The following is a 72,089-nucleotide window of genomic DNA, read 5'->3' on the forward strand; positions in this document are numbered from 1 at the left end:
AAAAGACGTGGCAATGATAAAATTAGGGGCACAGAATAGGCCCTAAATTCCACAGGAAGGGAAACTCTATCTCTGACCAGGGGAAATGTAATACAAAAGAGACTCTTCATGGTTTTTTCCTGTCTCTGTCATCTCATTCCTTGGCAACAGAGATAGATGAAACCATTAGAAGAACATAACCAAGCTCCAGTTTTTAGTGAGACATCCACAGAAGAGGGACATTGGGATCTGGCACGTATTAAGGAGAAGAGCACAAGGAAAAATCGCAACAAAACTATAACATGAGACTGAGTGTGAACTCAAGCACTCACTAACAAACTGCTCATGTGTCAATCTGATAATAAATATCATATCAAAAGCTTTTCAAATTGAACTAGGAGATAGACCACCAGCCAGGCTGTAGACTGTCCACCAGTTGTCACATAAAATGAGAGAACACTGCAAACACATTAAAAACAAACTGAAATTAGAATGATCAGTGCACAGAAGACAGGTTAGAAATTTCAGTCTTTTTTTTTTTTCACTGTAAGCTCTGCCTCCCGAGTTCACACCATTCTCCTGCCTCAGCCTCCCGCATAGCTGGGACTACAAGCGCCCGCTACCAGGCCCGGCTAATTTTTTGTATTTTTGCTAGAGATGGGGTTTCACCATGTTAGCCAGGATGGTTTCGATCTCCCGACCTCGTGATCCGCCTGCCTGGGCCTCACCAAATACTGGGATTACAGGCTTGAGCCACTGTACCTGGCCCCCAGTCTGCTCTTAAAATGAGATGATTGTCTGCTGAAACAGAAAAGACAACAACAACAAACATTTTCTTTAGGAATAAAACAAAATATAACATAGTATTCAAAATACTGAGGATAAAATTCAAAATCATTTGACATACAAAGAAATACAAAAACTTCAAAAACTTTCAAGGGAAAAGATAACTAAAAGAAGCCAGTACTGAGATGAAACTGATCTCACCAAAGGCTTTAAAGTAACTACTCTAACTGTATTATAAGAAGTTAGATAACTCACTCTTGAAATGAATGTAAAGGCAGCACATATCAATATGCAAATAGAAATAAAACAAAATAACTGAAATACAAATTCACTCGAGGGCCGGGCGTGGTGGCTCACGCCTGTAATCCCAGCACTTTGGGAGGCCAAGGCAGGTGGATCATGAGGTCAGGAGATCGAGACCATCCTGGCTAACATGGCCAAACCCTGTCTCTACTAAAAATACAAAAAATTAGCCTGGTGAGGTGGTGGGTGCCTGTAGTCTCAACTACTCAGGAGCATTTGAGGCCAGCAGTTAGAGACCAGCCTGGCCAACACAGTGAAACCCCATCTCTACTAAAAATACAAAAATTAGCAGGGTGTGGTGTCTGGCACCTGCAATCCCAGCTACTTGGGAGACTAAGGCAGGAGAATTGCTTGAACCTTGGAAGCAGAAGTTACAGTTAGCCAAGATTGAGCCATTGCACTCCAGCCTGGGTGACAAGAACTGAACCCTGTCTCAAAAAAAAAGTAGCCCTAAATAATCAATAAAAAATAAGGGTATATATAAACTGAAAAGATTAGCAAAGACTTGTACACTGAAAACTAGAAAATATCACGGAAATAAATTAAGGCACAAATAAATGAAAACACATTCTGTTATCATAGATTGGAAGATTTAATTTTCTTATGATGAAAATGCCACACAAAGGAATCTACAGATTCAATGTAACCCTTATCAAAATCCTAATAATGTTCTTGCAAAAATAGAAAGCCCATCCTAAAATTCAGGTAGAATCATAAGGGACCCCAAATAACCAAAGCATTCTTGAAAAAGAAGAATGAAGTTGAAGGATTCACTTTTCCTGATTTTAAAATATTATTCCAAGTTTATTATTACACAAACATATATCAAAACATCACACTATACCACCATAAATATGTAAAACTATTTCATGTCAGTTAAAAACAAAATAAAACTTTAAAAAATTAATTACAAAATTACATTAATCAAAACAGAGCAGTATTGGCATAAAGAAAGTCATATAGATCAATGGAATAGAATAAAGAGCCAGCCTAGAAATAAACCCTAAAATGTCAAATGATTTTCGATAAAGGTGCCAACACCATAAGATAAAGAAAATGCAGTCTTCTTATAGATGATTTTGGAAAAACTAGATATCCACATGCAAAGGAGTAAAGTTAAATTCTTACTTTATATCATAACAAAAATTAACTCAAAATAGATCAAAGACATAAATATAAGACATAAAACTGTAAAACTCTCAGAAGGAAACTTTCATGACAATGAATTTGGTAATGATTTCTTGGATATGACACCAAAAGCACAGACAACATAAAAAAAAAAGAGTAATTTGGATGTCTCAAAATTTTAAAATTTGTAATTCAAAGCACACTAACAAGAGAATAAAAATCTCCAAATACCTTAGAAAATAAATAACACAACTGTATATAATCCACCCATCAAACAAAAGTTGCCAAAATAAATATCTGTCGCCCAGGTTGGAGTGCAGTGGTACGATCTTGGCTCACTGCAACCTCTGCCGCCTGGATTCAAGCAATTCTCCTGCCTCTGCCTCCCGAGTAGCTGGGATTACAGGCGCCTGCCACCCACCTGGCTAATTTTTTGCATTTTTAGTAGAGACAGGGTTTCACCATCTTGGCCAGGCTGCTCTTGAACTCCTGACCTCGTGATCCACCCACCTCGGCCTCCCAAAGTGCTGGGATTACAGGCGTGAGCCACCGCGCCTGGCCCCATGAATCCTAACTTATTATTTAAATAAATGTAAATAGATTAAAAACTCTAAAAGTTGGAGATTGGCGAAATTGATTTTTTCCTTCCTTTTTTTAAAAAACTTTCATCTTAAGTTCAGGGGTACATGTGCAGGTTTGTTACATAGGTCAATGTGTGTCACAGAGGTTTGTTGTGCAGATTAATTCATCACCCAGGTATAAAGGCCAGTACCCTCTCCCTCCTCTCAGACTCCACCCTCCATTAGGCCCCATTGTGTGTGGTTCCCCTCTATGTGTCCATATGTTCTCATCATTGGGCTCCTAGTTATAAGTGAGAACATGCAGTATTTCATTTTCTGTTCCAGTGTTAGTTTGCTAAGGATAATGGCCTGTATCTCCATCCATGTCCCTGCAAAGGACATGATCTCATTCTTTTCTATGGCTGCATAGTATTCCATGATGAATATGTACCATATTTTCTTTATCCAGTCTATCATTAATAGGCATTTAGATTGATTCCATGTCTTTGCTATTGTAAATAGTGCTGCAGTGAACATATGCATACATGTGTCCTTATAATAGAATGATTTATATTCCTTTGGGTATATACCCAGTAATGGGCATGATGAGTTGAGTGGTATTTCTGTCTTTAGGTCTTTGGGGAGTTGCCACACTGGCTTCCACAATGATTGAACTAATATACAGTCCCAACAACAGTGTATAAGCATTCCTTTTCTCCACAACCTTGTCAGCATCTGTTATTTTTTGACTTTTTAATGATAGCCATTCTGACTGGTGGGAGACAGTATCTCATTGTGGTTCTACCATAACGACACATGCATGTATACGTTCGTTGCAGCACTATTCACAATAGCAACAATGTCAAATCAACCTAAATGCCCGTCAATGGTAGCCTGGACAAAGAAAATGTGGTAATATACACCATGGAATACCATGCAGCCATAAAAAGAATGTGATCGTGTCTTTGCAGGATCGTGAATGGAACTGGATGCCATTATTCCTAGCAAACTAATGCAGGAACACAAAACCATATACTACATGTTCTCATAAGTGGGAGCTGAAAGTTGAGAACACATGAACACATACAGGGGAAGAACACACACTGGGGCCTATTGGTAAGTGGAAGGTGCCGAGTGGGAGGAGAGAGAGCATGAGAAAAAATAACTGATGGGTACTAGGCTTAATACCTGGGTGGCAAAATAATCTGTACAGCAAACCCCCATGACACAAGTTCACCTATAGCAAACCTGCACCTGTATCCCTGAAGTTAAAAGTTAAATTATTTTTAAAAAGTAAATTTATGACAATCAAGTACACTCTACTCCTGGGATGCAAGGTTGGTTCAATATAAACAAATAAATACATATGATTCACTACATAAACAGAGTTAAAAACAAAAACCATGTGATCCTCTCAATAGATGGAGAAAAAGCTTTTAATAAAATCCAGCATAGCTTCATGGTAAAAACCTTCAACAAACTAGGAATTGAAGGAACATATCTCAAAATAATAAGAGCATCTATGACAAACCTACAGCCAACATCATATGGAATGGGCAAAAGCTGGAAGCACGCCCCTTGAGAACAGGAAGAAAAGGATACCCACTTTGACTAGTCCTATTCAATATAGTGCTGGATGTACTAGCCAGAGCAGCCAGGTAAAAGAAAAAAAATAAAAGGCATCCAAATAAGAAGAGAAAAGGTCAAACTATCTCTCTTCACAGATGATATGATATTCTACCTAGAAAACCCCATAGTCTCTGCCCAAAGGCTCCTAGAACTGATTTAAAAAAAAACAAAACAAAAACAAAAACAAAAAAAACCTTCAGTAAAGTTTCAGAATGCAAAATAAATGTATAAAAATCAGTAGCATATCTATACACCAATATTTTCCAAGCCGGGGGTCAAATAAAGAGTGTAATCCCATTCATAATAACCACAAAAAAAAATGAAATACCTAGGAGTACAGCTAACCAAAAAGATGACAAATATCTACAAGGAGAGCTACAAAACACTGCTGAAAGAAGTCAGCGACGACACAAAGAAATGGGCAAACATTCCATGTTTGTATTTAGGAAGAATCAATATCATTAAAATAGTCATCTGCCCTAAGCAGTCTACAAATGTAAGACTATTCTTATCAAACGACCAATGTCATTTTTCACAGAATTAGAAAACTATTGTATAACTTTGAAGTTCCTGATCTTTTGATGGGGAGCTTTATTTTCGTATTCTTTGATGCCCTTGTGGGTTTAATTGTGGAATAAGTTAGGTTTAGTAGATTGGCTTTGTTTCCGGATTCTTTCAGGGGACCAAGGCTAAGCTCAGCGCTCCTGGGCTGCACGCTCTAACCCTAGGGGCTTAAAGAAGCTCCACGACTTTGTTCTCCCGCCACTCAAAGTCAAGCACCTACTGTGCTGGAGGGGCTGAGGTGTTTCCAGTTTCTGGTAATGACACTCTGATGGGGACTGCCTGAAAAAGTGCTCTGGCAGGGCAGCCGAGTGTCCACGGGAGCGTGCACTGTGGCAGGGTGGCCATGGACAAGTGCACACAAGCAAGGTGGCAGGGGGTAAGAGGTGGCCACAGGTGGCAGGGGTTGTGGGCAAGGAAGCTGCAGGTAAGTGCACATCTGCAGGGCAGCAGAGAAGCCACGGGCAAGTATGCAGAGGTGGGGCACCGTGAGCACATGCATGCCAATGGGGCAGCATTGGGTCCCAATGCCCGTATGCACCTATGAAATGGTGGGGAGAGGCTGCAGATGGGTGCATATTGCGGTGGTGGTTACAGGAATTTGTAACTGTTTTAAAACTCAGAAATCTACCACAAACAGTAAGTAAATAAACACATGCATGCATGCATGCATACATACATTTAAAAAGTCCATTTTACTTCTATTAAATTAAAAATAAACAACTTTTTGATTTGCATAAGTGATATACAAGTCTAAGGCATGAGAGCAATCTCTGGCATTGAACTGGTCAGATAACATCGTGCTGGTATTATAAAATAGGATGGGACCCTTGAAAAAGAGTATTTAAATAGGTAAAGAGGTGGCAAGAAGGGCATTTTAGGAGCCTAAAGAAAATAAAGACAGCTGCAAAGGATGGATGTGCAACACAGGCTCTGGAAATAGTGACTCTTTTCATAAGACTGACGCAGAGGATTTGTTTTAGACAGAAAACCTGGATAGTCTGAGGGGACTAGGACTGTGTTCAGCATGTATAATTGACTTGCTACTCTTTGTATGCAGCTGGAAAACACTGAATAATTGTAATAAAATAAGTGATGTGTTTATAACAACATATTAGGGATATTAGCTTTAATGCACTCTATAAGGTGGATTGAAAGTAAGAGAGACTAATGGGGAGGTGATTATGTTAACTCAAACATGACAAGAAAAGCGTCCGAGCTAAAACGACAGCAGTGTGATTGAAATATATAAAAAACTAGAGTCGCAAATTATTTCAATATTGATATAATTTCAAAAACATAATTTCTCATGACCTGTTTTCAACTGTTCTTTCCTAATATTTCAAGGTAAATAAAATGTTTCCAGCATGTTTTCTGAGGACCACATTGATTATTGATGAAACCAGTTGAAAATATTTTCCTAAACCTGAAAAACTCCTTTGAATGCATTAAAGGAATTTAGATTTAAAATAAGAATCTAATGACTTGCAATATTTCTGATGTGATTAATTTGCCAGAAACAGTTTCATGACATTACTAAAACATTCGAGATGGCCTGTACTATCAAAGGTGAAAGTTTCAAGTATAATAGGAAATCATATATTTCATTGCTTGTTAATTTTAATGTAAGCTCATAGAATGCATTTATACGTACCCAGTGCCTTTATAAAGTTCATTTCTATGTAAATACAGGAATATCATAAGTTATCATGAAGCACAGACAGGCAAGTCATGCCAAAACCATTCTTATGGCAGCTATCAAATGAAGAAAACCAATAAAGCTAAGTGCTACCCTCTCAAATCTTTACTTCTCTCCTCTTGTCCAGCATTAGTGTGTGGGATGTATTAAATCTAACCTGGAGATATCCACCCACCTTATTTGTCCACCCATCAAAGTTTAGCAGTTTGTATTGAATGGACACAATTAACCCTCTTTACGGAACAATCGGGCCTATTCGAACAAAAATATATCCTTCCTCCTAGCCCATGGTGAAGAAAATTAAAGTAATCAATACTAATCCCTAGTCAGCATTTCAAATAAAATAACAGGCAGCATTTATATTCAACCAAAGTGTATTTAAAATATACCTGTGCATACAAGAGAGGCTTGAGGTAGTACTATCATGTATCATATGGTATTGCAAACATGAGAAAGAGAGTTGTGGCAGAGGAGCAGGAAAATAACATAGAAAATGGAATAAATGTATTATCCATTCATCTCTCCTTAAAGCATTTCACACTCTAGAACCTTTAAATCTTACTGAAAATTTTCAATGTACGTTAAAAAGTAAAATGCACTGGGGATGTCCATGGAAAACTAATAGATTCTTCTACACAATCAATATATAGTTATTTCCTTTGTCTCCCACTTTTTTTGGTTTTCAATTTGCAGTCACTATATTATCTTTATTTTGATGAATATAGTAAATATCTAAAGTCTGAGCATAGAAGCAATGCTGCACTGGCGTAAGCAGCAAAAGATGACCTAATAGGATATTCCATCTTAAATTTTGTTTCACAGTTGAGCATGAATTGCATTCTGAAAACTGGGCTACATAATTTGGTTGATTTATTACATTTCCTGATGTGTCAGCCTAAAATCAATAATAGAGGACTTGAAGAAGTACAGTCTTTTTCTGAGACGGAGTCTCGCCCTGTCGCCCAGGATGGAATGCAGTGGCGTGATCTCGGCTCACTGCAAGCTCCGCCTCCCGGGTTCATGCCATTCTCCTGCCTCAGCCTCCCAAGCAGCTGGGACTACAGGAGCCCGCCACCACCCCTGGCTAATTTCTTTGTATTTTTAGTAGAGACAGGGTTTCACCGTGTTAGCCAGGATGGTCTCGATCTCCTGACCTCGTGATCCGCCCGCCTCGGCCTCCCAAAGTGCTGGAATTACAGTCATGAGCCACCGCAAGAAGCCCAGTCTATGTCAGTGACACCACCTACTTTAAACTCAGTGGAGACCAACATCATAGGAAACTTTCAGATCCTATCTATGATGCACTCTATTATAAGTGTGACTTGAGACACTGAGCAAAATAAGAAATGTGTAAAAACATGCTCTTCAGAAAAACAAAGAGAACAATAGCATTTTAAATCAATATCCAACATGAAAATGTAAACCTTGTGGTTTTGACATAGCCACTATAGCTTTCAATTCTTTTAAAAAATGCAGAGGCTGTGAATTAGATTATAGAAATAATTTGTATGTTACATTTTATATTGTTATTTTTCTTTTGGGGTAATCATTTTGCAGGACATCTTGTCTAGTTTCTATTTGTTTACTAAGAACTGGAAGCTTGTATCTAATGAACCCTGCCACTTTACTATAATAGGTAGACAGTATTTTATAAAGAATTTGAAGAATGATTTGGAAAATAAGCCCAGTGTTACTACAAAAGTCATGATTCTTGGGGGTTTGGTGTTCAGTATGGCTCACTGTGAAATAGTCTTTTTAACTGTTTCATTTTTTCACATAGAAAATGTATGTTTTTGTGAACACCTGCAAAGCCTCAAAACATTGTTGGAGGAACTTCTATTTTTAAAAATTAGATTATAATCATCAATGACCACAGACACACTATTAACATCACTCAAATCTGCTAAAAGTGCCAAAAGTATAGCCCGGTATACAAGATTGCAGAACATTTTTTTAGGTCAAAAGGGTAAATTCGGTGGTTATGGAAGAGGGAAAAAAGAAATATACTTTGTTGTTACCAGCAGCTGAGCTGACAGCTTCCTGCAACACCTTTTTAGAGACAACATTTTTTCTAAGTTCACGTTTCTTTGTGGGCATCCACACACACAGCACTGACACACCAAGCCCCGGAAATGGACAGTAATCTGTAATAACAAAGCTGTATGGATTCAAGGGGAAGCTGCAACAACCTGTTTGGGCTCATATGCAAACAACAGTGTCTTCTCCTGATCTGTTATGGACAATTACCCCAAGAAGAACTCTCACCTCGGTATCAGTTTGGGTTTTGTGACTTTGTATGTGGGATCTAAAAGTCCAACTTCTGGAGACAGAGCATAGAAAAGTGGTTGCCGGGGGCTGGGAGTAGAGGAAATGGGAATAGGTTGGTTAAAGGGGACAAACTTTCAATTATAAGATAAACATGTTCTGGGAATCTAACTTACAGCATGGGTGGTGATGGATGTGTTGATTTCAGTGTGATACTAGTAATGGTGTATACATATATGAGATCATCATACCATATACCTTGAATGGGTACAATCTTCATTTGTGCATTAAATATTTAAACATTTTTTTAAAATGTTCAGGTGCTGGCTCAGCTTATCCAGGTATTTAAGTTCTACCAAGATGCAAGATGTCTCGTTACATCTTTTTTTTTTTTTTTTTTTTTTTGAGACGGTGTCTCGTTTGTGTCACCCAGGCTGGAGTGTAGTGGTGCGATCTCGGCTCACTGTAAGCTCCGCCTCCCGGGTTCACACCATTCTCCTGCCTCTGCCTTCCGAGTAGCTGTGCACACCACCACACCCGGCTAATTTTTTGTATTTTTAACAGAGACAGGGTTTCACTGTGTTAGCCAGGATAGTCTCGATTTCCTGACCTCATGATCCACCCGTCTCGGCCTCCCAAAGTGCTGCAATTAGAGGCGTGAGTCACCTCCCCTGGCCCTCATCACATGTTTTAAGCCATTAAAGGCTTACGCCTTCACAATAACATTTTGTGGTCTTTGTGGTTTCTGAGTTTCTGTGGGTAAAATGCGAATCACATAGTCTGTGAGGAACTAGAATTTGAAGCTAGACACATCTGGATGGAATAGATTTGCCACTTTCTATATCTATGCACACTTGGACAAGTTGCATAATTCCTCAAAGTCTCTGTTGACACGTTACTTATATCACAGATTTACTATAAGATTATATCACAGATTTACTATAATGTCCTATAACACGTGTAAAGGACATTATACAATGTTTGACACACAGCAATTCTCTAGATACGTTAGGTTGCTTTCTTTTTGATGTATGTTCTAGTACACAAAAGCAAAATAAGCCAAATTTTAAGTAAATGAAATACCTAATTTCTGAAATATATAAGCAATATAATTTGTGTATCAGTGAATTAAGTTATGAGTTTCGCATCAATCCCAGGTTACATTAATCATAACATTATTTATTATTGTTATTAATCATAAGCAATCATTACATTACTTGTTAATTATAACAAGAGTAACATTTTTGTTATGATTAGGATGGCTTTGGCAAGTAAATGCTTTCCTTAGCTTGATTTCTCTTTCTTTCTTTCTTTTCTTTTTCTTTCTTTCTTTCTTTCTTTTTTCTTTCTTTTTTTCTTTCTTTTTCTCTTTTTCTTTCTTCCTTCCTTCTTTCTCTTTCTTTCTTTCTTTTTCTTTCTCTTCTTCCTTCCTTCTTTCCCCACCCACCCTCCCTCCCTCCCTCCCTCCCTCCCTCCCCCTTCCTTCCTTCCTTCCTTCCTTCTCCAGTGTCTTAAAATTGAGGTGGGTTTTACATCCACTGAAAGGAAATTTTTCATGCTACTTCCCAATCACTCCACCCATGACATGACTTTTCTTCTTATATATAATTCCATGGGTTACTTTGGCCTGATCTAGAACTTTATTTAAATGTAATCATATAGTATGTATTATTTTGTGCCTATATTTTCACTCAGCACAAAATGAGATTCACCCATATTGATTTACATATCACTAGTTTATTTATTGTTATTGGAGAGTGGTACACAATTGTACAAATATATCAGAGTGTCTTTATCCATTCTCTTCCATTTGTTGTTGTTGTTGTTGTTGACGTTTTTGAGACAGAGTCTCACTCTATCACCCAGGCTGGAATGCAGTGGCGCCATCTTCGCACTGCAACCTCCGCCTCCCGGGTTCAAGCGATTCTCCTACTTTAGCCTTCCGAGTAGCTGGGATTACAGGCGCCTGCCACCAAGCCCAGCTAATTTTTGTGTTTTTACTAGAGACGGGGTTTCACCATTTTGGCCGGGCTGGTCTTGAATTCCTGACCTTGTGATCCACCCGCCTTGGCTTCCCAAAGTGCTAGGATTACAAAAGTGAGCCACTGCTTCTGGCTATTCCCTTCCATTTTTGCACTTATTTTTTGCTTGTGTTTTAGTTTAGAAATTACTATAGATCACTGTTGAGCAGATAAAAAGTTTCAGGTAAAGTTAAGATAATTAGTAATTCAGAATATCCCCCAAGATAAATGATATGTATTATTTCTCAAACTTTTTAAAATTTATAGAGTAATGGTCAGAAAACTACAGGCTATGAGTCAAATCTGGCACTTCACATGTTTTTGTAAGTAAAATTTCATAGAAACACAACCATGCCTATTCATCTATAAATAATTTAAGCCTTCTTTCACGTTACCATGGCAGAGCTGAGTAGTTATGAAAAAAAAAGTATGACTCTAAAAAATGTCTATTTGATTCTTTACAGAAAAAGTTTTCCAACCCCTGTCCTAGAATAATTATCAGACTGATTAATGCTATATGACCTCTACAAGCGCATCAAAATATCTTCAGTGAGTTTGTTACAGCCAGTTAGACAGGCATGAGTGGGATGGCAGAGGGCTCTCCTCCCACCCCCCACCCACTAGGAATACAGGAGATCATCAGGTGATGGTTCAGCAGCTATCACATTGCTTCTCTAAAAACGATAATTTGGCAGCCAGTGCCAGGGAGAGATAATAGAGGTCACACTAAAGTGTTATTTGAAAGCAGGCTCCAGAAAGAGGCAACTTCCCAAACAGATAAAAAACACTTGAGATTGGTAATCGGCTTCTAATAAAATCTCAGGTATTGGGCGAGTGGGACCGGGTATGTGCATTAAGAGACAAAATGGCAGAGTGTGACCTTCCGCAGGTATTCCACTGGTAAAGGGAAGAAAGCCTCAGATGCGCATGTGAACAACTTCCTAAACACACTTCCCAAGCCTAAGGAGAGCGCTGTGCATGACGGCAGCCCACCCAAAGGGATGAAACATGGGAAAGGGGTGCAAGACGCCAGGTGTGGGCCAGCATACAAAGTACTAGAATTTGTCCTTCAAGTTGCCTGCTTGGGTCTCCTCTAAGTGTACTTTCCTTTGCTTTCTGTTCTAAAGCTTTTTAATAAACTTCCACTCCTGCTCTGAAACTTGCTTTGGTCTCTTTTTTTGCCCTATGCCCCTTGGTCGAATTCTTTGTTCTGAGGAGGCAAGAATTGAGGTTGATGCAGACCTGTAGGGATTTGCTGCTGGTAACTCGGATACCTTCTACCCTAACAAGTTAAGATAAAATAGTAGGCAATGGGGATGATATTGCTCTATTTTTTATTTAAAAATAAGCACATCACTTTAGAGCTTTGGAAGTTATCGGGCAGTACAATGCATCCCAAAATGCTTAAAATTGAAAAAAAATTTATCTAGAATGTATCAAAAGGATACATTTGTTTTGAAGTCATGGCACATTTTCTTTTACCAGACCTTGAGAACATTCAATGCATAGTATTTTTCTGCATTGTCAGTCAAGAAGAATCAAATATAAATATGCCAAGCTTTTGTTAAAACTATTTTTTTATTTTTTCATAATTTTGAACTATTACTTTTACATTTGCATGTGTTATTTAAGTGTTTCTCTTCCAGTGAACCAAATCAAATGCATTTGAAACAAGGAATGGCAGAAGTAAATATGTCAATATATGCATAACATAGAAATGTTAAAATACATCACAATATGACCACCCAACGGGTGCCCACTGCCTAGACAGAGCCGATTAATCAAGACAGGGGAATTGCAATGGAGAAAGAGTAATTCACACAGAGCCGGCTGTGTGGGAGACCAGAATTTTATTATTACTCAAATCAGTCTCCTCGAAAACTTGGGGATCAGAGTTCTTAAGGATAATCTGGTGGATAGGGGCTTGGGAAGTGGGGAGTGCTGATTAGTCAGGTTGGAGATGAATTCGTAGGGGGACGGAGTTCTTTCTGACTTCTCCACCTGCGTAGGATTGCAGAACTGGTTGAGCCAGATTACCAGTCTTGGTGGTGTCAACTGTTGCATTGGAACTCAGGGTCTGCGAAATATCTCAAGCACTGACCTTAGGTTTTACAACAGTGATGTTATTCCCAGGAGCAATTTGGAAGGGTTCAGACTCTTGCAGCCAGAGGCTTCATGGCTAATTTGTTAGTCCTACAAAGGCCAAAGGGTCCCCAGGAAAGATGGGGGTTTTTACAGGAAATAGCTATTATCAATTTTGTTTCAGAGTTTACACTATAAACTAAATTCCTGCCCAAGGCTAGTTTGGCCTACACCCAGGAATAAACAACCAAACTTAGAAGTTAGAAGATGAGGTTGGTTAGGTTTGATCTTTTTCACTGTCATAATTTCTTCAGTTAATCATATTTGCAAAGACGGTTTCAATCGCATCACACAAAACTCAGAAAATTATGAATTTCATGCACACAGATAGCCTTAATTCATCTCAATATACTTGCCAAGAAGATCGAAGTCCACAAAAATTTGAATGAGTATAAATTTGCACTGGCTTTGTGTATATTCACCAATATTATCTCCTTTCCTTCTAGTTATTGTTGGTATTTTATATGATTAAATTAACAAAATAAAAGACTAAATGTAAACAACAGAATATTATGAAGACCAAAGAAAAGATTAAATGGGACAATGTTAATGCTTATAACTGTTCTCCTTAAAGTTTGATTTCTTACTGCTCTGTAATGGTTACCTAGGTATCATTCAGTAATTGTGCACAAATATCCATGGCCATCTAAAATGCAATCATAATCACATTTGTGGATATTTAATAGTCAATTTATAGTCATAATTGAAAGCACAAAGAACAAGTTTTTGCTTAATTACTATGTGACAGGCTGTATTTTGTACTTTCGTGTATATTTGATACTGTAGTGCTTTTGACCAGTATGCTGCATTAAAATACAAATAAAAATTTATTTCAGATGTTACTTATTATATAGTGTCTGCAACTGCTAAGTGTCATTTGGCCAAAAAGCAAATATAGAGTGACTGGATGAAACCTCCCTGAGGAAAAACATTAAAAGATTGCTATTCTCAAAGATTCAAATATGAGACACCTACATCCTACAAAGTGATATAAAGTGTTTTGGTATTGAGTGGTATGAGGGTAATGTATGCAGCTACAATAAAGAAAAAAATTAGATATATTTATCCTTTTGCACTGTATCTGATAGTACCATCAAGCAATATCACTTTTTTTACAGCACAACCTGAGGCTACTACTTTTTAAGGTTCTACAAAATAATCTCTCTCTCTCTCTCTCTCTTTCTGTCATTATACTATAGTATTCTTGGGGATAACAGAGTTGCTTAAAGACATCTTAACTTCTAACCTTTTGGGATATTTCTTTTTCTGAACAGACCATATCCCATAACATAATAGCTAGAAACAATCTAGTCTAAAATATTTACTACAGCAGTATCAAAGAAGTAATCGAATTCTAATACAGAAAGAGACAAAAGAAAAAATTATTTACTTTAAAAGTGTAATTTTGTTTTCAATAAAAAGGGGGGAACCTCAGATTTACCTCAATGTTTCCTTTGGTGCAAATACCATATTGAAGACTAATATTATTTCAGCCGTGGCATAAAAATGTATTAACCACAAGTTTAAAACCACAGAGGACTTCAAGTTAGACTTCATAACTTCACACTGAAATTTAATTTCATTTTGTAGTTTACATTTTTATGAATTTGGAGGGAAATTAAGCTAAAATATATAATAATTAAACATCAATTATATGTTCGACTTTCAGTATGCATGGGAATTGAGAAGAAGAGAGAGGATGAATCTTACTTAGCTTTTTATTTATAATATCTAGCACAGTTCCTTGTATATAGTAGTAATCAATATAGTTTTGCTGAAAGATAAATGAAAGAATGATCATTGTATTAGTTATCTATCATTGTGTAACTAATGATCCAAAAACTTAATGTCTGAAATGTTTATTATCTCATGCTTTCTGTGGATGACGAATACTAGAATGGCTTATCTGAGAGTCCTCTGGTTTAGGGTCTCTCACAAGCTTGAAATCAAGTTGTTGGTATAGGATGAGGGTCTCCTCTGAAGGCTCAGCTGGAAAAGGATCCACTTGCAAATTTACTTGGTTGTCAGAAAAATTCAGTTTCTTAGGGCCTGGATTCCTAACTGGCTTTAGCTGGAACCACCATCACTTCTTTGCCACGTGAGTCTCTATGACTTGGCAGCTTGATTTATAAAAGTATGAGATTTGGGAAGGCAATAAAGAGAGTTTGCTAGCAAGATAGAAAGTCACAGTCCTTTATAACTTAACTACAGAAGTGACATCCCTTCACCATAGCCATATTGTATTCTGAAAAGCATGCCAGTAGCTCCAGTACACATTAAGGGAAAGGATTTAAACAGGCTGTGAATACTGTAAGGTCCTCTGAACGGGCCTACACCATGGTTAAGCCATTGTGACCCCTGTGACCCACACATACAGGCCTCCTGGAGTCACAAAGCCTGGAGCAACAGGAGAACCACTAAAGAAGAAGAAATAGCTAGTTCCTGCCTTAACTGATTAACCAACCCTGCAACAGTCCACCATTGTGATATGCTCCTACCCTACCCTAACTAACCAATCAACCTTATAATATTGTGCGTTGTGACATCCCCCCACCTCGTGACTATGCACCTTGTGACATTCTTCTTCTGTCTGAAAAAACTGCTCCTGACTGTAACTTTCCACTACCTACCCCAAACCTATAAAACCAGTTCCACTCCCACCACCCTTTGCTGACTCCTTTCTCAGACTCAGCCCACTTGCACCCAAGTGAATAAACAGCCTTGTTGCTCACACTAAGCCTGCTCAGGTGGTCTCTTATACAGATGTGCCTAACAAATGCCAGTAGTTAGAAATCATTGGGGACCATATCTATTTAATATATATTAAACACAGAAGAAAATTCTTACCATGCAGAAATCCTTCCAATTCAAAATAATGAGTCAAAAAATTTAAAATAGAAATTAACAAATATTTACTATAAAGTACAAATTATGTGATAAGTGAGGACTAATGTCTGATTTTTTTGTTGTTGTTGAGACAGAGTTTTGCTCCTGTTACCCAAGCTGGAGTGTGATGGCGCAATCTCCACTCACGACAACCTCCACCTCCTGGGTTCAAGTGATTCTCCTGCCTCAGCCTCCTGAGTAGCTGCAATTACAGGCATGGGCCACCATGCTCAGACAATATTTTGTATTTTTAGTAGAAATGGGGTTTCACCATGTTAGCCAGGCTGGTCTCAAACTCCTGACCTCAAATGATCCGCCCGCCTCGGCCTCCCAAAGTGCTGGGATTACAGGTGTGAGCCATAGCGCCTGGTCCTGATTTCATTTTTATCTTGCCCACATTCCTACCTAAGGGGGCTGGGGAGTCATGTCCCATAAACCATAAATTCTCATCAGATGGGTTTTATTTAACCCTGTATATCATGACTTATTTTCCAATCTGACTCTGGCATAACAAGGAAGAAAAAATATTTTGCCACATAACATGTTTCTCTGCCATATCTTGAAATGGCCCTGCAAATCTATCCCTTGTGGGAAAAATCCACATTCTATAGAGAACACTCTTTTCCTTTTGTTTTCCTTTTTTCCTTTCCAGATCCAGGAGATAATCAACTAAGAGCCAGGCACTCTTTTAGGTCCAATAAGAAACATTTTACAAGCTGCTCTCTCTGAAGCCTGCTCTCTGAGAGCTTCCTCTCCGCAATAAAACTTGGTCTCCACAATCTTTTATCTTAATTGAACATTTCCTTTCTATTGATCTCAGGTCTTCAGATAAACAACCAATTGTCAACCAGAAAATGTTTAAATTTACCTATAGCCTGGAAGCCCCCCTGCTTTGAGTTGTCCCACGTTTCCGAACCAAACCAATGTATTTCTTAAATGTATTTGATTCAGCTGGGCACGGTGGCTCATGCCTGCAATCTCAGCAATTTGGGAGGCCAAGGCGGGTGGATCACCTGAGGTCAGGAGTTCAAGACCAGCCTGGCCAACATGAGGAAACCCAGTCTCTACAAAAAATACAAAAAAATTAGCCGGGCGTGGTGGCAGGCGCCTGTAATCCCAGCTACTCAGGAGGCTGAGGCAGGAGAATCACTTGAACCCGGGAGGCAGAGGTTGCAGTAAGCTGAGATGGTGCCATTGCACTCTAGCCTAGGGGACAAGAGAGATACTTCATTTCCAAAAAAAAAAAAAAAAATGTATTTGATTGATGTATCATGCCTCCCTAAAATATATAAAACCAAGCTGTACCCCGACCACCTGGGGCACACGTTCTCAGGACTCCTGAGAGCTGTGTCATGGGCCATGATCACTCATATTTGGCTCAGAATAAATTTCTTAAAATATTTTACAGAGTTTGACTCTTTTCGTCAACATAAGTGATCTATAAAATAAATGTATTAAAATTCAGAGACAATTTATAAAGAAATTTAAATTTTGATTTTAATTAAGCTTAAACAATATTGAAATACATGATATTTAACTTAATTAGGCAAAAATTAATTGCATACTGGCAAAAAAGGTCGCTCAGATTCTATTCTTTCAGTTCAGAACCAGCACCCATCCTTCTCTAAGAAATTCTAATAGAAACCAGACTTGCTATTAGAAATAGTTAATTCTAATTTCTGCTACAGAATTCTGAAAAGTAGCTTAGCTGTAACAAGCTCATAATGATTATTCACCCCACCTAATTAATGTAAAATGCAAGAGGTTGACACATACCCTCTGTACTCCCTACAAATTAAAAACAAATCTCTAATCTCATTCATTGATGGTTTACATCCTGTTGACAAAGTTAGCAGTTGCTGTGCCTACTAACCTGCATTCTTTTTGTAGCAAAAGCAAAGTTTCTACTTTATAATGTGTCTCTTTGTTATGGGAGAATTTGGATGCGTTCCACAGGAAGCCCTAATTGTTACAGGTAAATCTACACTTAGAAACTTTAGAGTGTTTCATAAGATAGAAAATTTCCATTTATTTCTAATAACATATAGTTTTTATGTTTTTTGTTTTTTGTTTTGAGACAGAGTTTCACTCTGTAGCCCAGGCTGGAGTGCAGTGGCGCAAGCTCGGCTCACTGCAAGCTCGGCTCACTGCAAGCTCTGCCTCCCGGGTTCACACCATTCTCCTGCCTCAGCCTCCTGAGTAGCTGGGACTACAGGGGCCCGCCACCACGTCTGGCTAATTTCTTTGTATTTTTAGTAGAGACGGGGTTTCACCGTGTTAGCCAGGATGGTCTCCATCTCCTGACCTCTTGACCCGCCCACCTCGACCTCCCAAAATGCTGGAATTACAGGCGTGAGCCCCCGCGCCCGACCCTATTCACAATTTTTAAGAATGCTAAATTTTACTTCTGAATTGGCTTTTGTGATGAATAAACATTTGGTAGGTTGAGACTGCGTAGATATAAACATGCTAATTAATTAAAATATTTCTCAGAGTTTATAAAACCATATAATTGTTTCAGAGGGCCCCTGAGGTTTTTACAACAGTTGTTCTCATACCTGACTGACTACCACAAATAATGGGGGAGCATTTAAAAATTACTTGTGCTGGCCAGGTGTGGTGGCTCATGCCTGTAATCCCAGCACTTTGGGAGGCCGAGGCGGACGGATCATGAGGTCAAGAGATCGACATCATCCTGACCAAGATGGTGAAACCGCGTCTCTACTAAAAATGCAAAAATTAACTGGGCGTGGTGAGGCGCGCCTGTAGTCCCAGCTAGTCAGTAGGCTGAGGCAGGAGAATGGCTTCAACCCAGCAAGCGGAGGTTGCAGTGAGCCGAGATCCCCCACTGCACTCCAGTCTAATTTCTAATACTCAAAATTTTAAAAAACATAAGGAAATGATACAAGTTTTTTTGGTGCCACTTTGCCAGCTGGAGACCTCCTTGGCTGGTGATGCCCCTGCCCAGGGCCTCACTGGGCTCCAGGCTCACCACAGGAGGTACCCTGCCTGCTCAGCCTGACGGGCTGTGCTTTGCTTGCACTCCTGCCTGAATCCTGTGCTCGCGATGGGATCTGCCCAGCCTGTGGCTGGGCCAGAGTTGCTGCTACCTTCTTCTGTCTTGGGCGCCAGTGTCTGGGCAAGGGGAACATGGTGGTGCCCGACAAACTTGGAAACACCAGCAACCTTGAAGGCCCAAAGTGGATGTTATTCCTGCTGTCCGCAGCTTGGCGGATGAGGGAGTGTTAACAGCTCTTTAAGCCCCATTGCCCCACTCCGGCCCACAGCTCCTGAGGTGGCCTGGCCCGCTGCTGCTTCCCATTGTGTGGGGCGGTGGCCCTGCACCAGTGGAGGGTGAAGGGCTACAGTGTTACAGCGTTTTTTTGTACCCGCATTTGGCAGGTCCTAAGTTCCTGTCCTGCATCCAAGAAGAATGGGGTTAGGGTGACAACCAGGGGTTGAGCGGAGCAGAGAGTTTCATTGTGCGACAGAACAGTTTTCAGCGGAGAGGGGAACTGAGGGGGCAGCCCCCTACCTGAAGCTAGGTAGCTCCCCCATCAAGTGTGGCTGAGTCCAGGGCTTTTATAGACCCGGAATTGGGGTGGTGTGGTCCATAAGTAACACTGCAAAAGGCAACCTTCAATTGTTTAAACTGAATTTAAACCCTTATTCAGAAAGAACCAATGAGGAAAGAGGAGGCAAATAGGAATGGAAATTTTCACTCTGGGTCACAGGCTTCACCTGGTACCAGCAACCCAGTTTTCAGGCAGCAAGCTGTTTTTGGTTTGAAGGTGGGGTTTCACTGGGGACCCGATTCTGTCTGCCTAAGATTCGTCTTTCACCTGCCTCTATCATAAAGATGTGTTCTGGGTTTTCCTAAGATAACGGTGGTTAGCTAAATCTTAGTCTCTCTGCAAATCCTGTGAAAAGTCATACAGATCAATAAAGATAACAAATATAACCACAAATAACCCACACGTTCATCCGAACAAGAAGGAGGAGAATACTACGTGTTTTATATTACCTGGAAGTACATAAACAAACAACAAATTCCAGCAGAGCTCATTTTAGAGCTCTTGAAATAAGCCTGATGAAGCAGGAGGAGGTTAAAGGGAAGGTAGACAGTTTTAGGTCTGAAGAGACTGAAAAAAAGAGAAGAGAGCAGGGAGCCTTAGAGAATAATAATTTTAAAAAATTGAAACAAGTTGAAAACAAAGCAGCACTGAGACATTTTCCCTCACCTATGAGAAAGACAAAAATTCAAAGTTTGATCACTCTCCTTTCTGTGATGCTATGAAACATTAAGTAGTATCCTATATTGCTAGTGGCAGAGCAAAGTTGTGCATTTTATGGAAGGAAATCTGGCAATATTTACCGAAACTGCCAATTGATCCAGCAATCATACTTCTGAAAACATACCCCATAAATACACCTGCATGTGCACAAATTGACAAGGTTTTAGCTAGATCAGTGATTCTCCACGGAGTGAGAAGGAGTCATCTTGCCTTCCTTCATGAGATATTTGGCAATGATTGGTGACATTTTGGTTGTCATAATCCGGGGAGAGGGTGTTACTGGCATGTACTGGGTAGCTGCTAAGGATGCTTCTGTATATCCTGCAATGCACAGTGCGGGTCACCACAGCAAAGAATTACATGGTCCCATATATTGACAATTCTGAATTTGAGAAAATTTGATACAGATCAATCATTTTATTTATATGATAAACTATGTTAGTTTCTGTAATTCATATCTTCTGTTTTCCTTTTCAACTTTTGGAACATTTTTGCAGCTCTAGTCAGCATTTATGGTTTAGGTTTGTTTTTCTTTAATTTATATGTGATGGCAATGAATTTAAATGCTTACAAATATCTAGCGAGTTAAATATTTGAATTTTTACAAGATTTCAAGGAGAAAAACATGCCCAAGTGCCAAAGCAAAAGCAATTGCAATCGTACTTTGGCTGTCCTTTACTTAGCTTTTCGTAAATCTGCCCTGAAAATCTAATTTAGAGCTTTGAAAGCAGCAAAATGTAATTACATTTTTATTAGATACACAAACTGTAATTATAGTTTTCTTCTGTGAATATTCTAAAATGTGCTTGTAGAGTGTTCTTTAACACAAATGCTGCCTAAAGTGACAACTGCTTGAGGCAGGGAGGTTATGAACCACCACTGTAACATTGTGAGAGCTGCAAGACTTATGCATGTGATCACTGTTCATGAAGCTCAAAATTTTTTCAAGTGTTTATTAAAAACAGCCAATCAACACATAAAACTTCAGAAAAGGGCCAGGCACGGTGGCACTTTTGGAGGCCGAGGCTGGCAGATCATCTGAGGTCAGGAGTTCGAGACCAGCCTGGCCAACATGGTGAAACCCCATCTCTACAAAAGTACAAACATTACCTGGGTATGACGGTGGGTGACTGTAATCCCAGCTACTCCGGAGGCTGAGGCGGAAGGATCACTCGAACCTGGGAGGAGGAGCTTGCGGTGAACCGAGATCGCACCACTGCAACCGTGCACTCCAGCATGGGTGAGAGAACAAGACTCAATCTAAAAAAAAAAAAAAAAAAAAAATCATGAAAGTACAAGCTTATGCAACAACTGTAGTGTGGTAACTATCACATAAAGTCTACATTTACTTCTCAATAACGTACATACATGTCATGTTTGAAAAAAAATTTAAGATTCTTTCTATTTCTCCCAAAATGGATTGTACAAATGCTTATTTTTAGGAGACAACGTTCCCCTTCCAGCTCCATATAAAAGTGATTTGAAATAGAGAAAACCTCTTTTTTTTTTTTTTTTTTTTTTTTTTGAGACAGGATCTCTGTCGCCTAGACTGGAGTGCAGTGGTGCAGTCTTGGCTCACTGCAATCTCTGCCTTCCAGGCTCAAGCAATTCTCCTGCCTCAGCCTCCTGAGTAGCTGGGATTACAGGTATGTGCCACCATGTCCGGCTAATTTTTGTATTTTTAGTGGGGACGGGGTTTCACCATGTTGGCCAGGCTGGTCTCAAACTCCTGAGCTCAAATGATCCACCCACCTTGGCCTCCCAAAGTGCTAGGATTACAAGCATGAGCCACCTCTCCCGGCTGAGAAAAAGGTCCATTTTAAAAAATCAAACATTCCCTCCTTTTCTTCCTCCTCCTCTTTCTCAATTTTTCCATTCCCCTGTAGCCTAACATCCTCATCATATACACTAATCTATACTCAGAGATGCAAATACCATATGTAGTTGAGATATGCATGTATTTCTACTTAATTATCAAAGCCTTTATGGAAATGGCAGTGTTCAAATAAAGCTTTAAAAATGAGAAACTAATTTTAGTTTTAGAATCTTTGAACCTTCTGTAGGGATCTTCTAGTATGGCTATAATACTTTTGATTATAAGAATATCCATTGGTAAAACATAAAGATGTAATTAGCAGTTGGGTAGAAGAGATTGGGACAAATAGGAATTATGTGAATATATTTTATGTACTGTATGTATCCTCCTTGTCTGGCACTCAAATATATTGAATATGAGAACCTAAGTGAGAGGGACATAATCTGCTTTGAGAAAAATCATGATAAACTTATTTGTTTGGTTGGTTGGTTTTTTTTTTTTTTTTTTTTTTTTTTGAGACGGACCCTAGCTCTGTCACCCAGGCTGGTGTGCAGTGACGCAATCTTGGCTCACTACAACCTTCGCCTCCTGGGTTCAAGCGATTATACTGCCTCAGCCTCCCGAGTAACTGGGATTACAAGTGCCTGCCACAACCCCAAGCTAATTTTTGTATTTTTAGTAGATACGGGGTTTCACTGTGTTGGCCAGGCTGGTCTCGAACTCCTGACCTTGTGATCTGCCCACCTTAGCCTCCTAAAGTGCTGGGATTACAAACATGAGCCACCGCGCCCAGTCTCTACATTGTGTTTTAAAGCTGACCTGTGAGAGTCTTGATATTTTATTTGGAAAATTATATTCCCAAGTAAGAAATATGCTTTTTGTTATGTTCCTGATTTGGAGATAATCTAGACTAGTCTTTTTAAGTAAATGGATTCATAAGAGCTAAGTCAGACAATTATCTACTTGTTTGGTAAATCTTTTACAATAAATATAGCTGAAAGCTTTAGGAGCATGAACGCAGGTTTCTAAGATAAGTATTTAAATAAATATAGTCTCTAATGATATACATTTTAATTTCAAAGCTATAAGTCAACAGCTCTTAGTAATACTGTAACAAACCTTTTATTATTGAAGAAAAATTCTGTTCTTTTTTAGCAAATCCTTAGAAAAACACTCGACTTTATGAAATCAATATATATTTGGCCGAGTGCGGTGGCTCACGCCTGTAATCCCAGCACTTTGGGAGGCCGAGGCGGGTGGATCACGAGGTCAGGAGATTGAGACCATCCTGGTTAACATGGTGAAACCCCATCTCTACTAAAAAACACAAAAAAATTAGCTGGGCGTGGTGGCAGGTGCCTGTAGTAACAGCTACTCGGGAGGCTGAGGCAGGAGAATGGCATGAATCCGGGAGGCGGAGCTCGCAGTGAGCCAAGATTGCGCCACTACACTCCAGCCTGGGCGACAGAGGAAGACTCCCCCTGAAAAAAATAATAATCATAATAAATAAATATATATTTAACTTTAGTTGTATTTGAACAGGTATGTAAATATTTATTAATCTGTTTTGTTTTTTCTTCTTACAGTATATAATAGTTAGCACTGATTTGCCTTCTCAAAAACACCTCCCATTTTCAATTGTCTCTCTTTCTCTGATGATTTTCATGAACCCCTGAGACCTGTGGATTCCACCTCAGTTGAACTTTCTAGCTGTGGTGAAACTGATAAATATGGAATACACATTTTTGTTGCCATGACCAACATCTAAAAATAAGAACATAACATTTTTCTTATCATTTATATTTGAATGTTCATTTCTTTATTCATTCAGCAAATATTGAGGGCTTTCATTGAAATGAAAGGTCCAGTTCTTGTCTGCACAGAGCTTTTAATCAGGAGGAACCAATTGACAATAAACTGCCAATACCACAATAGTTTTAAAAGTTTCACTGTGCTAACTTCCACCTTGGAGAACTATAGGAGGCCATGAGAGCATAGGTCCTGGGAACCTGACTGCTAAGGATTCCAGAGGAAGAGACCAACACACGCAACTGAAGGGTGAGCAAAGTTTAGCTGAATGTAGAAAAGGAGAAAGCTTTTTCTGCTCACCAGAGCAGCCCGTGGAAATGGTTCATGGTAAAAACTAAGTGGGCCCATTTGAGGAAGAATTTATGTGGGTGGAGTGGAGGGAGTGGGAAGAGTTTGTCAATAAACAAAATGGGCAAAATAGGCAAGGGTGAGGCCATTCAAGATATGGTGAGGATTTGGGACTTATAATAATCAGAGACAACTCAATGTTTTATGAATGAAAGTCATGTTCTTTTTTAATGGTAAATTTATTGAAAGGGGATTAGAAAAGAAGTTAATGAAACTTCTGCAGTAGTTCAGGCCAAGTGATGGCTTGCCTAAGGGTGAGGGAAAGATGTAGATTAAGATCAAGAAATGTCTTGCTAGTGTAAATTGAAAGCTGTATGAAGTCATGAATGGCAACTAGAATCACTGAGCTTATCACTTCAGTGTTGAATACATACCCTTAACAAATATACATAATGTTTTAATCGATTTTCAGAAATCGCAGAGGGGTTTTTTGGTCTAAAATGAGAAAGATTGAAAGAATCACAGTGAAAATAATATCACAAAACAATAATGATAAAGATCATTTGGATGTGGCAGCGAAGTGATGATATTGAACAAAAAGAGTATGTCATTCACTGAAAGTTTATCCTTGCATACTTACTATTCAACTTAATCTCAGGATCACAGGGCCTACAAGTCATGCAATGAAAGCTATGTTGACCAAGAATTCCTGTTACTTTGGTAAATTTCCTCAGGACCATGATAGAGTTGTAATGAACATATCAGAATATCAGTAATTTTTGAAAACAGAATGTTTAATAAAATATGGTAAATAATTAAAAACCATTAAATTATAAAAAATTATTTACAAAATTAATATACATTTTTACATGTAATAAATACATTTCATAGCAAACTCAAGAAAAGTGTCTCAATGATAAAGAAATGAATTTCAAAGTATAATGAAAATTGTTTTCCATGTTCTTTCTCTAAATTACTGCAGTTTTCTCTGCTTTAATAAAAAGTATATCTATTTGATTGACAGGAGAACATAATAAATACAAGAAATTAATGGAGTCACTGAAGACAAATTTTAACTATAATAAAGTTGGTAAGGTATTCAAGAAAAATAGAGGATGATACATAAACTACCAGAAGCTATTATCTTGAAACATCTAATTTTAAAAATGCCATCTGTGCACTCATTATTTTTATAAATGGCATGTTTTTGAAGGGGTATTTCATTTACATGTTTTTACTTCACTTTCATAAGATTATTTAATAGATCAACATTTTGATTAGCTTAAAATAACTATATTTTACTCTTATATAACGGCAAGAACAGTAAGCAACAAAGTGAAAATAGAGGGAGGAAAACAAGTATACATCTAGCACTCTTCTACTTTTAAACAAAATACCAGAGATTTTTTTAAAAAGTTACTCCCTGAAACATAAATATTTTATCTGAGCTTTCAGCAATTAGCATTCAGTTTCAGACGAATCTGAAATTTAGGTACTATATTTTTGCAACTATTTTTTTTTCTTTTTTGTAATTCTGAGAAAACCCACTGAAGGACATTGAGAGAATTATAAACATCAATTGTCAGTGACTGAACATGAAAAATGGGCCCTGTAGTATATTACTATCACATAATATCCAACTGGAGGTTCAAATTATCCTAATACTAATATCTAACACTTACAGAACACTCACTGAGAAACGGGGACTTTCTAAGGATTACACATTCATTTACACATTTAATCCTCAATAATATCCTATAAAATGAATACTATTATCATGTCAACATCACAGTTGAAGAAACTGAGTTTACAGTGAGGTAAAGTAATTTTAAGGTCCTACAGAGACTGAATGAAAGAACCCAAGCTGACTGGGCACGGTGGCTCACTCCTGTAATCCCAGCACTTTGGGAGGCCAAGGTGGGTGGATCACCTGAGGTCGTGAGTTTGAGACCAACATGGAGAAACCCTGTCTCAACTGAAAATACAAAATTAGCTAGGTGTGCTGGTGCATGCTTGTAATCCCAGCTACTCGGGAGTCTAAGGTAGGAGAATCGCTTGAACCAAGGAGGCGGAGGTTGTGGTGAGCCCAGATCGCGCCATTGCACTCCAGCCTGGGCAACAAGAGCGAAACTTCGTCTTAAAAAAAAAGAAAGAACCCAAGTTTTCTGACTTCAAACTTTATATTCCAGGATATCAGGCCTGTCATATGGTATAAGGAGATACAATTAGCATCATGGTCTGAAAGTATGCAGTACATTACCTGTGAATAGGAATGTGGTGGTCCCTAGGGTCAGAGGTAAGATGAAGAGGAGCCAGTGGTGGAGACAGAGAAGGAACAGCCGGTGAGATAGTAAATTAATAAGGCTAGTCATGAAAATCAAGAGCGGAAAGTGCTTCAACTTGGTCAAGTGGTAAATGTTGCTGATGGGTTGAGTAAGCTTAGAATACAAATCTTGCTACTGTATCATGCCTACTGGACAAACTTGGCAGTCATGTCAAGGAAAGGCTTACTAGAGTGAGAACAGAAGCCTTGATGGAGTGAGTTGACTAGAGAAACCAAAGTGAGAAGAACAGAGCAAAGGGTCAAGGATAGAAGGCCGATGTGGAGTCACAGAAGGACCAATGACAGTTTCCCCAGTAACTATTTGTGGTGACAGATCAAAGCCAACATGAGAGTTTATATACAACATGCAAACAAAATATGGCAAGATGACTGGCCTAGGGTGAAACGAGATCAGTATGACACATAAATCAACAAATCAGGCACAAAAAAGACAACAGGTTAATCAAAGAACAATGGCCTCTAGCTACAAAGCACTTGAAAAAGAAGAGCAATGAATCTGATGTGATCTTAAAAAATAAACTACTCCTATGGAGAAAGTCCCATAGAGAAAGTCACTGAACTAATTTCCAGAGAGGCACAAGGAATAGCTGGACCAGGAGTTACTTAGGAAGAAGAAATGCAAGTATAGAGAAAATTCTGACTAGAGAGAATGATTTGTAATGTTGTACAAGCAACAAGGCAAAACGGAATCTCAATATACAAAGAAAATAATATTTTAATAGGGAGATATTAACAGGTTTAAATAGTACAAAGGCACAAATAAAACATGTTGGAGAGATGTCCTTTGAACAGCTTAAACAGAGTCTGTGTTTTGTTAATTCCAGCATCTCTGGGACTGAGCATATCTGGCAGCAAAAGTGTACACTAGATTGTTGTTGAATGATAAAGATATTAAAGTGATCAATCCTTGTTAACTCAGGGGTGTATAAGATGAGTGAGTGTGAAGAGAGAGCACAGGAGTCTTGATATTTGTATTTAACAAGGACTGATAGTTTTTTTGGACTGAGGGAAAGAAGATAATGGCAATAAATGGAGGCCGATGGGAAGAGAATGGTGGAGATTCTTATCTCCTCCTTATCAGGTTTATGTAGAGGAGTCTGTTTATTCACAAGAAGGAAAAAGTATGAAAGGAAAATAAAAAACCAGTTTCGATCTGCCTCCTCACTCTCCTCACTCATGATTTGCCAGAGGAAGGAAACCAACATAACTGACAGTGAATTTGGGTGAAGAGCTAGAAGAGGAGCAGACGAGCAGACTCTTTTCTTTCTTTCTCAAAGTCTTGAATCCAGGATTCACACTTTCGCTTCCTCCTGCACATGTAAGTTGTCTGTCCCTGCAGGAAATTTACAACTTGCCAGTTTGGGTGAATGCATTCAATATTTGTGAAAAATTTGCATTCAATAAGCTCATTTTGTCCAGAGGTCTAGGCCACTGTCCAATTCATCTTTAGAAATAATTAACATGACATTTTTATTTCCATCTGCCTTATTTCTACGTCTACTTCTCAGTTGATTTTAAATTCAGATGAAGTATGATTAATTATCACTCCTTAATCCCTGTCAGAGTCCAAGCCACAGAGTGCAGGGCTTCAATTTCCACCACAAGGGATTTAGGAGACAACGGGAAGTATAAAATGGCATGAACAACACAAATCATTTGGGTACTCTTTAATGTGCTGAGTGAACTATAATTGAATTACATACAAAGGGAAAGCAGCTGGTTGCCTTTGCATATAGTAAAGAATAAAATTGTACTTGGGGTTTTGATTAGACTTGACCCTTCATAAAAACATAGGTGAGAAGCAGGGAGACTTAGCATAGAGTGCAGGCGAGTCAGTAACACCCTTGGAGTAAGGGCAAGGAAAGGAACCAAGTTATCATCAAATGCCTTTAAGACCAGAAAAGGGAGAGGACAGTGGAATCAATCAAATATTCAGGTACCACACACACAGAAGAATGCTGAAGTCGAGAGAGAGTTGATAAAATCTACTTCTGCATGGCAGCAAAAACTTGAGAAGAACACAAAATAACATTTACGAATTGAAGTGTCTTTAGCCAAAAAATAGATGAGCTTGTTGAATTTGGTAGCACTAAGCAGAGAAACAAAGTATTTTGGTGGGAATGATGGGTGATAAGCCTGCAAGCCTTCCACTTAGTTATTTTCAACATTAGATATTATTCATGATAAAAGTTAATGAAACAGTAAAATTAAAGTCATTTCAAGAAGTATATTTTCAAGAAATACTTGAGAGATTGTTTTTCTAATATGCCTTTCAAATTTCTCAAAATAACATTGGCAGCTTTCATGTAGATCTTGGTCATCCAGGGGAAAGTGATTTTTTTTCAGGTAGTACCTTTAATCAAGTCCTAGTATAACATTTCTAATTCCTTTAGTTTAAAACCTGACAAGAGAGTCAAGTAGTAAAGTAGCGAGAACATATTAAAACGTTTCCCATATACAATATTTCATTATACCTTCCTTTGTACATAGAATCATTTTCGTTCAAGATGGACTTCAAATAGAAATAAATTTTGAACACAATCTTGGTTAAGTTTTTACATTGAAACTTAACCATTAAACTTTGATGACATGTAGCAAGATTACACAAAACAATCTTTTCACATCTGAATGAGACTGGACATTTCCAATGTACCATCAATATCATTTGTTTGCTCTTTAACATTTTGTTTCATTATGAAATACTTAAGAAATTTACTTTAGTCCTGCAATTTGGCAGCTAAGTGTTACACATTTGAATTCTGAGGTTAGTCCACTCTATTATCTTTGTCACTGATTTGCCTATTAATCAGTTTTTGCTGTAAGTGGAAGAATGGGTTACAGGGTTAAATTTAATAAACATTTTATTTAAAAATTTTTCTCTATTAGTTTTACTAAAGCAAATTACGTACCTAGGTTATAATAACAGTTCCAAGAGAAATGGAATTGGTTTCCATTTGTTCAATTTTACGTTGAACAAATAATTTAATAATTTAAACAGTAATTGAAGGAGTTGGCAATAAAATAGTCTACTCTTTCCATGTGAATATATTTCAATTTTATTTATAAATTTAAGCCTTGTAATTAATTTTACCTTGTTTGCAATTAAAAATTAAAATTTACTTAGACAAAGGAAATAGCAACTATTAAAATAGCATAATTAAAAATTAATTGTATTTCCTAGTAATAATAATTCTTATCTTGCAAAATTATTACTAACTAGCTGATGAATAAAAGGAATGTAATTTGTGTGAGATTGCAAACATTTTTGTGTAATTCCTAAAAACCTATGGGATGTAGTTGAATGCCCAATAGTTATTTCGTAATTCTCCACATTTAAAAAAATAATAATTACTTTTATCTCATCTAGTGAAGGTGAAAGGGAAATTATTCTGGCAATTATTTTTATTCATTTACTTAAGAAATATTTAATAGTTCCTGAATCTCTACCACATGTACTGTTAAGACTATTCTTTGCAAGCAACAGCACTCCACTTTGAACAACATTGGAAGAGAGTGTGCATTTTATGAAGTGAATGAAAGGGTTGAGTAATTGTGACTGTGCCAGACCTATAACTTGATGAGTAGTCAGATAAAGCCAGCCTGTAAGGGGAAAAAAATGAAGAAAACATGCAGAGAAAAGTGATTAAGAGATCCCCTAGCTTTACATGTTACAACTTCAGTCTCTGTATTCTGACTACAAAAGCTGTGAGGTAAAGGACTCAAAGACCAACCCTGATCAGATACCCACTTGGAAAAATTAGCAGTGAGCAAGGAGACAGATAATTGAAGGAATATTATAAGAACATGTGGCTGATGGTAGTAGTGTCCAGAAGAATAGAATGGGGGTGGAGGGTACAAAGTAGTCTAGACAGTCTATCCCACTGATATCTGCTATATTGGAAAAGCAAGTGATAAATGTGTAGAAGTAGCCAGTTGTCCCAATTCATTAAATTATAGGTTGGAGACCTAGGATATAAGTTAAACCACGCATAATCAACAATAGTTGATCATGTTTGACTTGTAAACTGGCTACTTAAAATGTGTTACAACCTAATACTTCATTCAGTAAGTAATGGAAAAAAGAAAAAGTGACAAGTTTCAAACCGAGTAGAATATCCAAAAAGGCAAAAGTGAGGTGGAAGCAACTTGGGCTAACTGATTGGCCACTCTATGACAGACATTATACCTTAAACAGGAGTCCTTTTACAACTACTTTGGTTTTAACGTTTTGCATTTTATTTGGATCTTACAATATTTAAAAGACAAAGCAACTGGACAGGTGTTAGGTCTGGTTACAATATGAAAAACTCAGCTGCTACACTCTCACACCTATGCTGTTTCTACGTTTATTCTACCTGATAGCCCACCCAAAGGCATCTGTATTTGCCATGATTACCTGCATATTCTTGGAAGGATGGGTTGAGAAGCTTAGCAGTTACAAAGACATTGCAGTGGCCCATGCAAGAGATGAAGGATAGTTAAAGGTTAAAAACATGATCCTTGCTAAAAGATGAGCCTGGCCCAATAACCAATCTTTTCCACTTTCAAGCTATTTTATCTGAGCAAGGTCATCTTTACAAATAACCTTCCTTACGTGCAAAATCTGAATACACCACTTGTCACGAAGGCTTTCTGAGATGATTAAATGAGATAATGGTCTAATTATTACAAAACATAAATCTCTTACAACAATTCCTGGAACGTAGTACGCATTCAGTAAATTGGCATAGATACCAGTAGGTTCTAATCTGGGGGAAAGGGCATGGTAGAGCTTCAGTTGCAGCAGTGTGGGCCATGTGACTGAGTTCTGATCAATAGGATGCAAGTAGAAATTATGTGTGCAACTTCAGGTCGCGGCTTTAAAAGGAACTAGCTTGCTCTCCACTGCAGGTATGACTGTAGAATTGAACATTCAGAGGAAGGCAACTTAGGGGATGGTGTGGCAGCGAAAAGTAAAGAACCTGGGTCCTCGGATAATATAAAGGGACAAAGGCACTACACTTCTTGAACTACCTACAAGTACAGGTTTTCACGTGAAAGAAAAATGAGCCAGTCTTGTTTGTCGTTGTTACTTGGTCATTGTTAAAACAGCTGAAGTGCGTTCCTTACTAATATGTACAAGTAATGTAGATGGTTTTCTCTTTAAAAATTACTTCCACCACTCAAATATGAGTGGAAGCATGGAACTTCATATGCCTAATTGATTAAGATGTAGTACCATCTCAGTGGTAATGGATTGTGCTGGGAGAGGAAGAACTATCCATATTACTTCAATAATTTCTTGAATTGTTAAAAATGTGCATTTTTGGCCGGGCGCGGTGGCTCACGCCTGTAATCCCAGCACTTTGGGAGGCCGAGGCTGGTAGATCACGAGGTCAGGAGATCGAGACCATCCTGGCTAACCCGGTGAAACCCCGTCTCTACTAAAAAATACAAAAAACTAGCTGGGCGAGGTGGCGGGCGCCTGTAGTGCCAGCTACTCGGGAGGCAGAGGCAGGAGAATGGTGTGAAACCGGGAGGCGGAGCTTGCAGTGAGCCGAGATCCGGCCACTGCACTCCAGCCCAGGTGACAAAACGAGACTCCATCTCAAAAAAAAAAAAAAAAAAAAAAAAAGATTTTACTGTACTCTGTTGTAACTCCCTCAGTTATATCTCATTTATATTCTTTTACCACTGAAATAATTAGATCAGAGACAAAGTTAATAAAATTGGGATTAAAGTTAAATAGAAACATAGATATAGATGAAGCAAACTGGTGAAGATATTTTGTTTCTGCAAAAAATTGAATGCATAAGTTTGTCATCAACTTGCTCTTTAAATAATAGGTAAACATGAATTGTTTTCCCCTTACATTGAATGAAATACGGCCATAGCAATTTCCCGTTCAACGTGTATTAGCTTCATTCCACGTTAGTTCATCTGGAAGTCAGTTGAGAAACAAAGTCTGCATGATTGGGGTTTCATTTTGCCAGACCATCATATTAACTTTTTGAGAAATTGTAAGGCTCTAAATGTCAGAGGAATTATGAGGGCCCAAGTGCACTGTCTGAAATTCAAATCAAGATGGTTTTGTCTTTCTGTACTCATGGGATATTTCAGTCCTTAGCAAATTCATCTTCTGACAAATTTGGTCCAAAAATTTGAATCCTAAAGCTGAAGCTGTTTAAGTCAAATCTTTTTCATTATTATTAGCATCTCTCTGTAGCTAAAAAACAAATATTGCTTGCTGAAAACTGTACAGATCTCAGAAAAATCATTTCACATAAAAGAGGGAGAGAAATTACCTTGCCGTTATGTTAGCATTTTAACTTTTATTAACATTGTAGTTGGTAGTGTACAAAACACAGGAATTGTGATATTAAACCTGACTTTCTATTAGGCATCAAATACATCTAAAAATAATGACTGACACAAACATCAATAATTCTTTTACTACTAGGGTCAAAACATTTATTTACCAAAATGCTTGCCTAACAAGATAAAATGCCTCAAATCAGTACTTCGATATATATTCAAAAGCATAAAACAGATGTGAGCAATCCATGGATTGTTCAAAATGTGCTTCCTTTTTGCTGGTGACATATTTATTTCTAGTAAAACACTGATGTGGTGTTATGATACACACACACACACACACACAGACACACTAAGCCATGCACACAGGGTTAAGAAGAATTCTGGACAGAAATATAGTTATAATTAAGCATTAATCAGACTGCACTTATACCCATTTCTTTGTAATCGCCAGCCACATAGCACTTTCGCATGCCTATTGTTCCTACAAACAGGATATCTGACATTAGAATGATAAGGCTTTTAAGAATTGCTTAAGATGTTTTACAGATTTCAAATTCCAGCAAAACAGCTGATGCCAACTGCTTTGAAGACACCCACAGAGGAACAAAATCAGCATGAGAATACAGTTTCTTCATCTCCCTGTTCCAAGACTTCGCCCTGCATGCTTCAACCAATCAATGATCTGCACACTTCAGCCCACTCCAAAATCCTTAAAAGTCTAGCCCCAAATTCATTGAGGAGACAGTTTTGAAGTTTCCTCCTGTCTCATCAATCAGTGGCCCTATTTTTAAACATCTTTCTTTGCCGTCACCCAGTGTCTTAGTGTATTGACTTGCCCTATGCATCAGGGAATGGACCTATTACAGATAGATAGATAGATAGATAGATAGATAGATAGATCTTTGTCTGTGGTTCTTGGCTTGTAAGTTCCATAGTCCTTGTTACAGTCTTTTGCTATACTGTTGGGTTTGTTAGGCCTGAAGGGGAATGCCTTGGGAAACAATTTTCTTGACCTTCTCCTGCCCTCCTTTCACCTGCCCCAAGGCATGACTCTCATCTCCCTCTTGCCTCTCTGACTGTGGCTCCTAAGACCCTCATTCCATAGAGTGCTTCACCCCATTTCCTTCCTGGAGGAAGGAAAGCTGATGAAACTTCCAAAAAAAACTGGGTTCAGAAAGCTTCTGGATAGCTGAACATGTGAAGGTTCCTTGGGGGGTGGCATGCCTGGGGAGGACATGGAAGCTCGGCGCACCTTTCCCACATACCTTACCCTACACATCTCTTCTTTTCTATCCTTTGTAATGTTCTTCATGATAAACTGATAAGTGTGTTTCCCTAAGTTGTGTGAGCCCCTGTAGCAAATTAATTGAACCCAAAGAGGAGGTTATGGGAACCCCAACTTGAAGCTAATGCGTTAGAAGTTCCAGAGGCATGAACTTGCTACTGGTGTCTGAAGTGAGGAGAGCAGTTTTGGGGACTGAGCCCCCAACCTGTGGAATCTGACACTATCTTCAGGTAGATAGTGTCAGTACTGAATTGGAGGACACCCAGTTGATGTCCATTGCAATTGATTTCTTGCTTGCTGGTGGGGAAAAAATCTCCATGCATTTGGGGGTTACAGAAGTCTTTTGTGTTGATGATTGCTGCCATTTTGATGTGAGAGCAGAGAAAAAAATATGATTTAAGTATTTTTTCAAACAACTGGCTATTTGAAAAATAAAATAAAATATTTTAAATTATTTTGGATTCAAAATTAGTTGCCAAATTTATGAGTAAAACCCTGTAATTTATATACAATGTATTCTTTATGCTTGATTACAAAAAATATTTGGACATTTTATCTAATACATTTCAAATTTTCTATTTATTTAAATAAAAAGCATTTTATCTAAGGTTCTGTTTCTAAAATTAAGGCTGCAACACATGGTCTCAATCATTGCTTAAACTAAAAAAGCAACCACAAAAAGACAGTAAGGAAGAAATTAAAGTCAGCTGGTAGTGGAAATTGTTGTTATAATAGGTTTTTCTCTTTTCACTGTTGACAGAATCACAATTTATGTCTCATAAATCCATAAATAACTTTAATTACTGTCATTCGGGAGTGTGACAACGATTAAAGACAACAAATGTAAGAGCTGAGCACTTGATGAGAACTACTCAAATAATATGTTGAATAAAAAAAGGTCAATCAGCACTTTGCAACTCAAGAAAACTAAGTTTTTAATATTTTAAAAAAGTATTCATGACTGTGGTTCTCTTACCTTTTTAGACATACTGCACAATCTCAGTCATGAGACAGGACGCCAAAAAAATTTACTAGTCCATGTGACATCTACTTTATTTCTACCTAATTACTGGAGAGAAATACTTCCAGTTACTTTGACTGTTAGTGTATATGATCTTACTATATCTGAAAATAAACCGTCATGAAATATGAAATTTCCTTGGTATACAATATCCTGTCATTCACTCTGGTGTTTATAAATAAATAAATGATCAAACAAATATTTTAAAATAAATGTATGAGTATATACAAATATATAAACACACACACACACATACACACATTCTGTCAAAAGAGTGATTGCTAACCTGTTAAAGAGTATGTAAAGATGAGAGAAATGACTAGCAAATAATACGCAAAACGACACTACTACAGAGAATACAACGGAAAGATATGGACTACATTTAAAAAGACTAAATCGGTACAAAGGAAATCTGCTCCACAAATATAATTGTATGGCATTCAACTGGTGACTGTGGGCATGTGAATTTGCTCACTGTGGCCATAAAAACTCTGTAAGAATTTTGCAAAAATCAATGTGACATTGTAACAAATATTTTCTATGTTTTTGTGTTTTACATCATTTTTTCTGTTGAAATAATTCTTAAACTATTTACTCAAATGCACCTTAACAATGTGTATATAAACATATTTAGTAAAATATTTTAAAATTATAGTTTTTGAATTGTTTTTCCAATTACAAAATAGACTACTTTTTTATTTGAGAAATAACTATAATTAAAATTAATTATCTCAAAGTATGTTTAAATATGAGATTGGATACTTCTGTAGCATATGCATAGTTTTCTATATAGGATAAATGAGAAATTCCTAGTGATCTTATGGGAAAAAATATAATTTATCTGTACAGAGAGTAATTATACAAAGACATGATATCAATATCTTTTCTGGGCCTAGCTTTAGGGTATTCTGGGGCCATGTTAACTAAGAGAAATAATAGGAATATTATATCTCTCAAATATGTTAAATGTTATAATTTTTTTTTGTTTTTTAAGACAAGGTCTCACTTTGTTGCCCAGACTGGAGTGCAGTGGTTCCATCATGGCTCACTGCAGTCTTGACCTTCCAGGCTCAAGCGATCCTCCCACCTCAGCCTCCCTAGTAGTTGGGACCAGAGATGTGCACCACCACGCTTGGCTAATTTTTTATTTTTCATTTTTGTAGAAACAGGGTCTCCCTATGTAGTCTAAGCTGGTCCCTAACCCTGGCCTCAAGGTCTCTACCTCAGCCTCCCAAAGTTCTGGGATTACAGGCATGAGTTGTAGTGTCTGGCCATGTTATACTTTTATTAAGTCAGATGCATAGAAAATATAAATTGAATTTAAGGAAAAAGAGGAATGATAATACAGATAGCAGCTTTTGGAATTTTGTATGCTGTTTTTGTGAAATGAATATTAATATATTCACCTAAACTGAAAAAATGATTATCATCCTCAGATGTAGGTATATTTGCAATATGTAGTGCATTTATAGTATAATACAATATTAAAAATAAATAAATTTATTTATTTATTTTTTTGAGACAGAGTCTTGCTCTGTGGCCAGGCTGGAGTGCAGTGGCTGGATCTTGGCTCACGGCAACCTCTGCCTCCCAGGTTCAAGCGATTCTCCTGCCTCAGCCTCCCGAGTAGCTAGGACTACAGGCACGCACCACCACGCCCAGCTAATTTTTGTATTTTTAGTACAGATGGGGTTTCACCACGTTGGCCAGGCTGGTCTCGATCTCTTGACCTTGTGATCCACCCGCCTCAGCCTCCCAAAGTGCTGAGATTACAGATGTGAGCCTCTGTGCCCAGTCAATAAATTTATTTTTTAATTCCGAAATTTACAGATGGATATTAAACACTCTAGGCTTAGAATAAATATGTGAAACATACAATACAGACAGAGAGATGTAAATTAAGATATTTACGATGACTGGGAAAGCATACAAGCTATTCTGATTATAATTACCTTCATTGTCTTAAAGCATTACATTGCATCATGTCACTCATCTTGTTCTATAAGCCCTTAAGAAATTTGCATCCTGGCAATGCAAGGATCATTCAATCACAATGGATTCACATTTGATCGTATTTTCACTGTCACAGGTAGTGAAGTCCTTTTCTAATTATCTGACTCAGTGGGTAAGAGCAGATAAGAATGTACAAAAGGAAAAGATGGTTCACAGAATAACAACAACAAAAAGTAGTATTTGGGGTTTGACTACAGCCTGTGTGACAGATACAGAAAATGAAAATGTATAAAGTAAAATATTAATAGGTGATCCAATGGAAAAGGCAAAGCATATAATCTCCTGTGAACTACTAAGCAAATAATGGAGACTGACCAAACAGAAATTTATATATATCAGAGTATATAATAAATATACAGTATATATAGAATATGTACACTATATATATATACACAGAGCACTTATATAATACATATCTATACAATTACATAAATTTGGTTCTTAATGGCATTTGTACATAAAAATTAGTAATACATACTTGTGCTCTTTGGTAAAATGATACAATACCTAGAACATGATCTATTTCACAATATTAACATTATTGTTTGTTTTTGTTAGTGTAATCCAACATACACTAGATAGAAAACTCATATTTAATGATCAAGCAATATCCAAGCCAAGAAAATAAAAGGAACACGTCTATATCACTTATATCTTTCTGGACCTTATGCAGAAATCTGGTAAAACAGATATGCAAGAAATTTATGTTTTTATCTTTTCATGTACTTTATTTTAGACTGAAAATTTCTGCTTTTTTATTTTCAATTTCAGAAAAAGAACACTGTAGACAATTCAAGCAACGTTACTGTTGGAATTACAACAGAGCAATAGCTTTATTACATAGCTCTGATCAGATGATTGTGTATTACAAATTTTAAACTCTTCATCTCTATTGAAAATACACAATAAATTAGCTTTAAAAAAAAACACACTCTGACATTGTTATGGGCAGTGAATCCATATGGGTCTACAGCAACCTCAATTCTTGCCGCTCCAGAAGAAAGAATTCGACTGAAGGGCAGAAGGAAAGAATTCGACTGAGGCAAGTTTTAGAGAAAAAGTGAAAGTTTATTTAAAAGCTTTAAAGCAGGAATGATAGGAAGTAAAGTACACTTGGAAAGGGGCCAACAGGCAACTTGTGAGATCAAGTGCGTGGTTTTACCTTTGACTTAGGGGTTTTCTATATGGGCATGCTTCCTGGGTCTGCATCTCTTCTCCCCTGATTCTTCCCTTGGGGTGGGCTGTCTGTTGCTCAGTGGCCTGTCAGTGCTTGAGAGGGGCCACATGTGCACTGTGTTTACTGGAATTTTATGCATGCTCACTTGAGGCGTTCTTCCTTTACCAACCAAATGTCCCTAGAAGGTCATATACCAGTTAAGCTCCACCATTTTGCCTCTTAATGTGCATGCCTGAGCCCACTCGCCCAGCTCCTGAGATTGTATCAGAAAGCTGCTAATCACCAGCTTCAGCTTTTTTCCACCTGTTGGTAGACTGCCTTTCTCTGGCACTGGCTATGACCAATTATTATTTAAGAGTGGCAGTTTAACAACCTCCTGACCATCACCTGATGGTCGCCTGACATTCCTAGTGGGTGTAGGTGCTGGGGGATGGACCCCTGTTATGCCCTGTTCATGTTTGACTAGCTACCTACTGTAACAACATATAGTAGCTATCAAATATTTTCACATGTTATATATTTGTAACTGAACAGTAAGAGTTCTGCTCAGTTAAATTTTTAACAGTAAGTTTAAGAAGTGACAGCAAATATACCACTGGAGTTATGAATTTTTACTCCAATTGTTAAAATTTATACTATACAAATAATGGTTTCAGCTTCCTATCTGGGTTTTAGAGAGTTGAAAAGAGTGTTGCTTCCACTCTTACAACAGCAAAAGAAAGGTAGGTTAAACAGATTGATAAGCTCTAGATATCTGCTATACAACATTGTACCTATAGCCCATACTAATTTGTTAAGAGGGTAGATCTTGTGTTAAGTATTCTTGCTAAAATAAAACAAAATAAAATTCTAGACCAATTTCAAAATTAGCCTTTTTCTCGAACCACCAGAGAGCTGAGGTTGCTGGTTTCAAATCCAAGGACAGTTCATGACTTTAAGGAGAGATGAGCGATAAACAAGCATTCACCTAGAGTGGACACAATCAGATAGTGATAATAACAGCTTAGCTAAAATGGATGACAAATTAATGAAGGCCAAGTATGACCTAGTGAGACAATGTGAAATCTCTGACAGCATCAGACATTGTGGGAGTCTATACCCTCTTTCATGTTCTTTTTCTGCAAACCTCACTAGAGGCTCACAGAAAAAATTAGAAAAAAAAAAAAAACCCTAAGAAATATTCATTGTTGCACAGGCCTGTAGGAGGAAAGCAACAGCTATAGGAGATGGGCAAGAAACTTGTTAAAATTCTTCCCCTCTAGCCCCAATACAGGACAAAAGCCTACATCTTTGTGGGGAGAAGGACAATGAATACTGTTGGTGTTATGGAACTGATGAACAATAATTCCATTTAAGATAGTGGAATGAAGAAGGGGCATGATTACTCGTTGAGCCTGTGTAAAACCTGGAAAGAGGCAAGATAACTAAGAAGGCATCTAACTGATGCTCTTCATTACAACGCTACCATATCTAATGCCAGGGTAAATTGGCTAACCAAGAAAAGAAGCAATAAGCATGAAGATATGTGAGTAGCAATTATCCAAACTGAGACCCTCTCCAAAAAAAAAAAGATTTAAAAATTTAAACCAGAACGTCCAAGATCTTTTGGACAATATCAAATGTTCTAATTTAAACATAATTTGAAATACTGAGAGACAGGATAAAGAGGATGGAGCAGGAGAAATATTTAAGGAAATGATGGCTGAAAATTTTTTACCAAAATTAATGAAGGACACATATCTGAAGAGAAAAAAAAATACAAAAACCAAGCAAACAAAAATTATCAATATCATATTCACACTGCTTATAGGAAAAGTCAAAAAAATCTTTAAGGTAGCTAAAGAAAAAAGAAACATTACACGCACAGAAAGAAGATAAAATCATTGCACACTTTTGTCAGTAACCATGCAAGCAAAAAGACAATGGAATACTATGTGCTGATGAAAACGCACACACACACAAACACACATACACACACACTGACTCATAATTCTATATCCACCAAATTTATCTCTTCAGAATGGAAAAGAGATAAAGTCTTTCTCAGCAAACAAGCATGGAAAGAATTAATTGCCAGCAGACCTATAAAAGTGTAGCTTAGGAGGACTTTTAGGGTCATGGAACTGTTGTCTACGGAAATGTGGTGATGGACATAAAGCTATATAAATTTGCCAAAATGCAAAGGAATGTAGATCAGAAAATGTAAATTTTACTAAAAGTACATTTAAAAAAAATAAACTAGCATGTGCAGTGAAACATGGAATGCAGACTGGACAAATTAAATGCCTTACAAATTCATCACATAATTACACTGAAGGGCACAGGAAGAAAAGTACTTCTGAAAAACTGTATTGTCTGGGTACTGTAAGAATAAAGATGAACAACTGTATACAGACAATATCTTCTAGTTGTTAAATTTATTTTCTGCCATTGTATGGTTTAGCATTTACTAAACTATTTGTATACTAAGGTTGATCATTGTAGATAATGAGATCTAGGTTTTTCCTTGTCAGAGAAAGAAGTTAAAAGTTAGGATGGGTAAATCTGTAATTAACCATGTGTTGCTGGATTGGAACTGGATATGACAATATAAGTTTACTTTAAAATTTTATGTGGAGAAAAATGGATGCAGAAATAAATTCAGATCTGCGTGCACATGCATTTCTTAGATTTATTTCTTAGATCCCAGATTTCTTTCTTAGATACATATCTTAGATCTATTCATTCAGAAGAGTGAGATGCAGTGATACCCCCGTAGCAATGAGCTACTCCTAGCACTCAGATCTGAATTTCAAATTCTCTAATCATGCTCTAATAGGAAGAACCAGTGCACCTTGAAGAGCTGACTGATTCCAGAGTTGGGGCAACAACAACAACAACAAAATGAAAGATGAGTCCGGAGTATCTGGTGAGGTATGAAGTTAAGAAAGTTCATAAAAAGAGAGTTGGGAATTGAGGCACATTAAATACTGAAAGGGCACAGAAGCCAGCCTGAAAGTTCCCAATAGCCACAGACTAAAGCAACAAAATAAATAACTATTGTATCAGATTATAACTCAAAGGTCAAAGTAGTTATCCATGATATCGATACACAGATGGATAGATAGTTTAGTCAGACAGATATAGACAGATAAATAGATAGGTAGGTAGGTAGGTAGATAGATAGATAGATAGATAGATAGATAGATAGATATAATTAGTGAAAAGGCAACGAGTCTTTCTCAGAAGAATTTCAATTTTACAATGAGAGAAATAGAAAATTACAGTTGGAATAACATAGTAATAATTGTTGCAGGTATTATCCAGTGATAGACTCTAAAGTAGGTGGGTCAGAGTTTAGCACAGATAGGATATTTGCATAGTCTCAAATTTCAGTCAATTCTCATTATTCATAGTAATAATATCATAGTCCTGTAATATCACCAGCAACACTGAATTAGCAAATACTAAACCATTGTTCTCAAAGAGAAAAACAGGGTCAAATTCCTGTAAGATCCTGGTCACATTGTGTCAATGAATCAATACAGAACCTTGTTTGATGTATTTCTGTTTAAAGATGTTTTACCTAATATATATTGTTGATTTTTTAAACATTGAGCTCAAAAACAACATATAACTCACAACTAAATGAAGTTTATCTAACATATGGTTTTCTCCATAAAGCACATCACAATCTTCTTGAATTTAGGAGCACTAGATAGCACATCACCAACTTGTGGGTGATTTTAAACAGTGAAATCACCAACGAAAACACAATATTTAAAACATAGCATTAGACAGACTGAAAATAACGACACTTGTTTATAGTATGAGACTTAAAACAAGAAGACAGATCATCAGCTTGTTTGATCTCAGTTGGGAATGTGAATGATAGGTTACAAATATTTTGCTGTTCTGTATATGTCCATAAATGACTGCAAAATTGACATAATTATTGATATTAGGCTTACAAATAAATTTTAGTGAGTAGGCAAATTCTCAAATGTGAAATCTGTAAATGACGAGAATCAATTACATATTTTCCCCAAAACTATTTAGAAAATACAAAGCAAAAGCCGGGCGTGGTGGCTCACGCCTGTAATCTCAGCACTTTGGGAGGCCGAGGCGAGCGGATCACGAGGTCAGGAGATCGAGATCATCCTGGCTAACACGGCGAAACCCCGTCTCTACTAAAAATACCAAAAAAAAAAAAAAAATTAGCTGGGCGTGGTGGTGGGTGCCTGTAGTCCCAGCTACTCGGGAGGCTGAGGCAGGAGAATGGCGTGAACCCAGGAGGCGGAGCTTGCAGTGAGCCGAGATCGTGCCACTGCACTCCAGCCTGGGCTACAGAGCGAGACTGTTTGTCTCAAAAAAAAAAAAAAAGAAAGAAAATACAAAGGAAAAATAGGAAGTTTCTAGTGGAGTGTCCTGGCAGACATCACGTTAGGCAAGTGATCAAGGTTAACATCACCAGTTATGAATATGGACATTGTGCACCTCTGATATGAAGCACTTAGAAGGGCCCATCATCTCTGTAGTATCCTACCTCAATAACTGCATAACCCCCATATAATTATTGGAACACATCAGACAAACCAAAATTGAAGGACATTCTAGAAAATAACTGACTAGTACTCTCCAAAAGTATCACGATCATGAAAAACAAGGAAAAAATGCAGAACCGTCACATATTGGAGTAGGCTACAGAACCATAACAAATAAATGCATTATGGGATCCTGCACTAGATCATGGATCAGAATTGTTAAAAAAAAAATTAATGGAAGACTGGTGAAATTCAAATAAGTTCTATAAATTAGTTGATAATATTATACCAAGATAAATTCATTGGTTTTGAACATCATACCATCGTTACATAAGATGTTAACAGAGAAAGCTAGGTGAACTCCATTATTTTCAAAACTCTTCTATTATTATAAAATTATCAAAAAAATCTGTTTTTAAAAAGGCCCATAAATAAGACTTTATGGGACAAACTTTGCTCTAGATCAACCATGCCCTTCTCATCTCCTAGAAATTACTCATCTTTTTACTGTTTCCATAGTTTTCCCTTTATCAGAATGTCGTATAGCTGGAATTATACAGTATGGAATCTTTTCACATTGACTCTTCTGACTTATTAATATGCATTTAAGCTCCCTCTACATCTTTTCTTTATGTCTTTTCATGACTTAATAGCTCATTTCTTTTTAGCAGGAAATAATGTTTCATTGTCTAGATATAACATACTTTATCCATTCACCTACTGAAGGACATCTTGATTGCTTCCAAGTTCTGGCCATTATGAATAAAGCTGCTATAAACATTTGTGTCCAAGTTTTCTGTGGATATAAGTTTTAAACTTTCTTGCATAACTACCAAGGAACTTAACTGCTGGATAGTATGGTAAGAAAGTATGGTAAGATTATATTTAGTTTTGTAAGGAACACCCAAACTGTCTTTCAAAATAGCTGTACAATTTTGCGTTCTTACTAGCAGTGATTGGGGGTTCCTGTTGCTCCACATTATCACCAGCATTTGGTGTTGTCAGTGTTTCAGATTTTGCCCATTCTAATATGTGTGTAGTTGCATCCCATTATTGTTTAAACATTTAACTGATAACATATGATGTACAGCATCTTTTCTTGTGCTTATTTATCTTTTTTTTTCTTTTTTTTTTTTTTTTTTTTGGAGACAGAGTGTCACTGTGTCACCCAGGCTGGAGTGTGGTGGTACAATCTCAACTCACTGCAGCATCTGACTCCCAGGTTCAAGCAATTCTCCCGCCTCAGCCTTCCGAGTAGCTGGGATTACAGGCACCCACCACTACACTCGGCTGATTTTTGTATATTTATTAGAGATGGGGTTTCACCATATTGGCCAGGCTGGTCTCGAACTCCTGACCTCAGGTGATCTGCCTTCTTGTTTTAGGTCTCATACTATAAACAAGTGTCGTTATTTTCAGTCTGTCTAATGCTCTGTGGGATAGAAGCAGCCTATAGTTAATTTTATTTCAAAGTTGCTGATTTCTAGCTTTCACCAACAAGAAGGCAATAGGAAATGGAGTGGTTTTGTGCAAAAATCTTTGGACCGGTTGAGAGACCAGGTTTCAGTCCTAGCACTCCCACCAACAGGGCTGCTCACTTCACTACTTAAGTTCTTCGCACCTCAATTTTATTATTTGTGCAAAGAAGATATTTGACTAGAGGGCCTCTAAGGTCCTTTAAAATTCTGATGTTCTCTGACTCTAAAATAAACCTACCTTGACGACTTCTAGGAGGTGGCACTTCCGGGAATTCAAGAATAGGATATATCTAGTATATTGTTGATTTTTTCCACTTTGTATTCTCATAGTTTTAATTAGAAACTAAACATTTTGAAGTTCACAAAAACTAGAAACAGTTTTAATGTTAGTATAAAAGAGGTTAGTCTTTATTCACCTAATGGTATTTTGATAATTTGCGTATTTTAACTGTGTCACAGAGAAACTGAGTATGTAATAGTAATCACTTCCTGCAAATATTGATATTATAAATATTTTAAAGCAAATCCTGGGAATTTATCAAAATGAGAAAATGTAATACAACTATAATGGGATTAAATTAAGATTAAAGCACCTTATTCATACATGTAAAAGTTTATATTATTATTTGTACACATATCAAAACTGTCATCAATTAGAGATATTACAGAACCCATGGGTTATATTCTAAATTGGATTGGTAAAGGATGAAACACAAAAAGGACCATTCAGTACAGGACTTCAGAAACTGATGAGGAACTTACTTCTGAGAGATATCAGTTAAAAGAAAGTATTTGCCCAAATGTTCTGAACTCACCATATACCATCAAGAGAACATCACTCTTATAAAATGCTTTTTGTCATTGCTGAAGATAGAATTTTTTCAGTGAAATATGATACCGCAGGAATGGTAGAAAGCATTAAAGAATAGATACCAAAGGATCAAAAAAATGTGTGGAAGAAATACATACATGTAATACAGATTTATAATTTTCATTTAACTAAACATAAGAGCAAATATTTATTTTTGTACCATCATTGGAGTTTCATTAAATTTCAGTAAGCAAAGAGGGTAACAGTAATCTACATTCTGGCAATAAGATAATATCTCCTAGTCGTGGCAGTGTTTTATCAGAGTGTCCATCACTTCATGAATTCTAGCAACTGTCATCAGTTGGCTAATACTAGCTTAAAAAATCCTACACTTTGCCCAGACAGACTTGTTTAAGGTTGTACTCTGGATGTTAATTTTATATTATCCTAGTAGTCACCAATTTTCCGGTCAAAAAATATATCTCTTTGCCTGTCTCCAACTATGATTTATTGTTAATGATGCTTATAATTGCATTTCTTAATCGCTTTAAGGTTCAAATCAACAGTGGTACATACTGAATCCATATAACACATAGATTTTCCTCCTGAGTATATAAATTGGTTTTAGTCAAAATAAAATAATACCCTTTCAATATTCTTATTTAAAGTTTGCCTTTTCATCTCTGTATTTAATTCATCAATATTGTCAATTCATCATTTGCTCTTATCATCTGAATAATAATTTTAGCTTCCTCCTGGAAGGAATACGATATACGTGAAACATAAAAATTAATTTAATGTTGTAAATATTTGTGAAATACAAATTTAGCAGCATTACTAAAAAGCAGAATCCTTTAGTAATTATCGATTTATCAAAATCACTTTAAAAAATTACAATATGATAAATTGCAATCATACTACCACCATTTTACCTCAAGAAATATCAATCAACTCTATTTAAAAAATTGTCTACCCTTATTTCTCTGTGAAATTTCAAAAGGGACAGCCGAGGTTTTGTATATAGATGAGAAACCACAAATTTCATAGGTCTATCAAATTTTACAGAAAGGTAAATTACATAAAATCCTATTAGTTTAGTTTAAAAAAAAAAACCTTTGATGTCTGGTGTATTATTTCCACCCTGTAACAGGTACGAGTCTCCATTTGAAGCCTCAAAATTGCTGTCAGTGATCGCTTTTCATTTCCTTGACTGATTCAAGATGGGTATCAAAGATTATTCGTAAAAGAAAGGGGAAATGTTTCACTCTTGTAAAAGCCAGAATTCATAATTATTGATTGCATTTTCTTATGTAATAATGTATTAGAATTTCTCAAACTTTACTGTGTATAAAAATCACCTACCGAGCTTCTTAGAAAGAGAGATAATAGAGCCTGCCTCCTAAAATTCTGATTCATTCACTCTGGCTGGGAACCAGAAAACTTCCTTTTTAAACCAGGAGCTTTAATTAAAAGCTAAGGGATTCAGAATCAGATTATTATGGGGTCATACGTTGAAAAACAACATATTTGTGGCAGGTATTTAAAAGTTGCAGAAGATATGAGTTTTAACTTTCTGTTATGACTGGGTTTTCAAAAAACAATGACACTTTTCTATATACTATATAGTACTCAATGACATCTTGCCAAAAATGAGACATGTTCCTAAACCATCAATGAGTTCAAAAAAGGAGAGATACATTTTCACCATCTGCAGTACATCTTACTTAAGAGTCTTATTGTTTTCCAAAATAGTCACTATAAAAAGGGCTTGTAGGAGTAGGTTTGCTTTCTTTTGTTCTTCTGCCTTCTGCCATGTGAGGAAGCAGCAAGAATGCCTTTACCAGTATTGATAGCTTGATCTTAGACTTCCAAGCCTCCAGAAATGTGAGAAATAAATGTCTGTTTTTTATAAATCATCCAGTCTATGATATCCTGTTATAGTAGCACAAAAGAGACTAAGACAGAATCCTTAGCAACAGAAATTAAGCTAGCAACAAAATTACATTTTGAGTGTTAAACACGTAATCTATCTACAGTAATATTGTATGCAAGTCTTTCTAATTACAAGTATGGAAATCAGATTTCAGGGAATTGAAGAAACACTATTTGGTAGGAAAGTTGTCTGTATGCCTCATTCAAACTGTGGAAATGGAAATGAAGAAATTAAAAGAAAGAGATGAAATGAACCGATTAAAGTGAAAATCATCAGATGGAATTTAAAATGTTACATACTGTTTACAATAGACACATCTAAAGCATATGGCTACAGAAGAGTTCAAAGTAAATAAATGTATAGGTAAAAAAGCACTATTTGCAAATATAAAGCAAAAGAGAGTTTGTATAGTTAAATTCATACAAAACAAATTAGACTTTAAGGAAATATGATTACTGAAAGTAAAAGAAAACATTCTGTAATCATGAAAGTTTGAATTCACTGGAAGAATTTGTGTGTGTGTGTTTTGTTAAAAAAGCTATTAAAAATTTGATAGAAATTTTATTGAATTACGTATTGTACTGGGTAGCATAGGCATTTTAACAATATTAATTTTTATAATCCATGAGCATGGAATATATTTTCACTTATTTGTATTTTCTTCAATTTCTTTCATCAGTGTCTTATAGTTTTTAGTGTACAGATATTTCACTACTTTGATTAAATGTGTTCCTAAATATTGCATTCTTTTTGGTGCTATTCTAAATGAAATTGTTTTCTTCAGTCCATTTTTTGAATAGTTCATTGTTAGTGTACAGAAACACAATTGATTTTTACATATTGATACTGTATCCTGCAACCTTACTCAAATAATTTACTAGTTCTAACAGCTTTATGGTGAACTATTTAGAGTTTTCTTTTTTTTTTTTTTTTTTTTTTTTGAGACAGAGTTTCACTCTTGTTGCCCAGGCTGGAGTACAATGGTGTGATCTCAGTTCGCTGCAACCTCTGCCTTCTGGGTTCAAGCAATTTTCCTGCCTCAGCCTCCCGAGTAGCTGGGATTACAGGCGTGTGCCACCACTCCCAGCTAATTTTTGTATTTTCAGTAGAGACAGGGTTTCTCCTTGTTGATAAGGCTGGTCTGGAACTCCCAACCTCAGGTGATCTGCCGCCTCGGCCTCCCAAAGTACTAGGATTAGAGTCGTGAGTCACCACACCTGGCCAGGGTTTTCTTTCTATAAAAACATGTCACCTGTGACTAGAAAGAGGTTTCATTCTTTGTTTCCAATGTGTATGCCTTTTATTTCTTTTTCTTATCTAATCACTTTGGCTAGAACTTCCAGTATAAAGTTTAATAAATGTGTCAAAGTAGGCATATTCTTTTTCTTGATCTTAGCAAAAAAGTATTCTGACTTTCACTATTAAATATTACGTTAGCTGTAGATTTATTGTTTATCATGTTGAGAAAGTTTCTTTCTATTCCAAGATCGTGGATTGTGTGATGATGAGTATTATTGTTGTTGGGTTTTTGGTTATTTGCTTGTTGACCTTCATTCCACTAATGTGGCACATTACATTGATTGATTTTTAATAGTTAAACCAATTTACATTGTTGAGATAAATTCCTGTTTGTCATGGTGTTTAATCCTTTTAATGAGTTGGTGAACTCAGTTGGCTAGCATTTTTCCCAGAACTTTTGCATCTATATTCATTGGAAGTGTTGGTCTGTGGTTTTATTTCTTTGGTCTTTAAATGTTAGGGAAAATTCTCTGTGAACATATCCTATCCTGGGCTTTTATTCGTTAGAAGAATTTTATGTACTGATTTCATCTCTATGCTTGTCATAGGACTAAGATTTTACTTTTCCTCTTGAGTCAGTTTTGGTGATTTGTGTATTTCTAGAAGTTTGCCTATTTCTTCTAGATTATCTAATTTGTTGACATACAAGTATTCATAATGTTCTCATAGATTTTTTTTCTATAAGTCAGTAGTAGTATCTCCACTTTCATTTCTGATTTTAGTAAATCGAATCTTATCCTTTTTGTTCTCAATTTAACTTATGGTTTGTTGATTTTATCTTCAAAGAATCAACATCTACTTTTGTTTATTCTACTGATTACTCATTCTATATTTTGTTTATCCCTATTCTAACCATTATTATTTCTTTCTTTCCATGAGATTTCTATTTAGCCTATTCTTCTTTTTCTACTTCCTTAAGGCTTAAAGTTAAGTTATTATAGGGCTTTATATATAGCCATAATTTTTTCTCTGAGCACTGTCTCACTAAATTCCATAGATTTTGGTGTGGTATGTTTCTATTTTCATTCACTAAAAGTATTTTCTATTCTCTTTTGTGATTTCTTTGCCAACCCATATGTTGGTTAAGAATGCACTGTTTTGTGGTGCAGCAGCCCACCTGAGAGCCACATGGGGCAGAGGAGCCCCCACCCCCCAGTCAAGGGAAGGAGTGAGTGAGCCTGCTACTCAGCCAGGGAAACCATGTTTTTTCCACAGAATTGTGCAAACCACAGATCAGAAGATCCCACTCCTGAACCCATGCCACCAGGGCCTAGGGTCCCAACCCAGGAGCCATGCAGATTCTCAACAGCCTCTCAGCTAGAATCTGCTTAAACCTGCCAAGTGTCCAGGGGGAGGGGTGACCAGCACCACAGCTGCAGCTATCTGCTGTCTAAGCCACATGAACTCCTTCAGGGAGGGGCAGCAGCCAGCACTGGGTCTCATAATTGCCTAACATGCTAATTTCCCTGGGTTGGGGAAGGGCGGCATCCATCTCTATAGCTCTAGGTCATGCTTTTCCCTCGCTAGAGCCAGGGAGGCTGGACGGCTTCATTCCAAGATGTGTCCCCCACATCCCAACACACCGGCTATGGCAGACTGCAGCCCGAGCACCTCTTCAGACCTGACCCTGACTCATCCTTTCTTATTGAGTAGGGCCTCCCTGCAGGAACTCCAACTGCAGTCAGAGGCTCAGGGACAGAAACCTGATCTCCCTCGGCCAGAGCCCCTAGGGGGAGGGGTGGCCACAGTCTCTGTGGACCAGCACACTTAGCCTTTCCTCCTGGTAGTTCTGAGGAATCCAGGCAGCCTAAATGAGTGGCTTTCCCCCTAGCGAAGCACACTCCCTCCACCAAGAGACAAAGTTCTTCATTAAATGGGTCCTGTTCCCTGTCACCCAACTGGATGAGGCCCTCCAAAGGGGTTGTCAGACACCCTATACAGGAGTGATCCTATTGTTATCAGGTTGGTGCCCCGAGAGGTCAGAGATCCCAGAAAATGAAACAGGCACCCATCTTTGCTATTCTCCAGCCTCCTTGAGTAACATCTCCAGATTCAGGAGCAAACCAGATGAATAGGGCCTGAAGTGAACCCCCAGCAAACCACAGCAGCCCTACAGAAGAAGGACCTGATCATTGAAAGAAAAACAAACAAACAGATAGCAATGACAACAGCATCATCAACAACAAAAAGTCCCCACAAAAACCCCATCCAAGGGTCAACAACCTCAAAGATCGAAACTAGACAAACTCATGAAGATGAGAAAGAATCAATGAAAAAACGCTGAAAACACAAAAGGCCAGAGAGCCTCTTCTCCACATGATTGCAATGCCTCTCCAGAAATGGTGCAGAACTGGACAGAGGATGAGATGGATGAATTGACAGAAGTAGGCTTCAGAAAATGGGTAACAAAAAACTCCACTGAGCTATAGGAGCATGTTCTAACCCAATGCAAGGAAGCTAAGAATCTTGATAAAAGGTTAGAGGAGCTGCTAACTGGAACAACCAGTTTAGAGAGGAACATAAATGACCTGATGGAGCTGAAAAACACATCACGAAAACTTCATGAAGTATACACAAGTATCAATAGCTGAATTGACCAAGTAGAAGAAAGGATATCAGAATTTGAAGATGCACCTTGCTGAAATAAGGCATGCAGACAAGATTAGAGAAAAAAGAATGAAAAGGAACAAACGCAGCCTCCAAAAAATATGGGACTACATAAAAAGACTGAACCTACAATTGATTGGAGTACCTGAAGGAGATGAGGAGAATGGAAACAAGCTGGAAAACACACCTCAGAAAATTATCCAGGAGAACTTCCCCAACCTAGCTAGACAGACCAACATTCAAATTCAGGAAATTCCAGAGAACACCACCAAGATACTCCACAAGAAGATCAACCCCAAGACACAAAATCATCAGATTCTCCAGGGTCGAAATTAAGGAAAAAATGCTAAGGGCAGCCAGAGAGAAAGGCCAGGTCACCTACAAAGGGAAACCCATCAGACTAACAGCTGACCTTTCAGCAGAAACCCTACAAGCCAGAAGAGATTGGGGGCCAATATTGAACATTCTTAAAGAAAAGAATTTTCAACCCAGAATTCATATCCAGCCAACCTAAGCTTCAAAAGTGAAGGAGAAATAAAAATCCTTTCCAGATAAGCAAATGCTGAGGCATTTTGTCACCACCAGTGCTGCCTTGGCAAAAACTCCTGAAGGAAGCACTACATGTGGAAAGGAAAAACTGGTACCAGCTACTGCAAAAACACACCAAAATATAAAGACCAATGACACTGTGAAGAAACTGTATCAACTAGTGTGCAAAGTAACCAGCTAGCATCATGATGACAGGATCGAATTCACAATAACATAACAATAGTAACCTTAAATGTGAATGTGCTAAATGCCCCAATTAAAAGACACAGACTGGCAAATTGGAGAAAGAGTCAAGACTCATTGGTGTGCTGTCTTCAGGAGACCCATCTCACATGCAAAGATGCACATGGGCTCAAAATAAGGGATGGAGGAAAATTTACCAAGCAAATGTAAAGCAAAAAAAAAAAAAAAAAAAATCCTAGTCTCTGACAAAACAGACTTTAAACCAACAGATACCAAAAAAGACAAAGAAGGACATTACATAATGGTGAAGGGATCAATTCAACAAGAAGAGCTAACTATCCTTAACATATATGCACCCAATACAGGAGTACCCAGATTCATAAAATAGGTTCTTAGAGACCTGTAAAGAGACTTAGACTCCCACACAATAATAGTTCTGGCAAAGTCAATGTTGAATGTATATGTTGATAGAAATAATCCAGTAAAAATTTTAAATTAGTATAGAGAAGATACGAACCAAATTAGGCTGCTCAATGTAAGGGAATAAACAGACAATTTGACTCTGATTTTTCTCTATATTCTTAGTTAAGCACAAAAGAAGAGTATCAGCTAAGAGTAAGAAAGGAAGGGAGTGCTGGATATCACTAGTAGTGATCAGGTTTCAAATTACTGTAGGAAACTTTACTACAGCAAATATTACTAAAGGAAAATCATCTCTCCTCAAAAGGTCATCACTCAGAATTTGCCTATGCAGAAACACACTAAAATATAAAGACCAATGACACTATGAAGAAATTGTATCAACTAGTGTGCAAAATAACCAATAATAGTAAATAAAATCTATTTACTTTTCTCTCAGTCTACCCATCTACACATACATCTACCAATCTACCTCTTGTAATGTCCTCATATCCCATAACTTCCTAGGTAGATGTTAGTGCTTTCTGTTATGATAAATACCCATATTACTGAAGATAAGCAAATTGCATTAAATAACAAAAAATAGAAACTATATTACTCCTTAAGCTTTGTTTCACAACCCAGACCTTTATAAGCTATTTTAGCAGGTTCTATTTTTTGTTGTTGTTTCCTTCACACAGAAAAAATACTCTACTGGTATAACAAAGTCTAAATTACAGACTGTAGAGATTCTTCCAAAGGGCAGGCATTCAGGCATCATTGAATAACAAGAGCTATAGCTTTACGTTTTAAAATAAAATCAACTGTTTTGCTGATTAGGTAGAAAATCCAACTGTTTCATGTTGTAAATAATAATTACAAATCTATATTACTGGAATCCGAGCCCAGTTGGGGAGAAAATTGGCCATTACATGTAATAAGAAGTAAAATTTTGTAAGATATATAAAACCCAGCTGGGCACTCTGGCTCATGCCTGTAATCTCAGCACTTTGGGAGGCCGAAGCAGGTGGATCACCTGAGGTTGGGGGTTTGAGACCAGCCTGACCAACATGGTGAAACACCATTTCTACTAAAAATACAAAAATTAGCCAGGCGTGGTGGTGTGCACCTGTAATCCCAGCTACTCAGGAGGCTGAGGTAGGATAATTGCTTGATCCTGAAAGGCAGAGGTTGCAGTGAGCTGAGATCATGCCGTTGCACTCCAGCCTGGGCGACAAGAGTGAAACTCCATCTCAAAAAAAAAAAAAAAAAAAAGTAAAACACATGCTTAGATGTTATCAGTATTTAATAACCATTCATGGCAATTATCTGTGGACCTTAATGTGCTTTATGTCAGGCAACAGCACGCATCATTAAATGTCACTAAATACCGTGCTCTTAAAGATAATTTCCAATTCAAAAATAGCAATATTTTATTTCAAAAAGTTCTTATTTTTCCAGATAACATTTTTCTTATCAATTGTCAAACTACATAATATATGGTAACCAAAATCAACCTTAAGAGACATGATGACAATTGTCCTTCATAGGAAAAAAAATTAAATTTCCTCTTTGCTAAATACTCACTAACACCCTGAACTTCAGTCTCTGATTTTCAGTAATTAAATAAGCACAAATGATGAATATTTTATCTTTTAGAAATAGTGTATAGTTTCCAAAAACACTGCAAATTTTTATCCATTTGATTACTTGCTCAGCTTATTACATCCCTTCCCAGAGCCAATATATTTGAGATAGTTCCAATTATTTCAGAATGTGTTTTTCTTGTATAACATTTGATTTCTGAAAAAATTTTTTCCTAACAGAAATTAGTTCATTGCAATAATAAAATGCATATAAAATTTACACATGTATTTAAATTAAAGGAATGTAATTAAGTTAATCATATTTAGGGAAATTATTAAGTATTATATGATATATGTCAAGATCCAATATATTAATAAGTGAAATTACTGAAATAAATTCCAACTAATAAACTAAGTAGTTAGAATCACTGCTTTATGCTTTGAGTATGTTATCTACTACTTGTAGTAAAGTTGCAAAACAAACAAAAAACCCAAATATATTTAAAAATGTAAAACTTCCAGTTGAACACTTATAGTCACAAAATGGAATTAATTTTAAGATATTTTTAATATAAATTTTATTTTTACATTTTTTTACAATTGCAAAAATTGTGCATTTATTTGTGTGTGTTGGAATAATTATTGTCTCACTCTATGCCCCAATGTCATAAAGTGTGTTTTTTTCTTCTCCATTGTCTTCCAAACTTGGAATAAAGCCTAAAAGAAATGTTGGCTAAATGAATGAATATGAATGAACATGCATCTTGGAATAATCTTTTACTTTGTAAATATAAATATTTGTCTTTGTGTAGGCAAAAAGTTTACAAAGTAAGTAATACTTTATGGTGAAAAATAATATTAATCTCTAGTTTCTAATGACTAAATGGGTAAATGAGTGTTTATTCATTCATTCAACAAATATTTTTTATTCAATGTTTACTATATGCATTCCAGCGTTAGCATCAAAGATACAGCATTAGCAGATATTTATTCCAACACCACTCTCTTTGAATATAAATTTTTGTAGTGGAAAAAAGGTAATAAGCAAATAATTAGAATACATTTTATGTCAGATTGTGATCATTGATATGGACAAAAATAAAGTAATGGATAAAAATTATATGAACTTTGTCTGGGATTGGATTTTTTTTTTTTTTTGAGACAGAGTTTCACTCTTGTTGCCCAGGCTGGAGTTCAATGGCATGATCTCAGCTCACCATAACCTCCACCTCCTGGGTTCAAGTGATTCTACTGCCTCAGCCTCCTGAGCAGCTGGGATTACAGGCATGCACCACCACACCCAGCTAATTTTGTATTTTTTAGTAGAGACAGGGTTTCTCCATGTTGGTCAGGCTGGTCTCAAACTCCCGACCACAGGTGATCCACCTGCTTCGGCCTCCTAATGTGCTGGGATTACAGGCGTGAGCCACTGTGCCCAGCCAGGGATTGAGATTTCTAAGGTGAAGGAATAACTTACTAAGAACATAACCTTTGAGCAAATACCTAAATAAAGTAAGAGAATGAGCCCTATGTCTATCTAGGTGAAGAGAGCTCTTGGAAGATGAAACAAAAATAAAACATTACAGCAACCCTGAGGTTGATTATTCAAGGTAAATTATGGCAGTTGGACAGGGGAGAGATCAAGGAATAAGAAGAACAAGAGTAGTAAGAGATAAAATTGTCAAAGAAAAGAGTCAAACTCTGTAAAATATTAAAAGAGATTTATTCTGAGTCAAATATGAGTGACCATGGCCTGTAGCACAGCCCTCAGGAGGTCCTGAGAACATGTGCCCAGCTGGTGGGAACACAGCTTGGTTTTATACATTTTAGGGAGGCATGAGACATCAATCAAATACATTTAAGAAATACATTGGTTTTGTCCAGAAAGGCGGGACTACTCAAAGCAGGGGCTTCCAAGTCATAGGTAAATTTAAACATTTTCTGGTTGACAATTGGTTGAGTTTATCTAAAAACCTGGGATCACAGAAAAGAAATGTTCAGGTTAAGGTAAAAGATTATGAAGACCAAGGTTCTTTTGAAGCCTTATGGTGGCTGCCCTTGGAGACAATAGATGACAAATGCTTCCTGTTCAAATCTTTGAAAGGTGCTAGACTCGTAGTTAATCTCTTTATGATTAGGAGGGCCTAGAAGAAAAAAATTCTAGCTATGTTAATAGATATTGTTTATAGATGCAAACATGCCCTCACAAAGGACTTTGCAGGGCCATTTCAAGATATGGCAAAGAAACACATTTTTGGGTAAAATATTTTGATTTTCTTCCTTGTCTCATAACATTATGCCAGAGTCAGACTGGAAAGTAAGTCATGATATATAGGATTAAATAAAATCCATCTGATGAGAATTTGTGATTTGTAGGGCATGACTCCCCAGACCCCTTAGATAGGAATTTGGGAAAGAGAAAAAAAAACAGAGTTTAGTACTGAAAATCAAATGAAGTACCAGGTTTATGGTAAAGAATTTTGAGTTAATTTTTGAATGCACTTTGAATGAGATGGGAAGTAGTGGGAGAGCACGGAGCAGGGAAGAGACCTGATTTGACTTCAGTTTTTAAAATTTTTTCTCTTTGTTTGTAGAATAGAGTTTAGAGAACAGAGAAAGCAGGAAGAGCAGATAGGAGGATATTGGGATGATATAGGTGTGTCATAAGGTGAAAGCTGGGACTAGTGTGGTAGAATATGTTGTGGTAAGAAGACAGTGATTCTAGGCCAGGTGTGGTGGCTCCAGCCTGTAATCCCAGCACTTTAGGAGGCTGAGGTGGGCGGATCATGAGGTCAAGAGACATAGACCATCCTGGCCAACATGGGGAAACCCCATCTCTACTAAGAATACAAAAATTAGCTGGGCACAGTGGCACACACCTGTAGTCCCAGCTACTTGTGAGGCTGAGGCAGGAGAATTGCTTGAACCCGGGAGGCAGAGGTTGCAGTGAGCCAAGATCATGCCACTGCACTCCATCCTGGAGACAGAGAGAGAGTATGTCTCAAAAAAAAAAAAAAAAAGAGAGAGAGAGAGGGAGATAGTGATTCTGGATATATGTTGCAAATAGAGTCAACAGGATTAATTAAATGATTGTTTGAGGGAAAAGACAAGGATGAAGTTGCTGCTAATGAGAAAGACTATAGAAAGAGGCAGTTTAAAGAGGGAGAGCAGGAAGTTAGTTTAGAACATGTTAAATTTTAAGGTTTCTATTAGCTATCCAAATAGAGATAATGTGTAGGCCACTGAATATTCAATCACAAACTTCAGAAATTTGTACAGGCTGAAAAAAGAAATCTGAAAGTCACTAGCATATAAATGATTATTTGAAGCCATGAGGCTTGATGAGATCACCTAAGATATGCTTGTAGATAAAGAAGATAAGATATTGAAAGACTGAGTCCTGGAATACTTTGACATTTAGAGGATGTGAGAAGAGGAAGAATAAGCAAAATATGTTAATGCTGTGAGAAGAAAGGTAAAAAGAAAATGAGGGCTGTATTATGTCTTAGAAGGCAAGTGAAAAACTGTTTCAGGGGTAGCAGATGATCTTTTTTGATGGCCTACAATCAAAATCTGGGAATTGTTTAGGAGATAAGAAAGTTGTGGAAGAGAAAAGAGCTACCATATGAAATGTGTGGGCAGAGGAAGCATTGCCCTCATAGGTGAGAGTCACTTTTCAGCTAGAGAAAGAAGGTACAGGGAACATATAGAAAAGTTGATATAGGGATATAGGTGATTTTCCCAATGACAGATTGCAATTCACAGAAGAGGGTGTTGTAGGGTTTTAGAATTTGGAAATGGGTGAGAATTCTGCTCAGAAATGTAGATGTACACTACCCTGGGGGGAAAAGAGTACAGAGAATGAGGGATGACCTATAAGACTCGTTTCGTTGTGGTGACAGATATTGTCATGGGAAGTCAGGGACCCTGAACAGAGGGACTGGCTGAAGCCATGACAGAAGAACATAAACTGTGAAGATTTCATGGATATTTGTTAGTTCTCCAAATTAATAGTTTTATAATTTCTTACACCTGTCTTTACTGCAATCTCTGAACATAAATTGTGAAGATTTCATGGACATTTATCACTTCCCCAATCAATACTCTTATAATTTCCTATGCCTCTCTTTATTTTAATCTCTTAACTCCGTTATCTTCATAAGCTGAGGATGTATGTTGCCTCAGGACCCTGTGATGATTGTGTTATCTGTACAAATTGTTTATAAAACATGTGTGTTTGAACAATATGAAATCTGGGCATCCTAAAAGAACAGGATAACAGCAATTTTCAGGGAACAAGGAAGATAACCATAAGGCCTGACTGCCTGTGGGGCCAGGCAGAAGAGAGTCATATTTCTCTTCTTGCAAAAGTGAATAAGAGAAATATCGCTGAATTCTTTTTGTCAGCAAGAAACCTGCCCCGGGAAAAGAATGCACTCCCAGTGGGAGGCCTCTAAAATGGCCGGTCTGGGAGTGTCTGTTTTATGCAGTTGTAGATAAGGGATTAAATACACCCTGGTCTCCTGCAGCGCCCCCAGGCTTGCTAGGATTAGGAAATTCCAGCCTGGCGAATTATAGTCAGACCAGTTCTCTGCTCTTGAACCCTGTTTCCTGTTAAGATGTTTGTCAATGACAATGCGTGCACAGTGGGACATGGAACCTCATTAGTAATTCTAATTTCTCCCTGGCCTTGTGATCTTGCTCTGCCCCCATTTGCCTTGTGATATTTTATTGCCTTTGAAGCAGGTGATCTCTGTAACCCACACCCTATTTGTACACTCCCTTCCCTTCGAAAATTGCTAATGAAAACTTGCTGGTTTTGCGGCTCAGGGGCATCACGGAACCTGCCGACATATGATGTCACCCCCAGAGACCCAGCTGTAAAATTTCTTTCTTACTCTTTCTCTTTATTTCTCAGACCAGCTGACACTTAGGGAAAATAGAAAAGAACCTACATTGAAATATTGGGGGCTGGTTCCCCCAAAAAGATATAACGGGGATAAATCCATAATGAAATGTTTCTTGATGGAAGAAAGATAGATATAGTATGATCTCATCACCTTCCATTATTTTGTAGGGTGAGCCTTTGAGGATGAGAAAAAATGGGGAGCTTTGCAAACATACACTACATATAAAGGGCCACTAATGGTTTGAAAATAATCCACCAATTTAATACTCCTTAACTATCTAAATGTAGGGGTGTGTGTGTGTGTGTGTGTGTGTGTGTATGTGTGTGTGGGTAGGTATAGATGCAGATCTAGATCTTCTTATATATGAGCTTAATAGTCTCAAAACTCAGCCCTCACAAATAACAAACTAACGTCAGATGTGGAAAGCTTATTAATATACTCAAGAATTCAGTGTTTGGATATAAAAAGAATGTCTCACCATTTGCTCTTTTTTTTTTTTTTTTTTTTTTTTCTTTTTGAGACAGAGTCTAGCTCTGTTGCCCAGGCTGGAGTGCAGTGGCATGATCTCTGCTCACTGCAAGCTCTGCCTCCCAGGTTCATGCCATTCTCCTGCCTCAGCTTCCCCAGTAGCTGGGACTATAGGCACCTGCCACCATGCTTGGCTGATTTTTTTGTATTTTTAGTAGAGACAGGGTTTCACCGTGTTAGCCAGGATGGTCTTGATCTCCTGACCTTGTGATCCACCCATCTTGGCCTTGCCTTTTTCTTTCTATCAATTTTTTTCCTGATCGAACTTATGGTAAATATCACAATACCATTTATGAGTGATAACAAGAGAAATAGAACTCAATAATTACTCTGTCTGTTCCTATCAAGATGGCAGGAGCCCTAGTACCTGCCCAGTTGCTACAGAAAAGGATATTCATTTTAGCAAACACAACTCAGGAAAAATAAATGGCAACAAAAGGTAAGGAGTGACTGTACCTAGCCAAAATAAGAAAATCCAAAAATGAAGGTTTTTCAAAAATAAAATGCATTCATCATTTCCCTTGTATGAGATAACCAGAAAATTGTAAATCTAATCCATTCTAAAAGATTAAATGATGATTGGCTCACAGAGCTGGTAATCATAGAGATTTTTATTTGTGTACTTATTTCCTCCTCACAGAGATCATGGCAACTTGTATTCATTTGATATTACTTTTAGACCTACAAAGATAGTGATACCAGCTAAAAGAAGAAAAAGACAACCATTTCATGTTATGTGTAATTGGATATTCGACATTTTAGACAGAGTTCTGATTATATTTGACAGATGTATTTTTATTTTCATTTTATATTCTCTTTTTAACAAGCATAGTTTATTTTTCTTGATTTTTTCTCTAAAATAAATGTTTGAAATAATAGATTTTATTTAATTTCATTTTTCTGAAAGTAGTATTTATGCTAGAATTAAAATTTGAAAGACATTAATTGTATACATTCAAAAACAAAGGTAATGAGACACAATATTCACATATAATAATATAGGACTTTTAGATTTTTAAGAATGTACCAGACACAAAAGGAATGGGTTAGTACAACCCTTAGTTTATCAGAGTCTACTAAGTCTTTTTTTAATGCTGTCTACAAAATTACATTAAGCTTCTAAAAAAATCACCCATTTTAGCTAAAACAATCACAACCTTTATATTCTCTCCAAACTTTCTTGTACATTGTCCACTTCTTGAGACTGAAGTGAGAAAGTATTTTGCCATACCCATGGATTTCAATGGGGGAAAACACAGACAAAAGAAACATTATTTTCTAGTGATCTCCACTATGCTTTCACTGATTTCCTTTTGGTCATAAGCCTGTGGATAATTGCCCAATTTTTAGCACACTTTATTTTGTTTCCTCCAAGACAGGTACTTGAAATATAATCTCAACATATTAAAGATACTGATAGACAAGTAATACTTGAAAAAGCATGTTTCATTTTGCAAAACCAAATCCCACTCTCTTATTCTTATCTCCTTTTGTTCTGAAGTTGATAAAAATGTGTATAATTTGCCTTTCATTCTACTATCTGAGCATTTTTATTTTAAATGTTTATTGTGTATGCTACTTCTACCACTTAATAAAGTGTTCCATTTTTTAAGAAAACAGAAAAGTATTCTAAACTTAGCATAAAGATTAGAAAAAAGGAAACTTACAGAGAACTGTAATTATTAACTGACATCATCAACCAAACCAAAGGACAACAGTATTTTAGAATTCTAATTGAATGATCCACAAGTATAACCACCTTCTGAATGCAAAAATACATTCTAGACATACGTAACAGATTGTCCTCCAACAACTCTTTGAAAACATCATCTAATGAGGAGTTAGTATTTCCTAACACATCTTTTTCCTTTATGGAGTAAACTTGGACAATTCTTTTTGTGTTTTAGTTCCACATCTCACTGCCTGGAACTTTCAGTCTCTGGTTGAAGTTCTAGTCTTAGAGCAATGTATACTATTAATCTTCCCTTTCCACGCTTAAAAAGACACTTTTGAAAGTTCACTATCATTTGTTCTCTCAAGCAATGAACACAGTTCTGTGAATTTTCCAATATTGTGCTAGTTCACTAGATCTCCAAGGATTTAAGATGCTATCTTGTGTTTTCTAGGTCCTTCTGTAGTAGACCAATAATGAATAAGGTAAGCTAGTTGCTTTTACATTGTACCAATGATGAATGATCACCTGGATCTCCAAATACGTTCCCTGAATTTTTATTTCCTTGGACTACCTGTTCATTGAAACACAGCCATTGCTACCTAGATTAAAACATATTGATCATTGTAATATCTCAGTCTGTTGAGAGGTTGTAACAAAATATCTTACGCTGGGTGATTTATAAATAATAGAAATGTATTTGTCACAGTTCTGGAAACTGGGAAGTACGAGATCAAAGTGCCAGCAAATTCAGTGTCTGATGAGAGTCTGTTTCTCATAGGTGCCACCTTCTCTGTGTGTTCACATCACAGGCAGAGTAAAAGGGAAAAACCCACTCTCTCAAACCCTTTTATTGAGGCACTAATCCCATCCTTTAGGACGTAACCTTCATCACCTAATCATTTTCCAAAAATCCCATCTCTTAATACCATCAACGTGGGGTTAAGCTCCAACTTTGGGGGAGACACCAACATTCAGACTATAGCATTCTTCCCCTGGCTTCCCAAAATTCATGTCTTTCTCATATAGAAAATTTTATTCCAATAGCCCCAATAGTCTTAACACAATCTCACATCAATATTAAAGTCTAAGTCCAAAGTGTCATATAAATATCATCTAAATCAGATATAGGTGAGACTCAAGTAATAATTCATCCTGAGGCAAATTTTCCTTCCCCTGTAAGGCTATGAAATCAAATAGGTTATGTGCTTCCAAAATACAATGCTTAGACAGGCATAAAGTAGACATTCCCATTCCAAAAGAGAGAAATAGAAAAACAAAAGTAACAGATCCCGACCAAGTTCAAAACCCAATACAGCAAAAAATATTAAATCTTAATAATTTAGTGGCATGATCTTGGCTCACTGCAACCTTCGCCTCCTGGGTTCAAGCAATTTTCCTGCCTCAGCCTCCCAAGTAACTGGGACTACAGGCACGTGCCACCATGCCTGGCTAATTTTTGTAGTTTTAGTTGAGATGGAGTTTCGCCATCTTGGCCAGGCTGGTCTTGAACTCCTGACCTTGTGATCCACCTGCCTCAGCCTCCCAAAGTGCTGGGATTACAGGCATGAGCCACAACGCCCAGCCTCTTATTTTAATATTAAAATATTAAATGAAACCAACTTAATTTCATTTATATTTTCTACTGTTTTTCTAGTCCCTATTTATTTCTCTGAACTTCATTATAATTTCCTTCCTTCTACTATGTTTGGCTGAATTTTTTTTTCTAGTTCCTTGAGATGTTATGTTATGTTATTTATTTATTTATTTTTGTTCTCTTTTCTAATGTAGAGGTTTATTACTATATATTTCTCTTTTAGAACTGCCTTTGCTGTGTTCCATAAATTTTTGTATGTTTGTGTCAGAGTATGCTCACACATGTATATCTCAAGATATTTTTTATTTCCCTCTTAATTTATTCTTTGACCCATGGGGTGTGCAAGAACAGGTGTTCAGGAGTATGTTGTTTAATTTCCACACATTTGTGGATTTTCTAAAATTCGTCTTGTTAATGATTTCTAATTTCATACACATTTGTGGATTTTCTAAAATTCCTCTTGTTAATGATTTCTAATTTCATACCATTTTGGTAACAAAAAATAATTTATATAATCTTAATCTTAAAGTTGTTAAGACTTGTTTTGTGCCCTAAGATATGATCTATCCTGGAGAATTATTTGTGCACTTGAACGAGTGTGTATTCTGTAGCTTTGGGATAAAATGTAAGGTACATTTGATCTATGGTATTGTTCAAGTCTGTTGTTTCCTTACTGATTTTCTGTATGGATGTCCTATCCATTATTAAATGTGGGTATTGAACTCTGCCACTCTTATTGTGTTACTATTTCTTCCTTTGGTTCTGCTAATGCTTGCTTCATATTTTTAGGTGCTACAATGTTGGGTACATATATATTTGCAATTATTATAACCTCTTGATGAAATGATCTCTTAATCACTGTATGATGACTTTCTTTGTCACTCGTGACAGCTCTTGACCTAAAGTTTATTTTGTTTGATGTGCATACAGCCATTAGTGATCTCTTTTCACTACCATTTCCATAGGCATGTAATACATTTTTCTATTCCTGCGCTTTCACTCTGTGTGCTTTTAAAACTAAAGGGAATCTCTTGGAGGCAGTATATAGTTAGACCTCACAATTTTAGATATTCAGCAATTTTGTGTCATTTTATTGAATAATTTAATGCATTTACATTTAAAGTAATTATCGATATAGGTAGGGACTTACTATTGTCATTTAGTTGGTTGTTTTCTGCCTGGTTTGTTGTTTATGTTCCTTTCTTCTCTTGCTGTCTTCCTTTGTGACTTGATTCTTTGTAGTGTTATGCTTTGATTCCTTTCTCTTTATTTTTTATGTTCTACGAGAGTTTTGTTTGCTTTGTGATTACCACAAGGGTTCCAGAAAATGCACTGTAGCCATAACAGTTTATTCTGAGCCGATAACAACTTAATTTCAACTGCATACAAAGAAGTCTACATTTTAACTTTTTCCCTCCACATTTTATATTATTGATGTTGCAATTTACATTTTTTGTATATTGAGTAGCCACACAAATATTAATAAATTATCATAGCTATAATTACTTTAATACTTTTGTTTTTTATACTAGAGTTAAATGTTTTTTAAGCATCACCCTTAGAGTATTAGAGTATTGTGAATTTGACTATATTCTTACCTTTACAGTGAGCTTTAAAACTTTTAAATATTTTCAGGCTTTCTTTTGTTTCAACCTGCCTAACTTTAAGATTTCTTACAGAACAGATTCAGTGGTAGTGAACTCTATTAGCTTTTTTTGGTCTAAAAATGTTTCATTTCTCTTTCATTTCTGAAGGACGCTTTGTGCAGTATGGTATTGTTGGTTGGTATTTGTGTGTATGTATATTTTAACACTTTTAATATATCATCCCACAGTTTCCTGGCCTGCAGATTTTCTGCTGAGAAATATGCTGATAATCCCTCATGGTTCTCTTGCATGTGACAAGAAACATTTCTCTTGCTGTTACCAAAATTCTTTTGTGTGTGACTGTTGAGGATTTGATTATAATGTGTCTCAGTGAAGACCTCTTTATGTGTAAGCCATTTGATGCTTTTTGGGCTTCATGGATTGAGAGGTCCATGTCTCTCTCCAGTTTTGGGGAACGTTTCTGTTGTTATTTCTTTAAATAAGCTTTCTGCGCTTTTTCATTTCTCTGTTTCTTCTTCAACTCTCATAATGCATATATTCGTTTCTTGAGAGTGTCCCGTGCGCTCTCTAGGTTTTCTTTACCATTTTTAATTCTTTTTTTTTCTATTTATTCCTCTGATAGTGTAATTTCAAGTGACCTGTCTTCAAACTCACTTATTCTTTCTTTTGCTTAATTACATATGCTGTTGAAACTCTCTATAAAATTTTTCAGAAGGGCTGGGAGCGGTGGCTCACACCTGTAATCCCGGCACTTTGGGAGGTGGAGGTAGGCAGATCATGAGGTCATGAGATCGAGACCATCCTGGCCAACATGATGAGACCCCCGTCTCTACTAAAAATACAAAAATTAGCTGGGCGTGGTGGCACGTGTCTGTAATCCCAGCTATTTGGGAGGTCGAGGCAAGTGAATCGCTTGAACCAGGGAGTCAGAGGTTGCAGTGAGCCAAGATCACGCCACTGCACCCCAGCCTGGTAACAGAGCAAGACTCTGTCTCAAAAAAAAAAAAAAAAAAAAGAAAAAAAAATTTTTTTCAGAAAATAGCTGACTAGACACAACCAGGAAATGTCTCTTGCACTGAGAGGAACCAGCTTCAAGTAAACTATTACACTTCAGACAGATCTTTAGAGAGAAAACACTTAATGTAGACAGGTAGTACAGACACCATAGATGAAAAAAGAAAAGTCTGCTCAGAGATGCTGGGTGCCAGGATTGGCTCCTGGCCCAAAACCAAATCTAAGGGAAGGGATGAGTGAAAGAATTCCAGGGCACCATATTCCTGCCGCAGATCTCTGGGGTCCTAGCCACAGGAGCTCCCGCAACCCCCATAGACCTTTGAACTGGCAGTGGTAGCCACCTAGAGATCAGGCAGAGGAACAGCTCGAACCTGCGTGGAGCCTAGAAGGGTTTTCTTGCCATGCAGCCGCAGCAAAATTCAAACATAAGCCCCCATCTCCCAAGCATCTCCATCCTGCGCTCAGCAGCTTCAGTCCCTGCTGGTTGCCAGACCAGAAGAGAGCAAGACTGCTATTGCCATAAGAGTGGGGGCATCTGACTCACATGTCCCCTGACCTGCTGCCCCCTCTCGAGACTGCCCGCCTGGCAGCTCTTGCAGGAGAGTACCCACAGCACACCCCACTGCCCTGCCGGGATGATTTGCTGGTGGCCTAGGAACAGTTTGGCCCTCCTAGCCCGGCCAGTGCTCAACTCCAAGGTGCTAGAGGACAAATCCATGGTCCCAGTCCCAACTCCCTGGGATTCAAGCATACCACCCAAGGGTATTGAGCTGAGATTGGGTCCTGAACTCGAGCATGAGTGGAGTCCCCACATTGATAACACATAGGAGTGTATGCTGTGGATTTCTATGGTAGCATAGGAGTTGAGTATTTCTCCCTTCCCAAGACTGTTTTGGGAAGGATGTGGCCTGATAGGCAACTGCGATTTCTTCCCCAGAGAGCTCCACAGCCACAATATTAGGACATGTTCAGAGATCTGGATGCAGAAGGCTTGGGATAATCCTAACCAGTATAGCCTTCTCCTGGGGCATATGCCAGAGGGTGACCTGCTGGGTCAGGGGAGTGTGACCTGGGTGGACCCCACAGTTGTCTGCCAGGCTGAAAATATGGGCCTTGAGTGCCTTCCTGATTACATACCCACTGCTCTACCCAAATGCTCTACTGCACTACTCTGTCCCTCACCCAGGGCACTACCTGACACCAGCAGATATACCCAACAACCCTCTCCCTGACTCTTGCAAGCATAGGGGATGAGTGAGCCCTCAGGAACTTGCAGGTCTCCTGGTGACCTGACCCTCAGCTGGGATGGCCCCTAAGGGAGGTGGGAGTGCAGCCCACCAAACCCTTCCCTGGGGCAAAGGAAACATGGGCACAGCACCAGTACATAGAAAAGATGTTACAAAGGCCTGGGAACAGACTTGGAGAGGGAATTATCTCTTGCCCGTCACATCCTCTCCTCAGAGTGCTGCTTGCATAAGCACTGAAAACCTAAAAGGTTGAGTGACTAGGAGGATATCTGCTGGCTCTTACTCTTAAGCAACAGCTACTGGACTGCAGTCTGAATTACATTACCAAACAAACATTCCTCCACTATGCAATGCCTCTGAAGCCCACAGATACCTATCTGAATCCTACAGGTACCTATCTACAGCTTAGGAAACCATATACAACCTTGGTCCTCTGAAAGCACCCAGAAAATAAGCCAATTGATTATACACAACATTCACCATAGTCAATCCCTAAAGAGGAAGAAGAATATGGAATCAAGCCGCATCGAAAAGACCACAAATTTACGAAGAAAAACAAAGCTATCTCCCTCCTAAGAGAAGGAATCAGTGCAGGAACTCCAGTAATTCAAAAAGTCTCAGTGTTTTGTTACCTCCAAATGATCCCACTAGTTCCCTAGCAATGGCACGGTGGCTCACGCCTGTAATCCCAGCACTTTGGGAGGCCGAGGCAGGCGGACCACTTGAGGTCAGGTGTTCAAGACCAGCCTGGCCAACATGGTGAAACCCCTTCTCTACTAAAAATACAAAAATTAGCCAGGCGTGGTGGCAAATGCCTGTAATCCCAGCTACTCAGGAGGCTTAGGTGAGAGAATTGCTTGAACCCAGGAGGCAGAGGTTGCAGTGAGCTGAGATCGTGCCACTGCACTCCAGCCTGGGCAACAGAGTGAGACTCTGTCTCAGAAAAGAAAAAAGAAAAGGGAAAAGAAAAAGAAAAAGAGAAAGAAAAGGAAAGGAAAGGAAAAGAAAAGAAAAGAAAAGAAAAGAAAAGAAAAGAGTAAGTGACTAATTTCCAGGCAATGTTAAAAATTTAAAGTCATATATTCATTAGATGTGTAGACTAGTTTGGTGGCTTGGCTTGTGTAACTAATATAACTGGATTCCAAACCTGCTTATTTGTGCCTTGTTAATGTCAGAAATGACTTCACCCCAGAGCTTTACTCCTACCAACGTGAATATTTCCATTTTCATGTATATGTTGATAGATAATATTTAAATATTCAGCCATCAAATATTTTTTGAGAATTAATTTTTTGCAGATTACTGTCACACTGTCATATGTACATTTAAAATATTAGTTCATATTTGAAATATGTTTATATATACACCATTCATATATATATAAAATCATTGTATTTGATTTTGAGTGCTATCTTAAATGTGAAATATCACTGTTACATATTTTTTAAAGTTTCATAAATGAATGAATGAAGCAGTAATTATACCTATAAAGTAGCAATTTTGATTACTTTTCTACTAATACAGCTACAGTTTGGAGATTATTTATTCTTTTCTCCTAACCCAATGTTAAATGCAATATTAGTGATTTGATTCAGATGTTTAAATAGAGGTAGATTCTGATTCAGATTTAATTATATTTCCTAAAGTGTAAAAAGTAAATAACACCAGGGATATAGGAGTGCATACCAAAACGTATAATATATTAGTTTTAGAGTTATCAACTTCCAGAGTTGATCATTGTAAACCAAATAACTATGATGATTTCAGGTTGACTTTGGTTTAACATGTATTCTGCTTGTCATAAATGACGTATTAATAACTAGTCACTATCACATATCACCTGAAATCCAATAGTTCGGACTGAAGTGAACCATATGTCATAACTAACTGTGAAGGTGAATGTTGAGCTCACGTCCTAATATGGAAACTGAAGAGCATAGCAAAGATTTGTTATTAAGCAAAAAGCAATCAACCTCACTCTGCTGAACCTAGTCAATGCAGCTAAAATTCTCTTTAGAAAATAATTATGAGTCTGTTGTAATGCACAGACATGTGTGTGACCAAGGTATCCAAATTCTGTTCCAAATGGCACAGAAAGACATAATGATTTTTAGTTTGGACCTTCTTTATTCAATTGCAGTGAAATCCACTCATTTTAAATTGCAGAATTCAGTAGTAATTAGTACATTTACAATGTTGTGCAATCACCATCTCTGTGTACTTCCAAAACACTGTCATTTTCACAACAATGAAATCTTGTGTCTTATAAGCAGTCACTCCCTAATCCCCTCTCCAGTCTCTGACAACCAGCAATCTGCCTTCTGTCTTTACGGATTTACCTATTTTGGGTATTTCATATAAAGGATTTACACAATATGTGAACTTTTATGCCTGTCTTCTTTCACTTAAAATACAGTTTTTAAGGTTTATCCACATTGTGTAATAGTATGTATTAATACTTCTTTCCCTTTTATGCCACAATTTTCTTACCTATTTATGCAGAAAAACTCACATCATCTGTTGAATGACAGCATAGTTTTATCATAAAATAATTTTAAGACATTTACAAATATTTAAATGAGAAGGTATTATTTAGTACCATATGTTAATGAGTAGCCTTGGAATATATGTCAAACATTTTTACTCTTCTTGTCAGTCATGTTTCCCTGCGCTCTTCAACAATTTAGGCTACATTATAAGGTTTGTTCATTAAGGAATATGTGTGTGAGAAGATATGTAGATGGTACCTACATAAAACACAAAGGAGAGAAGGAGGCGGCTACAACAGAGACAAAGATCTGATCACAGAGTAAAGGGAAGAAGGATCTTTTTCATATATGAGAGGGAGATAGAGAAAGAAAAGGTATTAGAGTCAGTGTCTTTCCTTGCCCTGATCCCTATTTTGAATTGAAGAGAGGGAAGGAGAATGAGTAGATTGACAAACCAAAATCATTACTGGGAAAATCAGACCTCAGAAGCAATTTTGTGCCGCATTAAGTTTGGGAATCTGGATGGGGAGCATCTCAAAGTGAGCATCTTGTGAACACATGGCACCCACATTGCAATGAAACTAGAAGTGTGAAAAGTAAAATTTAGGCAGAAAGAATTAGAACTAGTACCAGCAGATCCTCTGTGACAACTGTGTGAAACTTACCCATGAGTTTCTTATTGCCATATTGTGGTTACATAAAATAATTTATGGTGTAGGCTGGAGGTTTCCCTAGAACAAGGTTGGTCAAAGAGCCCATCTAATTGAGGGCTACAGGGCCTGGAAATGCCTGCTGTGTGGTTCCATTGGGGTTGTAATCAACATCATGGAAATCTTCAAGTTGAGATAAGGCTGGCCAGCAAGAGGATGTAGTCTAGCCCTCAGCAATTATCTATGACAAGAGAACCACCCAAGCCTTTTACCAGCCTTAGATTTAAATAGAGAAAGCTACCGTGAACCAAGAACAAAGTACTAGGACTCAGCTATTGATCTAGAGATACTTCTGGTTTTCACGGGGAAAACATTCCAGTTGTCTACTGTTCTGTACTACTGATACTATTATACGAAAGAAAACTGGGAGACACTCTGAGAGTCTAAAGATTTACCTATGAGAGAGTTAGTTTACTTAAAAGAGATTGCTTTGAACTGAAAAATACTGAAATAATTTTTATTTTCAAGCTTACTATTTTTTTCCTGCTATATGGCAGAAAGCAGCTTAAACCAGTTGTGGGAAATTAAGAAGCCACAAATTAGTTCACAATTTATTTCTGTTGTTAAAATATTGATCAACTGTATTTTTATAATACTTTATTATGCATGTTTTATTATTTAATCAATTGGTTAAAAATTTTCTCCAAGAACACATAAAATATTTAATATAGTAAATCATTTTTATTTATGAACAGAGAGAATAAATTATTTATATGTATGTGGCTAAGAATGCATTTATAGAACAACATATATAAATGAAATATTTATTATCAAGAGGATAAGGAGGAGTTGGTACACAGACCCACTGGTCAAATTCGGTCAATTGCCTATTTTTGTAATTAAAGTCTTATTGGAATGTAGACATCATCATCTGCTTATGCATTGTCTATGGCTGCTTTGCACTACAACAGCAGAGTTGAGTAATTGCAACAGGGACTATATGGGCCTCAAAGACAAATATATTTACTACTTTGCCCTTTATAGATAAAGTTTGTTGAGTCCTGGCATGAAGAATCATTCCTTGCAGATATTTAACACATTTTTACTTTATTGTGACACTAACAAAGTGTCTCTAAAACCTCTGTTTGTAAAGGGACTTAAATTACAAACAAGTTAAAATATTTTTATAACCATGCTAAGTATCTGCATTATAATGTAAAGGCAAAAGTAGTTACAAATGGTTGTTTACTTTTTGGCTACTTTGTAAAATAAATCTCGGATGGCAGAAATCAGGTAACTTGAAACCACTGAAAATGAGCCAATTTAAAAAACAAGGCCACGTTTTCTTATTTCTCCAAGTGTCCTGGAATTCTGTAGCTTTTCTCTGCTTCTATGCTAAAACTCATGCTGCTATTATTGAACACTGTAAGCAGTAGAACACTAATATCCAACAGATGCCCTAGCCATCACTTAAATTATCCACTTGGGTACAGAGAGGGAAATTAAAAAGTAACCCAGTGAACATGTGCATTTTGAAAAACAAGTAACATTTTTAGCCCATCTTAATTGCAAAATTTCTTTTAAAGGAGAGGCAGTAAACTCTTTAAAGATCCAATTTCAATGTTTCTGAAAGCTAAAACAAGTTGGAGGTAAAGAGAATAAATCTGGCTTGCACATTGAGCTAAGCTTCAGGGTGTCAGCCTGCTGGAAATCAATAGAGCATTCCATAGACAGTCTGCAAGATCACAGACTCATGCTGGGTTATAAAAACACTCTGATTTTACATTTTCTTTCTTCATTTCTGCTAGTCTGACCTTTGGTTGCAGAGTCAAACAATGAAGTGAGAATAAAACACACAATGGAAATTCTTTGAAAATTAAAAATGGAACAACTTTTTGTTGAAAGAAAAAATGTCTCAGAATATAATCTTTGAGACTAGAGTCCTCAATTCCAAAATGCACTGATTACTATTGTTCATTTTACTCTGTTTTGCAGTAATGCAGTCTTATTTAGGGTTTCTAACAAAATAATATGAGTTCATGATATTTGAAATTGTGATGTCTTAAACAAATTAATTTCGAGATTCAAAATCTGCACAAAACAACTCTGGCCTAAAGATTTTATGCCATGCAGAGCTCTTTACATGGATCCAAAATAGAAGGAAATGAAGTGGATAATAGTCCATAACCATTTCCCTCAGTTCAGAAAAGAGGCACAATCAGAAATAGTTAAAGCATATCCTATAAGCACTGCCATTAGCTGATTTTAGATTAGTCAGCTACTCAGTTGTGTGTGTCAGTTCAGACACATTTAATCAGTGAAATCAAGGAAAGACATAAAATCTATGTAGGTTATTTTCTTAATAGTTATAAGTCATGCAAACCCACAGCAAATATCACACTGAATGGGCAAAAGCTAGAAGTATTCCCCTTGAAAACAGGCACAAGACAAGGATGCCCTCTCTCACCACTCCTGTTCAACATAGTGTTGGGAGGTCTGGTCAGGGCATTCAGGCAAGAGAGAGAAATAAGGGGTACTCGTATAGGAAGAGAGAAGTCAAATTATCTTTGTTTGCAGATGACATGATGCTATATTTAAAAAACCCCATCTTCTCACCCCAAATGTTTCTTAAGCTGAAAAGTAACTTCAACAAAGTCTCAGGATACAAAATCAGTGTGCAAAAATCACTAGCATTCCTATACA

The sequence above is a fragment of the Macaca thibetana genome, chromosome X, assembly GCF_024542745.1.
Source record: "Macaca thibetana thibetana isolate TM-01 chromosome X, ASM2454274v1, whole genome shotgun sequence".
NCBI lineage: Eukaryota > Metazoa > Chordata > Mammalia > Primates > Cercopithecidae > Macaca > Macaca thibetana.